Source organism: Populus alba, chromosome 3 (assembly GCF_005239225.2).
Source record: "Populus alba chromosome 3, ASM523922v2, whole genome shotgun sequence".
Lineage (NCBI taxonomy): Eukaryota > Viridiplantae > Streptophyta > Magnoliopsida > Malpighiales > Salicaceae > Populus > Populus alba.
The window spans coordinates 16,488,873-16,549,820 of NC_133286.1; the positions used below are offsets into that span (position 1 = coordinate 16,488,873).

The window sequence follows — 60,948 nt, forward strand, 5'->3', positions numbered from 1 at the left end:
GTCGGATAATTTATTCCTCTCATTAGTTCAGTCAGATATCCTCGTCTCAACTCGAAGAACGTCCTTTACCATCTCGTATGTCACAAAAGCAATTGCTATCGAAGGGACCACCTGCAAAAGGAAAAAACAAAAAGATCTCCTTAGACGACGATAATGATAAAGTCACAAGGGATTCCAAATAAGATGATCAAAACTAAGTTACTACACTGACCTTCACTGAATTGGGGACCAAACCCTTGTACAATGCTCCAAATCCCTCATGACGAACTGTTTTCCTGAAGGCATCAACCATACCAGTATATTCAAGGGCTGTTTTGCCCCTCCCATCACCAGTGACAACTGAAGCAGCATCCTTCCAGCCAACCATCTGCATTCTTCGTCGGATCACATCGAGAGGATAAGCAACTGTCTGGCCAAAAGTTCCAGCAGCAGCCCCACATGCAAGCCTTGTCGCCACACCCAATTCATTGTCCTCAACTAGTCCAAATGGTTTCGTTTTGAGCAACCAATCTTTTAAAGATTCATAAACAGCAAAGTTCAGACCCACATATGGTATCTGTAATCGTCATACTTCAGGTCATTAGATTAAGTAAGCACACAGATAATTCACTAACGGCATATATGAGGATTGAAAAAGAAATTTTGGCCTAGTATTTCATTGAAGAATAGGTATGACCTAATGAAGGAAATGCAACCTCCAATGCTGATGATAACTTAGGTATCTATGCATAAGAACATAGACATCCATGGTGCAGATGCACAATCAAGGACTGATGAAAGCAATAGAGACCAAGCCATTCACTTACAACTCCTATTACAGAAGGCAGCCAGCCTTTGTATAAAGCCCGGGGACCTTCCTCCTTAAGGATTGTTGAGAGAGCATGAGCGATTCCTCTATACTGGCGAGGAGACTTGTCTGTCTGCAAGTATTCATATGGACAATCTTAAGTCATCAATGGTACGATGACTAGGGGGTTTCACATGTTCACAAAGAGTACGTATAGATCACAGCACCTGGACAGTTAGCCGACCACGAACCATGTCCATTGGGTAAGTTGCTGACATGGCAATAATTCCAGCACATGCACCAGCTCCAAGACGTAAAAGAGGAGTAAGCTGTGCATCATCTGCAAGAGGGAAACTAAAATGTGGTGCTTTTCAAGCTAGAAATCCATTAAGCTCAATGGCTATAATTTGAAAGCCAAAAATAGCTTTGCTAAAGATAATCCCAGAGTTCAGTACAACTCAATTTGATGATCGTATTCTGTATGACACATAATAATGCATGCATAAATTGACACCACCCTCACCAAACTTCTATAAAGGATAAGAATTCCATGTAAAAGTGATGAAAGGTCAGAAAATAGAAAATGGACTTCAACAGTAAACGAAGCTCACAAATATAATAGAGTAACATATAGAACAAAAAAGAGGGATGGCCATACCGTTTCCAGTTTGCCGCCTATAAAACCATAATATTCCCCTGTTTACAGAAAAAAAGAGCAAAACACAGAAAATCTATGTAGCCAGACTAATATGTAGGAATGAATGTTGCTGGCAGCTGATAGATAGTAAATTAAAGAGAATGAAACACCAAAACATACTTGGATGCTTCCTCGTAACTGAAGAACTTGACTGCTGAATTTGGGACAATTCGAGCACAGTTAGTGCCGTTTCCTTTAAACATCCCTCTTAAGCCCTCAGTTCTCCATATGTATTTCAAACCCTGAATCGTTCCATTGTATTTTATACTGTGAGGATTTTGAACCTGCATGTTTCAAAAGTAAATTCACTCTAGTTAAACAGGAGGAGTCATACATGCAGAATGCTTATGGAGAAATTCTAAAATTAATATAAAATTCAGCATGCAATGTAATTGTCCATGATACAGAAAGTCGGAACTAAATGGCCATATAATTAAAGCAAAAACTACCTGCAATAGAATTTTTAGTCTTTCTAAGGGAGCAACAGCTGTACGTGACCTGAAACAATAGCGCATATAATGTCTTCAGTATGGAAAATGCTCACCCAAGTGTGCATGTGACAAAAGATGAAAATTCAGTTGCTAATGTCTAGTGATGATAGCTATTATCCATGTAATATCGAGACAGTGGTGCTAATTAATAAATTGGAACATCCTCAATCACACTGAATGATAATAAATATAAGACAACCATTCCTTAACTTATCTTCAATGGCTGCCACCTCTATTTTCACATGGATGCAGTCATTTTTTCATTGGCTATTCATAAAATCACAACTTAGTTATACACCTCAGCAATTCCCACTAATATCCAACAGACCACCAATGAACGCTCAATATTAACATTTTCGCAAGCCCGTCATGATATAAAAAACCCGACATTTCATATGAAAAGTCAGACCTTTACCTTTCCGAGAAAAAAAAATTAAATTTCGAAACAGGAAACCTATTATCTTTAAAGTCTAAATTTATAAATATTTTAATCCACGACAAAAAAGCACTATTTTTTCTTTTCATGGAGGGAAAAAAAGGCAAACCATAACAGTTATAAAAAAAACAAAAAAAAAAAAAACAGAGAGAAACAGTCCTTTTACTGCCTTATTACTTTAGGGTATTGTTTATTTTTTTCATTTCAAAAATTATTTTGAAATTTTTTTTTTAAGAAATTAATTTTTATTTTAAATTAATATTTTTATTTTAAATTATTTTAATATGCTATTCTTTTAAAAAATATTATTTTAATATATTTCTAAAAATTTTAAAAAATAATCACTGTGATACTCTAAATTACGTTATAATTACATTATAAAACCAAAAATAACCATCAATTCTCTCACGAAATTTATAGTAAACAACAATCCTTTCTTAACTAAAAATAAATAAATAATTCATTTTTATCCAGGAATTAATTAAAATCACAGTCACTTCCACCCAAGAAAAAAGTTTGAATCCTAAATAAAATAATCAATAAAACACTAAAAAAATTAGTTAATAAAAGGAACTCACACTCCACCAGCAACACCACTAATATTTGTATAACTAAGTTATTTCTCAGTAATTGAACGATTCTGATCAACAAACAAGTGATACCGAAACAAGGAAGTAAAAATATCAAGAAACCATGGACTTCATTGGCTATACATAAAATCACACCTTAGTTATACACCTCAGCAATTCCCACTTATATCCAACAGACCACCAATGAACGCTCAATATTAACATTTTCGCAAGCCCGTCATGATATAAAAAACACGACATTTCATATGAAAAGTCAGACCTTTACCTTTCCGAGAAAAAAAAATTAAATTTCAAAACAGGAAACCTATTATCTTTAAAGTCTAAATTTATACATATTTTAATCCACAACAAAAAAGCACTATTTTTTCTTTTCATGGAGGGAAAAAAAGGCAAACCATAACAGTTATAAAAAAAATAAAAAATAAAAAACAGAGAGAAACAGTCCCTTTACAGCCTTATTACTTTAGGGTATTGTTTACTTTTTTCATTTCAAAAATTATTTTGAAATTTTTTTTTAAAAAAATTAATTTTTATTTTAAATTAATATTTTTATTTTAAATTATTTTAATATACTATTTTAAAAATATTTATATTATTTTAATATATTTCTAAAAAAATTTAAAAGTAATCACTGTCATGCTCTAAATTACGTTATAATTACATTATAAAACCAAAAATAACCATCAATTCTCTCACGAAATTTATAGTAAACAACAATCCTTTCTTAGCTAAAAATAAATAAAGAATTCATTTTTATCCAGGAATTAATTAAAATCACAGTCACTTCCACCGAAGAAAAAAGTTTGAATCCTAAATAAAATAATCAATAAAACACTAAAAAAATTAGTAAATAAAAAGAACTCACACTCCACCGGCAACACCACCAGCGAAAAGGGACTTGCAGATATTAAGAAGGGCAGTTCCCGGTGCTTTAACGCCTTCACGAGCAAGTTTAGCCTCTTCTGCGAGATTCACGATCGTAGAAACAGCAGACTCGCTTGTTTTCACATCCTCTGATGCCATCACCCGAACCCTAGAAAAGTGATCAAAATTACAGCGTTGACTAGTGTGATTATTGATATTGATTAATTTGGTGAGGGTTTAACCAGCCTGCATTTGCTATTAGAGAAGGAGAGAGAGAAAGATGGAGGCGACTGTTTTGAGTGAGAGAGGAGAAGAGACGAAACGAGGGAAACTAATGTTCTATTTATAAGTGAACATTGCTACTACGACCTTTCATTATTACTGGTTAATGTAATCGTGCCGCGGATGAAATATTTTTATTTCTTATCTGAATATTAAAAGCATTATCTGAAAATAATTTGTTTTTATTTTTAAAAATAAAATTTATCTATATAAAAGATAAATATATACATATAGAAGAATTAGAAAAAAAAAAAGATTTAAATACATAATTAAAAAAATAATCACTATTTAAAAGAGAAAGGATAATGATTTAAATATATATTTAAAAAAAATTTAGAGAAAAACCCATAAAAAAATAATTATTAATCTAAAAAATAATAATAATAAAAGCCAGGCGTTGTTGGCCCTGACAAACCAGGCCAGCTCGCCTGGCTCATTTTGTCAGAGCCCAAACGCAGGCTTACAAAGGATGGAATAGTATTGGGTCCAACAGTAAGGTGGACTTTGACCGAAGACCCTAACCCTGGCTTACCTTAAAACCATCAGAGAAAGAACAAGGATTTTGAAATATTGCAAGGAAGGAATATGAAACCTAGGTCTTCTCTTTTAGTACAGGTTCAGCCCTAACTCTTATAAATGGTTGTTCTTCAATGGGAACGATATTCCGGAGTCATATCGAGGCTAAGCATAGCAAGAAGTAGGGATTTTGAATAATCATATCAAAATCCTGAGCTCCAATTCTAGATCCCGTAACCAATCAATACTAGAAAATTATCTCCACCTTACAAATTCTCAAATCATTATCAGGCAGTCTCTCATTTTAGGTAAAAAGCTACAACAAAAACACTCATGAATTGGTGGGTGGCCTCCTTTTTAGATGATGAACAGAATTACTTCTTCGCGTTAACGTAAGGATCTAGTTCTGGGCTTCCGATTCCTGTTTGACTAACTCCTCTAATAGCAATCACAATCTCATCTAGGGCTTCATGTGCTTGGCTATCAATCTTCTAAGATGTCTCTTGAGATATATTTTATGACACAAATGGTCCCCGACAAATTGTATAATATCAGAACTAAAATAATATCGTAAGATTAGAACAAATAAAGGACCCTCCAGGAATCTAAAACATGATCAAAAGCAGGAAGAAAATGGAGGAGAAAAGAGAGGCAGGGCGAGCAGCTGTTAACGTGTGGGACTGTGGGAGTCCCTTGTATGATTCATATGAAATAGCTTCACTTGGTCATGTCATTGACAGGCACAGCTTGGCCTTGCCGTCTCCAGCTGGATCGAGAAAGGAAGGCAGGCATGTCATCCAGCATTCAAGCATGCCAGGAGATCAAGAAAAGGGTCCTGAGGTCAAGCAGGAAGGAGCTTTATTTAAGATAATTAGGGTTTTCTCCTGGAAGAGAAGGACGATCAAGGAAAGGAGTGATAAAGGCCTCTACAAAACCTGGTGATGGATTTCCGTTCATGCACCCCTGTTGCTAAATATTGTAAGAACATCTGGGAAAACCCTGTGTATTCCCTCATTATTAATAGAGTTTCAAATCTTTAAATTTTGTCAATCTTGCTCCAAAGTACGTAATCGACTTTGAACAATATCACCCTTTCCTCGATGCCATTTTAGTGATGGTTAAATATCTCGACAAGTGAAATTACTAGATAAACTTAGTCTAGCTATTTTATTTTTTATTAATTAATAATAAATATACATTAGATATTTGAAATTCGATGTATAATTTATAAATATCTAAACTTTGTACTCAATATAATATAAACTAATTGGCATCCTGTCGAATATCAAGATTCATGTGGTGTTTCTTAGCCCAACAAGTCTTTATAGGTTTTGAGCCTAGTCGAGACAGACCATCTATGAAACGATTTTATTGGCCCCACATTACCGTGGTTATGTTGTAGCCATTAGTTGAGGAGTTGACCCAGGAGGATAGTAGCCATTAATTGCCAGGTCAACTGTGATTAAAACTAGGGGTGTGCAAAAAAACCGGAAAACCGAAAAAACCGAGAAAACCGAGAAAAAATTAACCGAAAAAACCGAACCGAAAAAAAAAACCAATTAAACCGATTAGAATAGTTAGGAAAAATCCCGGTTCGGTTCGGTTTTCGGTTTTACAATGCAGGAACCGGTTAAACCGAACCGAACCGGTTAAAAAAAAGCACTATAAATAGAAAAATTATCCCCCCTCACTTTTTCTCTCCAACCCTAGCCGCAGCCCCCTCACTTATTCTCTCCATCTCCCTCCCAGCAGCCCCCTCCCCCTCTCCCTCTTTCTCTCCCTCTAGGGCCTCTACCTCCCAGCAGCCCCTCTCACCTCTTTAATTTGTTTTTCCATTGATATACATGGCCATGTCATCGTTGCTTCCTGCTTTTCTTCTCTGCTACTTTTCATTTCCTGGCTATCTTCTTGTTTACTAATTATACAAGTTGCAAAAATTTTTGAGGGGTTTAGTTTGTTAAACGAAGACCCCTTGAGAGAGTGAGAGGACATCATATGCTAGATGTTCTTCTTTTGAAAGATGCGTGGGAGCCCTTGGATCCTTCCATTTCAATATCCATTGTTATGATCAAGGCATGAGAAAAATTATAACTGTTGAACAACCTGTTTTTATGGCTTCAAAGCGTTGAAACTAAGGGCAATTGAAATAATTTTGATAAAGTACTTGAAATTCGTTTGCATATAGGTTTGTTCGGTTTTTTGAAATAAAAAACCGAACCGGACCGGACCGAAACCGGTCGGTTTGACTCGGTTTCGGTTCGGTTTCGGTTTTTTTTTCAAAAAAAAAAAAGAACCGGTTTGGTTGTTTTTTTCAGTTCAAAACCGAACCGAACCGAAAATGCTCACCCCTAATTAAAACTGGCAAACAACTGGATTTGGGCCCCATCTGGGATTGTGACCCTAAGCCACGTCTGACTGTGTTGTGCGCTCATGGTATCCATGGAGGTTTTTAAGACTATTTTTAATTAAAGATATATTAAAATAATTTTTTTTATTTTTAATAATAACATATTAAACCATAAAAAAATATAAGAAGCATCATTTTTATTTTTTTCCAAATAAAAAGGAGGTTGTGATGCAAAAACTCACAAGCATCTTTTATCTCCTGTTTGCTGCAGCTATCTGGACAGCTTTTTTTAGCAGTTGTCGGGTCATGCCTCAGCTTTTTAGATGCTAACATTAGGGGTGATCATTTCCGGTTCGGTTCGGTTTTTCCCCAAAATAAGCAACCAAACCGAGAAAAAAAAAAAAAAAAAAGACACCCGGAACCGAACCGGACCCAGCCCAAACCGGCCGGTTCCGGTTCGGTTTAGGTCCGGTTTTTTAGCCAAAAAACCGGACAAAGCTATATGTATTATTTGGGCTTATTTTAGGCTTTTTAATGGGCTTTTTAATGGGCTTCTAATGGATTTCTAGTGGGCTTACAATTAAATTTGCTATTATCTCATTTTCTTTGAAGATTTCAAATATATTTAATTTTTTTACCTTTAAATATTCAATTGTATTAAATTATTATTATCAATCTTATGTTTATTAATTTTTTGACCATTAAATATTCATTTATATGAAATTATTAGTGTCAACTGTCAATCTTGTGTTCAATATATTTTTTAACTTACTAAAATTTTTCTACTTCCGAAAAGTTTAAATAAATAACACACACACAATCACACACCAATAAGTTAAAATCCAAATTACAAAATACAAACCATTGCCTTCAAAGGGCTTAACAAAAAAACAACAAATAACATAATTATAAAACACTCCAAGCCACAAAAAAATAAATCTTCATGTGCACATCATCTCAATAAAAAAGCACTTCCAAGAGCATTGCACTTTGATTCCTGAAATTCATAATCTAGAATTATAACATAATAAATTAAATCAGAAGATATAAAAATTAAAAAAAATATATATATTTATACCATATGTTTTCAAGACATGCATCAAAAATTCACAATTTGTGAACTAATTATCATCCGTTGCTAAATGCAACTTTCCAGCAAATTCTACAAAATAAAATATTAAACATGTTAGAATAAAAATGTGTTAATTAATAAATAATCAAATAAAATGTGTAAGTTTTTAAGAAACGTTACCTGATTCAAGGTTTTCGTAGGTTTCCAAATCATTCATCAAGGTTGTATTATTAGTTGAAATTGGACCATGATGCAACCAATTTTGACAACAAATAAGTGCTTGAACTGTTGCTGGAGATAGAGAACTTCGAAATTGGTCGAGTATACGACCACCTGTGCTAAAGGCTGATTCGGAAGCCACTGTGGATATAGGAATAGCAAGAACATGTTGTGCAACTTTCGAAAGTATCTTATATTTTAAAGCATTAATTTTCCACCAACCCAAAATATCTAATTTATCATCATCAGGATCCTCACAACCATCACTCAAATACCTCTCAACCTCATTTCTATTTTCCACACTATCTTCCTCTTGTAAGTGCCTTTTGAACCGAGCTAAAGTGTTAACATCTACCTCCATGTCATCAATAGCATCATTATCATCTTGTTTATGCCTATTATCATCCATCACTTCATTGGCTATCAAATAAAACTCATACAAGCTCACCAAATTATCTTTCACCTTTTTTGTTAGTAATTGTGCTTTGTCACAAGTATACAACTCACCAAAACAAAATTTCACATATTTCAACTTAAGACGAGGATCCAAAACATTAGCCACATACAATAAAAAATTCTGATTTGCTCCACAACCCCAATACTTCTCAAACTTACTCATCATGTTAATCGCCATTCCATTCAAAAGATTATCTCTACTTTTACACAATTGCAACAAGTTTGTATGCATGTAAATCAATTCATTGAAGAAAGAATTTGATGTAACATGTAATGAGCCAGAAAATTTCAATGTAACCATGTAAAAGATCTTTAAAAACTTCAGCAAAGTTCTAGCATTTTCCCAATCCTCCAAACTAGGCGGCCCTATGTTTTTTTTATTTCCCTTTGAATCAACCTCCAAAAAGTAACTCATATACCTAGATTCACTTTGACTTAACCTCATAAAGACCTTTTCAAACTTTTCTGCAGCTTCTAACATAAGATAAGTTGAATTACATCGAGTTGCAACATCCAAACACAATGATTTCTTACACTCTATATGCAACTTTTCTGCACACTTTTTAAATGCAAGTAGCCTAGAGGGTGAAGATCTCACAAACCTAATTGCATTTCGAATCTTAACAACCGAAACATTCATCTCTTTCAAACCATCACATACAATGAGGTTGACAATGTGTGCACAACATCTAACATGCAAATGTTCATTTGACAATATATTAGTTGGCCAATCTTTCATCACATTCTTCAAATATGAAATAGTAACACTATTAGAGCTTGCATTGTCTACTGTAACAGTTAAAAGTTTATCAATCCCCCAATCTAACAAACAATTCTCAATAACTTGACCAATTGTGTCACCCATATGATTGGAAACTTGACAAAAATTCAGAATTCTTTTATGCAAATTCCATTCATTATCAATCCAATGAGCCGTTAAGGACATATAGTTAATGTTTTGGATTGATGTCCATGTATCTGTTGTTAAGCATAATCGTTGACCCTTAAGAGCTCTCTTTAATCTTTCCTTCTCTTCAACATAAAGTTTCAAACAATCTCTCATAACAGTGAAACGAGAAGGAATGTCAAATCTAGGCTGCATGGTCCTAGAATATAATTTAAACCCCTTACCCTCCACAAAATTAAAAGGCAGCTCATCAATTATAACCAATTTCACTACTGCCTTTCTGCATTCATCATAATCATAACCTATTGCCTTAAGAGTTCCCACACTTCGATCTCCTAATTCACCCCCTACTTTATTAGGTTCTAATAGCAAAAATTTTTGCTTCTTATCAACCACAAAAGGAAACTTTTTGCATACTTTCAAATGACTCCACATATTACTTGTCCCATTAATAATAGTATGACATGCATAATCCTTTCCACAATAATTACATTCAGCTCTAGGGGTTTTAGGATCACCATCAAGTTTTGTAAAATGATCCCAAATTTGTGACTTTTTTTTATCATCAACATTTCTTTTCCTAGATGCAAGGACTTGAAGTTGTTTACCTTTAGTATCCGTGGTGGATCCTACAGTAGTTGATGTTGGGTTAGTGTTTGAAGATGGGGAAGTGGATGATGTTGGGGTAGCGCCAGTGGATGAAACATTTTGATTTTGAAGGCTTTCCATCTGTAATTACCAAATGCAAACTACTTGGTTAGTTTACAGAATCAAATGCAAACATAATAATGAATACTTCCATTCAAAGAGCAGTTTACCCAAATCAAATTCAAATCAACAAGATATTGTTTTATATTTTAATCAACAAGATATTTTAAATTCAGCTTTAAAAGTTTAAATTCTCATGGCATGGTCGGTACCTTCTTCTTTTGCCCTGTTTGCCTGTTTGTGGTATTTCAAATTGTTCCTCTTCTTTGAAAAAAATGCTTCTTCCATTTCTGTTTTAGGTTAAGCTTGAAAATGAAAAGAAACTGCGCCATAAAGCTGAATCCTCAGTAGCTTCCATTTCTACTTGGTGTAAATGTTGGTCTGCATTAATTTAGAATGACATGTTTAAAAACCACTTAGCAATTTAAAACAGTAATGCAAACAGATTATTAAGAGTAATAATAATTGTTTCCCTTCTTAACTCTTTTTTAAGTTGCTCCGAAAGCAGCCTAACTGTAGACTAAAAATACTTTAAACAATTTTGTCAATGATAGCTCAACTAACACTATAAGAAATTTATAGTTAAATAAGTCCAGAATTCCCCAAACCAGAAGGCAAAAGTCAGTCAGAATTCAAATAGCAAACAACATTGAATAAGCTTAACACCCAACAATGAATAAACGCACAACATTGAATAGTCCAGAATTCGAGCAAATAGCAAACAACATTGAATAAATTACTCTAAATTCTAATTTAAACCTAAACCAGAATTCAAACTAACAATAAGCTTAACACCCAACAAAATTTATTAAAATTAACAATAAGCTTAGCTGTATGAATTAATTAGAAAGGAGAAAAAAAAGTAAAACTCACTGCTTTAATGGTTTTGAGAGGCTGATCAGGAAGAAACACCGAGTCACCGACTGAGTTGATCGTGATCCAGTGGAGAGTTTGGAGACTGAGGAAGAAACGTCAAAAAAATTAGCTTAACAGTTAACACTTAACAGTATTAAAATTAACAATAACCTTAACCGAATTAATTAATTAGAAAAGGGGAAAAAAAAAACTAAAACTCACTGGTTTTGACTTTTGAGAGGTTGAGCCGTTGAGGAAACGTCGGTCGCCGGTGGTACTGAGAGTGAGAGTCTGAGAGCTGAGACTGAGAGGAGAGAAAGAGAATCGAGAGAGACTCCGAGAGTGAGAGTCTGAGAGCTGAGACTGAGAGGAGAGAAAGAGAATCGAGAGAGACTCCGAGAGGCGAGAGATTGAAAGTTTACTGTTCGGCTTCGCAGTTTAGGGACTAGGGTTAGAAACTTTGAATTAGGCAATTAGCGGAGAGAAAGAGAAGAGAGCCAGAGAGGGGCGCGGCGTGCAACAAAAGTTTGTATTTATATCAGGGCGGAGTGGACTCCTTTTTTTAAAACCGGTTCTGTCCGGTCCGGTTATCCGGTTTTTTCACTGCAAAACCGAAAACCGAACCGAACCGGGGTTTTTTCTATATAATCTAATCGGTTTACTCGGTTTTATTATTCGGTTCGGTTTTTTCGGTTAATTTTTTGTCGATTTTATCGGTTTACTCGGTTTTTCGGTTTTTTTGCACACCCCTAGCTAACATCAACAGGGTGGCTCCGTGTTAAAAAAAAAAAGTTTTAATTTTTTCATGACTTTGAATTTTATATTCAAACTTTCAAGCTGATTATAAACTTATTATTGAGGTACAATGTGCATTTTTCAAACCTCTTGAAGGGAGGGTTTTAACAATTAATCTTTTAATACTGGAAGACCCAACAAATTCTTTTAATATATCATTTTTACGTCCAACAGAATTTATTGGTATAGAAAGAAGGGCAATCACATAGAAATTCTCTTTCCATAACATAACCACAAAAAATACTATATTCTTTAACATTAAATATCAAATTTCTACGATGTCTAAAAAATCTTATATATTTAAATAACAAATTATTTGGTTTTTGAATAATGGTTAATAAAATATTCATATATTTATTTTCTTTTTTTTATTTGGAGATGATGACCTAACATGAACAATTCATATAAATAATATGAAAATAGAATCTTAAGGTCAAAACATGAATTTATAAGTTCAACTGGATTAGACATGTAACCAAACTTAGAGGAAATGAATTTAAAAATTTTTTATACTCATGATATTTTGGGTTTAGCTCATGGCTGAATCCAGGTATAATATATATGGTAACTTATTAGATCAATGGTTACCTGGACTCGACAATAAATTAATTATTTAACACATATTTCGCAACATGTCAAATATTTTTTTTTTCTTAAAAAAATGTATACATAGATTTTTACAGCATGTTTTTTATAAATAAATTAAAGAAGTTTATGTATACATCTAATTGAATAAATTGAAAACTATTTATGTAACAAAAAAATTATCAAGCCTGATCCTTATCTAGCCAAAGTTAATAATCCAAATCTATTACTCGAGTTACGGACTGAATTGAGCTTAACAATTTTTGTATACAATTTATTTTTATTTAAAATAGACACCTATAAAATCATGAACGAATAAAATATCAAAGTAACTATATAAAAAAAAAAATTCAAACCAGAATAAACAGCGTTGCTCAATTAACAATTAACAAAATATTAAGTGATTAAAGAGAAAAATAATGCAAGATAAAAAATGCAATTATAATTGAAAAGAAAAGCAAAAAAGCAAAAAAAACCCGGTCTTTCCAGCTAGGAAGCCTAAAGTTCTTGAGCAACCCATGCACTTCGACTTTATTTTATAAATTTTTTTCTTAAGGTGTAGATGACAAGTCATTTGTTCTTTAATGCTTTGAAAAAAAATACCAGGCAATGCATTGCATGCATCGCTCGGATTTTGATGAACTCTAGTCTATGGGAAATCAGGATGGTTTGTTTTGGACCAATAGAAATTTGTTTTTAACTATATTTTGATGTGAAAAACAAAAAAACAAAAACACCATAAACACATTCTAAACATAGATCAATGGACTCTAACTCGAAAAACTAGCTTAAAACTTATAATTAACCCGAAACAAAAATTGTTTATGGGTTCGAATATGTCATTTCAAGCAAGTTCACGGTAGGGGGATACCTTGTGTAAACTTTCCTTATCAAAAGGAACCCATTAACACTAGAATCACCTGTTTTTATGGTCAGAATTGGTTTTAACTATGATTTTTTCTCTTTACCATGTGAATCCGAGCACTTTCTCTTTTTACTCTCAAACCAAAAATAAAAAATAAAAAAAATAAAATTTAGTACTAAAATTGAATTTCATAAATTATTTAGAACTAGAAGTTTATAATTTAAAGAGTTTGATGACTAAAGTGTACATTTAGCTCCAAATTTAGAAAAACCATTTTTTTTTGTTCTTTTTTTTCATATTATTCCCCTATCTTCAAATCTTAATCTTCATTAATAATTGTGTTTTGATTGGCCATTAATTTGGGTATATAAGGGTATAATAATAAAAAAAAAAAAACAAATCAATATAGCCATCCAGATTAATTTGCATGTAAACAGTGTTACAGAAAACGATATTTTCCTTGCACATTTTAAAATATTTATTAATTTGCAAGCAAGCCCTTGCAAACTTTTTATTTGTTAAAAAAGAATAGCAATCGATGTTCTCACTACCCCTCACGCGTTTACACAAGGTTCAGAGACTTAGTGCTGAAATCATATCAAAATAAAATATGAAAGAGAAGAAAAGGGGAAAAAATGTTTCCAGTTAATTATTTGACCTTGACCTTGTCTTCTCCGTGGGCTATCAGTGTCGGCGTAAGCCAAGTCAAAACGAATTATCATTTGATATTTAATTTATTGAAAACTAAATTATCATTTTTTTATATTTTCAGTAATTTTTATATATTAATATAAAAAATTTATTTTAATATATTTTTTAAATAAAAACAATTTAAAAAATAACTCATCACAACATTAACAAACTCACACTAAATTAAATAGCTACTTATTTCAGACGTAAGATGGCATGCACTGTTAATGTCGTAGCAGCTTAACATTAAACAAGTCAAGAAAGTCAAAAACGATACCGTGTACTAGCAATTTTTGCAAGCACCCCGCATATTTCACCTTTTTCTCGTTCACATTTTCCCTTGCTTTCCCGGGAAAAAGAGTTACGAACAACCTTGTCGGGAATCGGTCCAAATTACTCCCTCCCTTCCAAACTTTCACTTTTATTGGGAACCACAGATTCTTAGGTTTTAAACAAACCCCCCAGTTTCTATGATGTCTTTTTTCATGTTTGTTTCTAAATGAAGAAAAATGTTACATGTTTTATACAAACCTCAAAGTTCTCACAAAAAGAGATAACAATAAACCTCAAAAATAGAAGTTTTTGTTTTTCTTAGAATCCCGTAATATTGATTTTTTGTTTGTCTTGAAGTAAGTTGTTTTGAGGTTTTTTGAGGCTTGTTTTGGATTATTTGTTTTTTGTCTGGGTTGAGTTTGGTTTGTTGTGTTTTTGTTTCTGGATTTAGCTTTTGAGGCTCAAGAATGGGTGAAGGGTCAGCAAAAGTTCGGTTAGTTCGTTGTCCAAAGTGTGGAAATGTCTTACCAGAGCTCCCTGACTACTCCTTGTATCAGTGTGGTGGTTGTGGTGCTGTTCTTCGAGGTTAGTTTTGCTTCTGCCTTTATCTATCTTGATTTTGGTTATGTTTGTTTTCTCTCGTTGTTTTGTTTGCTTACTGAGAAATCAAACGAAAATCCGAATTTTTAAATTCCATTTTTTTCCAACTTGTGAACAATAGCTTCAAAGTTTCAATTTTTTAAAGCTTTTTTCCTTCTGGGACCTTCTTTTAATGGAACTAAGGGGTTACCAGGTAATTTTGGTGAAATAGGGAGTTTGATTTGTTATTTTTTATCTTTATTATACAGCAAAGAAGAAAGTGACTGTAAATGGTGGGATATTGGAGAAGTCTGGAATGGGGTGGGATGAAGAAGGCTTTGAGAAATTGGAGAGTTTGTCAGAGAAAGAGGGTGGTAGTTTAGGTAATGCATCTGAGACGGAGAGGGAGAGCGAAGGGATTATCAATAATAGGAGAAAAGCAAGAACCTTTGAAGAAACAAATGTGAATTTTGTTAAAAGTCCTTTGTTGAAAGCAGAAAAGAAAGATATTTTGGCTGCTAATAGCAACATAAATGTGAAGGAACAGCCTGTGGATTATCACAGTGGTGCAGAGAAAGAGAAACCTATGAAGCACCCCATTGATAATTGGATTCGCCGTGATGATAATGACATGAACATGAATAGATCTGAATATGCTAGTTCAAGTAGAGAGAAAGGTATTCGAGAAATTTCATCACAATCTAAGAGTTCTGCTGAGTTTTTTAGGCCAACAAGGGTGATGGATCAATGGGGTTCGGATAGAGAGGGTTTAGGGGGAGGGAACCACAGATTGTCTGTCAAACAGAGCAAATTTCCAAATTTTGCTTATCCGGAGGAGGGCCCTTCAAACTATCATTTGGGTTCCTCTTCTTATGGATCCAAACAGCCAGTGAAGAATTACTACAACCCTGACAAAATTGCTTATTTCGAGCAGGATCGAGCTGAGCTTCTTAGGAGGTTAGATGAGTTGCAAGAGCAACTCAGCCGATCTGGTTCTGTGGGTGAGAAACAAAGGGAAAGGATTCCTATGTACAGTACAATAGCTCCTCCTGATCCTTATCACCATCGGGATACTTCCAATAGTTCGATGCTTCACTTGACTCCAGATAAGCATGTAGCAAATCCCCCTTATTTCAAGTACTATGGCCATGGACCTGCTCCTTATATGAACAGTCATGACATGGATACACAGAACTTTTACAGTCCATCAAAGCGTTCTCCAAATGGAATTCCAGCTTACGAGGATCTATTTCAGCAACAAACTCCCAGGATGCGTCCCCATCAATCACCCCAACAATACTTGCGTCAACCACCTCACGACCACTTTGCAGGTCAACATGTAGATTTCAGTCACAAACCTCTGGTATCGGATTCATATGGAAGATCACATCACGGACCTGCATGCCCCTGTTTTCATTGCTACAACAAAAACTGGCAGATTCCTTCACAAGCCTCACCCACTACTTTCAGCAATAAAAAGTTCCCAGAGGCCTCAACTGATTTCTATTTCAATCAACATATCAATGCAGTGACACATAGGCCACTGCTTTACCATCCTCAAGCAAATCCCCCTGCATTGAGTCCTCGGGATCCACAGTCACATGTAAGATGGCCAAGTGATGTTGAATCAGATATGGATGGCTTTCCCCAGAGTTGTCCGAAGAGGGTGGTGATAGCCCGGGGAAACGAACAGCTTTGCCGTTCCATAGCTGGCGGTGCTCCCTTTATAAGTTGCTGTAATTGCTTTGAGTTACTAAAACTTCCTAGAAAACTTAAAGTGAGGGAGAAGAACCAGCAAAAACTGCGATGTGGTTCCTGCTCAGCATTCATCTTGCTTGAAATAAAAAACAAGAGGCTTATTACTTCTGTTCCAGCAGAAAAAAAGCAAATGTTGGCCGAGGCTGGCATTTCCTCACATGAGGTGTCTAAAATCTTATTAAATTCTGATGGTTGTTTGAATGCTGGTGGTACAACTTGCTCTGATGATTTTGAAGATCATGGGTATGACTTCCAGTCAGCAGATTTCAAAGATGTACTATCAGAAGAACGGAAGCTAAACACAAGCAAATGTGAAAAAACGCAGAGCCGTGCTTCATCATCTTCTATTTCTTCAAAGGAAGAGGAGAACCTGGACAGCATGGCTGTTGGGAGAGATTTTTCCTATGCTGCCGAGCTGCCCGTAAAAGATGAAGTGCCTTCAACATTTCAAAGCTCACCTTTCCAAGAGCATTCTGGCGATGTCTTATCTAGCCATGCAGAAAACAAATGTGAGCAAGGAAACAGATTTGGATGGACAGAGCAGGAGGATGTTGTGCTTGAGAAGAACATTTCTCTGCAGAGCTCTGTGAATGTCTCAGTGGCAACTGAAATGGAGGTTTCTTTCAATGAGTACCTAAACACTAGTGTATCTCAAGACTCTGTGGAGGTAAGAAATGAAGAAAATCAGTTGAAGATCAACAAGGGGAGTGAACCATTCTTGCTGGGTCTCATTAAAAAGAGCTTCAGGGATTTCTCAAGATCTAATCAACACCTGCCTAATGAGAAACTTAATGTTATAATTAATGGTAAACCCATTCCGGATTTTATGGTCAAAAGGGCTGAAAAGCTCGCTGGTCCAATTCAGCCTGGAGATTACTGGTTAGTATTCACACTCTCTTGCTTCTTGTCTGTTGCATTACTTGTGCACGCAGCAGTGTTCGTAAATTTTAAATGGTGCTGAATAGATGAAAACTAAACATTAGTATCGTATAGGACTTAGATACCCGTGTTACCCTCATACTATTACAAAATGGCTCATTAAGTGTGAGGGGCTAAGACATGATAAAATGAAGAAGGAAAGGGTACTACTCTTTTCTGTGCTTGCTTAGTTACAGCAACTCTATGATCTCAAATTGGTAGCTGGATAAATATCATGTATAGTATGTAAGACTTTTCTCTGCAATAGGGCCAAGCAGTTTCCGTTTGATGTCTTTCTTCTTCCCAAAGCATGTAAATCAGAGATTAGATGGCCTTTTTTATACTAAAAATTACTAACATTTGCCCTTTATGTGCCTTTATCAGGTATGATGTTCGAGCTGGATTCTGGGGCGTGACAGGAGAACCTTGCCTTGGCATTATTCCTGTGAGATCAAGAGATCTTCAGTTTACATATTTTATTTGGTGATAACTTCAATATTTCTGCATGACAAAGAATCTCTTTTCCTTTGCAGCCTTTCATTGAAGAATTTAATTATCCCATGCCAGAAAATTGCTCTGCTGGAAACACTAGTGTCTTTATTAATGGGAGAGAGCTGCATCAGAAAGATCTTGACCTGCTTTCCAGTAGAAGACTACCAACCGAGAGAGAGAGGTCCTACATCGTTGAAATTTCCGGGAGAGTTTTTGACCAGGACACTGGCAAAGAGCTTGATGGCCTAGGCAGACTTGCCCCCACGTAAGTTCCACTCATTGACTGCTTACTAAAGATTCTTATACAATGTCGTTCCGACAAGTTTTCAGACTATAGAACATATGGAAGCTATGTATATAGTAGAAATTTAAATATCCTCCAGGAATGAGTTTTTTCTGTTACTAGAATCATGGATTTCAGACTATAAATGATGCTTTATCATATAGACAACGAGGAAGTAAAAATGTCACTCCTAAAATCCGGTCCAAAATGTGCAATTCTTGTAAATAAAAAGTGTCTAATTTAAAACTGGTCACAAGAAGTGCCTGTATTATATACGTCAATCAACTTTGTCAACCCCTTCTTGTCGTAGGTTCTTGCCATTGTGGTTATCTGGAGAATTTTATCATGAATACCGCTGCTTATGTTTGGATTATGTGCCTGAAAATGCTCAAAAGGAATAGATGGAGCAAATTAGGAAATCTTCTGCGTTCATCTATATGAGCAAAATTTCAACACAAATTATGTATGAAAATTGAAGGAAATTTTTCCATATACTCTTAGGAGATGCTGCTTTGTTTTGTTTATTAATTGCCTTGATCTATATGCATAAAATCACCATCAAACGGTTCATGGCCTGAAATATTGAAAGTGAAGAATATTTCTTGTTTGGCAGCTCACTCTTTTTAGTACGTGTTAGCTTTCTTGCCACTTCTATGGAAGAGTTTGCATTTGCTAGCTCTCAATTTGAATGTATATTGATGTAGTACTGATTGCTGACTGTTTTGAACAGAGTTGAGAAGGCCAAGCGTGGCTTTGGCATGAAGGTTCCCAGAAATCTTTGTAATTAAGGTCCTTGATCAGCTGTGGATTCTGAGGTCATCAACCCTGTATTATTTGCCTTTGTCTTGTTGAGTTCCTAATTAGGTGTCCAGTTCTTGGCTCCTTGCAATGGATGCAAGGTCAAATCCATCTTCATGTTTACACGGAACTGCATGGTATATTCATCTAATCTTCTTGTGCATCGTAGTTTATAACGTTGGATGCCTCTCTGTCGACAAGTCGAGTAGTTTTTGTCAATGGTCAGCAGCGCCACAGTTGCTCTGAAAAGCCTACAGGTTTCAATGATCATTGAATGAAGAGTTCCGGTCAAAAGTTAACGTTTGGTTACAAGGGGGATTAGGGCGTAGGCACTTGAGCAGGCTTCGTCTTTTGAGCAAGGTTGCCCATCATTTTTCAACTGAAAACAATGCAACCACAATAATATTAGTTGTATATTTAAGAGTACGTTAGTTAGGGATTGTTTTTTTAGAGATTGTTTTTTAAAATGTTTTATGTTTGAAAATATTTTTTTTTTATTTTACAAAATTTATTGTGACATTAGCACAATCTAAAAATATAAAAAAAAATTAATTTGAAGTTAAAAATATTTTAATTTTAAAAAAAATTATAGTTATACTGCTATGTTAAATGAGATGTATTTTCTATCTTTTTGGTTTCTATGCTGAACCCTTTAATTTTTTAAAGAAATCCATTATTTTTTTCAGATTTAGTTTTTATTTTTTTTATTTGAAATAACTTATAAAATTAGAATTATTTTTTAATTTCACTATTTTTCAGTTTTTTTTTCATTTATCATATTTGGTATCTATTCTTTTGATTGTTATTCTTTTTAATTATTTTTTTGATTTACTTCATTTTTCTAATTTAGTGTCTTGTTATTTTATTTAATTCTTATATCAAATTTGGTTTTTATTTTTTTTTTATTTTCTTGAGTTTTTAATTTTTTTTTAATTTATTCCCTTGTTATTTTATTTCATTTAATTTTTATATACAATTTGTTCTTTATTTTTTTTATTGTTATTTTTTTGGTTTTCTTATCCTTTCCTTGATTTATTTTATTTCTCAATTTTTCCCTTTATTGTTTTATTTCATTTATTTTTTTATAGTAAATTAAATACTTATTTTTTTTATTATTTATTTTTTAAAAAACATGAATAATTAGACATTTTACTTCGTTCATTATTGTAGTGAAAAGTCAATTCTTTTTAGTATTTGTTAATAATTAACAGGTCTTATATTTTAGTTAGCATAATACTATCATGTGATTTTATTTTGTAATTTGATTAAAAGAAAGTTTTAATTGAAAAGTAATAAGGAATAAAATAATACAGAAGTAAACTTCTGTAATATCATAAACTTTTCAATAACTTGAAGTACCTTGATATGATATGAGTTGATTTATCATTAAAAAAATAATTTCTTAATTTTTTTTCTTTTACATCTTTTTAAAAAAACTCAATACATATGATTTTTCTGATTTAAGAAAAAATAATTTATAATAAACATAAGTAAATAAATTGTGATTAAAACGATTTAGTTGAAATACTTTCCATGCATTTTTTTTTTCCGGAACTTTGTATTGATAATATTTGTTATCTACACAAGGAAAAGACGAATCATTGTGTGTTTAATTTTTTAGAAAATGTCAAAATTCTAATGGTTAAAACTTAAATATATCGATACATAAATAATTCATATATCATAATTATAAAACTACGTTGAATTATACAATTTTAGAATCTTACGTGGGGAAAGAAAGATGATAAAAAATTGCACACTTAACTTTTTTTTTTTTTTTTGAAGGACTGAAATGTCCACTTTTGGGGCATTCAAAGACAATACATGAATTATTATTCTGTCCCTAGATTTTAAATCTTATTATAATTTAGTCCTCTTTTTTGAAGAATTTATATTTAATCCCTTGACCTCTGTTGACTATTGTTTCGTCTAAACACATGTTGGTTGGCGGTGTAAAGAAAAATCAAAATGTTTGAACGAGACAACGGGCTATAAGGGTCAAATGTAATTGTAATAATATTCAAAACTCAAGGATTAACACAATAATTTATTCCACGTGGATAATTCTCGTTCGTCTTCTCAGCTACAAATACCCCCATTCAACTCCAATAGAGAAGTTGGAACGGGGGATTGGAACCCTAACCGAATATATTAGTCCGAAGTTAAATATATTTTAAAATAATTTTTATTTGAAAATATATTAAAATAATATATTTACACTAAAATATTCAAAATTATTAAACAAAACAAACATTCAAATTTTAAACAATGGGTGTTAATTTGTATTACATTGAATCTGCTGGCTTAGGTTATTTGAGCATCAGCCTGCATGATTTGCGGTGGCACAAATCCTGGCAGCTAAGGGCACACTTTAAAGTGAAAATGAAAGTTGCCAGCAATACATTTTGGAATCATTAGCTACTACAATTAACTACTACAATTTCCTAATCATTAGCTATTTTAATCACAAATCATTTACAATTATTACGCAATCACTTTCTATCTGAGATTCAAATCTTTATTTATTTTAAAACATATATTATTATTATTATTATTATTATTATTTTAAGTTGGAAAAATTAAAGTGTATTTTTTGAAAAAAGAAACAAAGATAAAATATCATCACTTAAATACAGGAAGGCCATGAGTCATGGCAGTCTTCTCTAAATAAACTTATTAAGAGAAAAATAAAAATGGGAAATTATAAAGAAAAGAAAAGGAGAAAAAAAAACTGCCAGCTGACATCCCCGTCTTCTGGTTTTTCCTTCTTTCTAACCATCCTTGTCTTTTCCATCAATTAGCATTGCTTGTCGGTTACTTGCTTTTAGTTGATCCACTTCACTGTCTTCTTCTTCTTGATCACTTTTATTACTGTCTGACACCTCACATCACTAAAGCTTCGAAGAAATAAGGAAGAAGAAGCGAAGAAAATGAAGTTGATTTGGAGGTTGAAGTCTCTTAACAAGTACAACAACTGGATATTTAAGCTAGCAATTGCAACTCTCTTATTGGGTTTTGCATTTAGACTCCTTTTCTATCAATCCTCAAGTTTTGAACCAAATATAGAAACAGCCTTTGCTGAAAGCACTGAATTGTCAAAGGAACCTGTTTCTTCTGTTGATATCTCAAAACCACCACCCGTTACTGTTGATATTCCAAAGCCACCTCTTGCTGCTGATATCCCAAATCCAACTTCTTCTGCGAATACCTCAAAGGATTCTCTATCTTCTGATTTACAAGAACCTGAGGACGAGACACCTCAAAAGGGTAAATCTTTTTAGCAAGTTTGAGTTGTTTTGCTCTTAGAGATCTTTTCTCTTTCCGCTTTTGCTATCAATGTACATGAAAATTGGATGAGCTGGGAATGAAGTGACTTGCTTTTGAGAAAGGTATTCATCTCCGGGTGCCCTATGAGATCTAAGTGCTATAAATAGTTCTCATGATTTGCAAGATTGAAACTTTTGGTGGGTTTTGTCACAGTTCGGTTGTTGCTATATTGAATGCTGGAATATTTATGGTGGCCTTGGTTTAGTGTTGCATCATTAATTGCTCTTTTTTTGTTCAATTGAGCGCTCATGGATATTGTTCTAGCTGCATGTTCGATAAATGAATCTATTAGTATGTGTTTTGGAGATTAACGCTCTTTTACTTTCCATGAAACCTCTCTTTACAGATTTTGTTGAGACTGAGCTTTGGTTTTAAAGAACTTAATGCAGGAAAGTGTGATCTTTTCACCGGGGATTGGATTCCCAATCCATCGGGACCAATGTACACAAATTCCAGTTGCTCCTTGATTGAAGGTCATCAGAATTGCATGAGGAATGGACGAACAGATTCTGGCTATCTATTCTGGAGGTGGAATCCGCGAGACTGCCAGTTACCTCCATTTAATGCTCTAAGGTTTCTTGAGGTGATGAGGAACAAAAGATGGGCATTGATTGGTGATTCAATATCTCGCAACCATGTACAGTCATTGCTATGCATTCTGTCAACTGTAAGTTTTGGGATTGCTTAAACAATTTGAATTTTGGCTTTGGACCACTGAACTACATTTACATTTTTCCTTGCTGGGCCTTTCCGATCTACCATGATATTTATATTGAGTAGAACAAACATGTAGCTGACCGAAGCAGAATTGACACAGATAAACTGTTTTCTGTCTCTCTGCTTTCAATCCTCATGAAAGGTTTATACTATAGTTTGCGAGATGATGCCTAGATCTGTTAATACTGGTTCAATTCGGACATTTTTTATGGACATTCAGTTCCTTTTTTTTTCCCTAGTAATTTGTTCCCATGAATATTCCGTTAGTAGGTGGCCTTTGCTAAAAAATTCATCAAATCATTGATCTTGGTGTCTGCTATTGGCCTCTCCACTGGGCTGCTGTTACAACTTTGTATTTGGATATTTGGTTGCATTTTCATTGCCTGAGATTATCTTTTGTTTGATCTGTAAATGAGCACCATCTTCATCTTCAATCATTTCACGAATGCTAACAAAATCATTAAACAAACCAAGCATTTTGTCATCATTATAGTGTCTCTGCAGGTCCTTTGTGCAGTGTACCTTTTTTTTTTGCTCCTTTTGGTTTGAAGATGCATATTCATTATGCTCTGTGACTACTGGATTCTGGTTTGTTTAGTAAATTTAACAAGATTATTTTAGTACTTCACTGGACAAATCATAAGGAGCTGAGCGCTTTGTTTTTTAGTTCACGAGGTTGTTTTCCCAGCTCATGACATGCATAATTTATTTACTCTGCTTCGTGTTAGGTTTTTTTTTTTTTTTTATACCAGCAGTGTTGTTATAATGCTTTTGCAAATTGCTGTGACAAATATGATTCGTCATGTTTTCAAGGTGAAGGTTAATCAGAATTGATTTCTTAGTTAGAAATGTGCAAAAGCTACTAGGAGTGTTCTGTCACAATATGCCGGTACTTGAATCCTCATTTTCCTGAATCACTTCTAGCTTTCTCCAGTCATCTCAGCACATTTATGCTCCACGAACATTTCTACTATGAAATCTTGTGATACTCAGTGCCTCCACCACTGGCCCTGCACTCTTGTGAGACATGATGCTGCATTTTTTCAGTTATTATTGTCACCTAAAATGTTCCTCCTGCTAATTAGTGCATGCTAAGCTACGTTAACTGCTGTTTAATGAGGGTACCACAAGTGTACCATTTCTTCTGGTGCTTATGGTGATCATAAATAGGCGAAGGGAAAAAACTTACTAGATTTAACTATATGATCCTGCAGGTGGAGCAAGCAGTTGAAGTTTACCATGACGAGGAGTACAAATCAAAAAGATGGTACTTTCCTTCTTACAACTTTACCATATCAAACATCTGGTCTCCTTTCCTTGTAAAAGCTGCCATCTTTGAAGATAATGATGGTGTTTCGACATCTGAAGTTCAGTTGCAGCTTGACAAACTTGACACGAACTGGACAAATCTCTACCAGGGCTTGGATTACATGATAATCTCTACTGGAAAATGGTTCCTTAAAGCTGCTATCTACCATGAGAATGACACAGTGGTGGGCTGCCATATATGTCCTGGAAAGAACTTGACAGAGAAGGGATTTGTCTTTGCTTATGAGAAAGCCCTTAGGTATGCAATGAACTTCATCGCAACATCCAAACACAAGGGATTGATCTTTTTCAGGACATCAACACCGGATCATTTTGAGAATGGAGAATGGCACAATGGAGGGAACTGTACGAAAACAACACCAGCTAAAGAAGGCGAGATTGAGCTTAAAGACCTGAACAAGATTTTGCGCACTGTTGAATTAGCCGAGTTTGAGAAGGCATCCGCGAAAGCTGCTGAAAATGGGGTAAATCTTAAACTCCTCGATTTCACAAATCTCTTGTTATCAAGGCCGGATGGCCATCCGGGTCCATACAGGCAGTTTCATCCATTCGAGCAGGACAAAAATGCGAAAGTTCAGAATGATTGCTTACATTGGTGTTTACCGGGGCCTATTGACTACTGGAATGATGTGATAATGGAGATGGCTATAAATGGTTGAGAAGATTAGGTAGCAGTAGATGATTAATATGTTCCATATTCTTCTACATTTTTTGGTTATGTGAGCTTTGGAACACCTCCCTGCTTGTATATACTCCCGCTGTCCGTGGCCTTCGTTGTCATTGCATTTGCCGTGTATCTGGCTTTACCCGGAGTCCGTCAGCCATTCAGCCAACAAAAATTTCAGCTACTGAGACGGCGGAGGAGGAGATAGTAAAGCTTAATTTCAGTCCATGTTATTTGTATCGATAATAATCTTGATCCCAAATGCCCTAGTTATTCACCATTGCTTCATACATGATTTCCACTTCTTGATATTCAATCCGGGTCTCGTTCCTTTGTTTATTTATTTATTTTTAAAATTTTGGTTTTGTTTATTATTATCTATTTATTTTTTTAAAATTGGTTTTGTTTATTATTTGGCAGTCAAGTGTTATCTTCCGGTCAGGGCATGGTATCCAATTACTTGGAACTAAAATCAAGGGACTAACATTATAATTATAATAAAAGTTAAAAGATTTGAGAGTAGCTGAAATTTTGATTTTTTTTTGTTTAAAATAAATATTTTTATATTTTCTGGTTGTTTTAATGTTCTAATAAATTTTTAATATATTTATAAAAAAAAATATTTTAAACTATTATCGTTACTAAAAATTTAAATAAAATATTTTAAATCATTATTACTATCATAATTTCAAATAAATTTTTGTGTGTTATTGAAACTATAATTATGCTCTTGATCGGTAAAATGAGTTGGTTTTGTTTTCAAAGATTATTTTTTTTTTTTCCATCATGAGACTCAATCGGTTATTATAATAGAGTTAAATTGTTTATATATATATATATATATATATATATATATATATATATATGTATGTATGTATATGTATGTATGTATGTATATTTTGTATAGTATAATTACTTTATTACCATTGACAAAAAAAAAAAGCTTCAGTTAATAGTTTGATTTTCAAACAATTAAATTATATCATTGTACTTGAAATGTAAAAATCTTTGTTTTTAATGGAGGGTTTTTTTTTCCTTTGATTATTCGGTAGTTATTGAATGTTATTAGATCTAATAAAATAATTTTATAAAATAACAAAAAAAAGTTGAGTGAGTATAGATGATTTATGATTTTCATTTTTGTTTGTTTTCTTATCATTATTGTGGTATCATACATGATTTTTTCAAGTATCAAAATCTTACATTTTTCTTATTTATTTTAAAATATTAATATCACATGATATTATTTTTTTTATATTGACAAAAAATTAACCATTGCACCACCATTTACCTAGTCATTAACTATTTTAAGTTGAAGAATTGAGCTAAAATATGATGCCAAATGCTGTACGTGGCAAACTCTTGTGCGCTGAAATTATCAGGTAACCTGATTTAGGCTATTGGAATTATATTTTTTGCAAATTAATTTAAGTTTTTTTTAAAAAATTTTAACTACAAAAAAAGTCTGTTTTGTTTATAAATAACCGCTATTTTTAAACAATAAAGTTGTAACTTTTAGTCAAAAATTTAATTTAATAAAAAGTTAAGAACCTTAACGTCTAATTTATTGATTCTAATTCATGGATTTTTCTTTATTTAAGAAATTAATTTTCATGTTTTTTGCTAAATAAATTTTTAATTTCAATGATTGTGATATTAAGTTATTTATTTTTAATTATTTATTATTAAGTTAAGAAAAGTAATATTTTAAATTATGATTCAAAATCGGAAGTCAATTTTCATAAGTTATACTAAATAAAACCTTATATATCAACTTATCAACATATGGTAAAGTCAATAAAGATATGATATAACTATAATCGGTTTTGTGTGATGATGTAGGTAACCAAATGGATTATTTTTTTCTTATCTAGTTAATGGATAAGTTGGTAATTAAATGTAAATAATAAATACCTTTATTGTAACCTTCGTCGTGTATGATTATGAGAAAACTATATTCTTACACGACAATAAAAACTGTTTGGCTTTGCAGTTCAATCTTGTTTGGTCATTAAAATTTTTTTTTTTTGTTTAAAATTAAATGTGGTTTATATTTTTTAGATTGTTTTAATGTGCTGATATTAAAAATAATTTTTAAAAAATAAAAAAAATATTATTGACATGTATTTTAGATATAAAAAACTTATTTAAAAAATAATCACCGCTACCAAACTGTTGCTCTTATGGTTAAAATCTCGCCATGTTATCCTCTCAAGTATATTTTATTGTAAATTATTATCACACGTAAGCAAGTTCGCCATCTCTCCACCTCTGTTTGTCTGTTGAGTGTTGCCTTCTCAATTTCGCTTCTTCTCTCATCCATCCCTCTCCACCTTCCCTTTACATCAGCGAATCCTTGCTCAGTTACCCCCATTGAAGTCTGAAAAACAATCCAAGTAAGTATTTTCTTATCTCCCTTCTTTGTTTTACACAATTTCTTGATTTATATATGCTTGTCTGTACCTGGGTTTTTCTTTTCTTCCTTTTCCCATTACCTCCTTGGTGTTAACAAACCTTAATTAGTCATACTGTGCATAACTTAACTAAGGGTTTTGCTTGTAATGTTTTTTTAGTTTTGGAGTGACCTAATATAATTGGGATTATGATTGGAAGTCTTGGTGGTGTTTTTTGGGATGAAGATTGAGAATGGCCAGGGAATTGGTGGTTTTGGTATGAACATAGTCGTAAGCACTTTTATGAAGGCAGAGTTGTGCTCTGTTGAGATTAGCATGCTAGTGTTGTTTCAAGAAGGTAGAGGTCGAGCTCAATTTTTTCTGCTATTTTTAATTCGGTTCTGTGGAGTTTGTAGGAGTGGCCTTGGTGATGTTTATTTGACCCAGTTAGAGGCTTACTGGAAACTGGGAGGTTACATAGAGTTGTCTGTTCTTTGATGTGTGCATGGTGCCGACTTTTTAGCAAATGTGAGTTTATGGCTTCATTTGGGCTTGCATGTAGTGCAAGTGTCTCCTACAGGTTCAATTCCCTTTACTTAGGATATCAGAACGGTAGCTATACTTTTATTTCATGAGGTCTAATCTTAAAGAAAATGATATGAGCAGGCTTATTGCTGTTGCTTTTACATTTAAATAGTCATTTCAGGTAATTATTTAGCTAAATTCAATGATTGCCTTTTCATTGTGACCTGTGTTTTCACCTGTGCATATTTGTGGCCTGTCCAACGATTATTCTACTTTGTTTTGGTCATCAGAAGATCAAGGGATGCTGAGCTCATAGGTGTGAACAACCTGCTATAAAAACCTCCACACTGTAAAAGATGATTCCAAAGCCACTGCGCACGCTTGTAACTGGCACTGCCATCATCTTGGGTGGCGTGCTTGCACTCAACATCACTTCCTCTATTGCTGTTAATGCACTTCGTTTTGCCACTGATCTCAAACTGGTTAATTCAGGAATAAGAACCTTAATTTTACCATTACTATCATTATTTGTTTGAGAGTTGTCTTTCTGAATTCCTTTTCCTGTCTTTTTTTTTCAATAGAGAAGAGTTGCGTTGCGTTGTGGGGTTTGTAGAGGAAAGGGGTTTTACATATGCAAACTGTGCAAAGGGAATGCTAGCATACACTGGTCACCTTTGTACGACCCTGTTGCTATCAATCCTTGCCTTTGCCCTACTTGTGATGGTAACAGGTTAGTTGTTGTTCGTTGTTTGTTATGCATAGATTCTTGGTTTGCTATTGGATTTGGCATCACTGCTGTAGAATTTACTTGGGTGATTGACTTGTCTGGAAATGTGAACCTGTGAAGTGCTAATGTGAAACTTTTATGTTGCAAGTAATTCTAGTTTTCATATTGCTGCTTATTATGCTTGTGCATTGCTTTGATTGATGTCTTTCTTATCTATTGCAGAGTACAGCGCTGTCTAAACTGCCTTGGGAAGGGCTACAATTGATTTGCAAGATGTTAAATACTGTTTGAACTTATATTTAAATGTCTCATTTCGCAAGCTTCTAGCCCCAACTGCATTAGAGGGTATACATCTCTATTTTCTAACCAAATTTTGCGATTTGTTTTATGCTTCTAGAATTGTTTGTGCCAGTTAAGAAATATAGGCAGACTAATAGCATTGGCATAGCCATCGATAAGGAAAATGACTGCTATCAGTATTAGGGGATTACACCACTTTATAGTCAAGCTTTATCCATGCTGGTTATGGTTCTTTAAGTAGTTTAAACTGATATGGTGATATTATCTAAAACAATGATATGGTGTTCCTGAAACAGGATCAAGTTGCTGAATTTTAATTCCAATGTAACAAGACTTGGTTCCCATACAGTTTTTTCATTCAAAAAGAAGAATTCATTATTTGGCTTCCACTTTCACGTGATGCTGCATTAAACGACTTGAACAAGTTTCTTTGTATTATTGAATTATTGAATTAACTGAGTTTTGAGAAGGCATCAACAAAAGCTGCTGAAAACGGGGTAAATCTCGGTGTAAGTAGACTGGTATTTGTCGTTGGGGTTGGGTTACTGCTTAGCGCAGCCCGCCTTGTATTTACCATGATTGTTGTTTGCTGACCCTGGGAATCTGTCCAAGTTGTTACTCTCTCGTGTACTTCTCTGTACTTTTTATCTCCAAGTCTGTTCATGCATTGTTGGTGTTTATTCTGAAGATGATTCTTTCACTGCCATATTTCTCCGTGATTGACTTAACTCAGGTGGCCCTGCGTGTTTCTAATTTGAATATTCTTGCCCATAACTAATATGCTGGTTTTATGTGCCCATCTCCATCTTAAGTAGTCGACCATGGAAGTCAGTTGACAATGATGGCTTCACTGCTTGTGAATACAACAAGGTCATCGGCCTTAATTTCAGTCACAGTAACCACATATTTGGCTTTACCTTGATTTCATCAAACATTAATACCGGAGCTAAGGAGATAATCAAGCGTAATTATTGCCCATGTTATAGTAATTTCTCGATCCCAGATGCCCTGGTTATCGACTAGACCATTCACTTCGATGCCATGAATGGTGAATCTTTAATCAGAATCAACTAAGATTTGCACCTTTTTATACACACACAATGACAGACAACGCTATAAAAACTCAGGGGTCTGTTCAGGTCTGCATGCGGAGTTATGGGCTTGCTTTTGCTAGGAGTAAGGGTTATTGAAGGGTGGGATTGGAGGTAGATTCTGCAGGTGTTGCAGCTGGTTCATGAGAGCAGGAGCTGGTTGATCCAAATTTCACAATTCATTTTTCTACAATATGAATAGATGATGTTCCATGTATTGAAAAATTGTTATGGAAATAATTTTAATGAAAACAATCGAACCTCCAATTATAAGCATGGCCTTCCCATCCAATTCAAACGAGTCTATATATGTAATTTGAACCAGTTCCAAGATACCCAGATATTGTATGTGCCTCCAGTCCCCTGTGGCACTACACGAAGTACGTCATCAGCATGAAATAAAGTGGGTTGGCATGTCTTCCATTGATGACTCTTTTAAACTCTCAATATTATTGTGCTCTGTTCCACTCCACTAAAAACATGGACACCAATTTCTTTCACGCTGATGACGTCCCCAACTAATTTCACAATCCCCTAATGCCCAATTTAAAACATTTACTTACACTTTGTATGGTAAAGTTTTTTTTTAAAAAAAACCACACCATCCCCTGTTACCGGTCAAATTACCCGTAAATCAGATTTCCGCTTCCGGACCTCAACCCCCTCTTAAAAACTTCAACAACTGATTTGAAATTCAAAAATATACTAGCCGTTGCGCTCCTCTCCTTCCTTCCTATGTAAACCTATCCTCTCTCAAATACCCTAAATCATACTCTCTCTCTCTCTCTCTCTCTCTCGCTCTCAAAATCGAGATTCTAGAATGGCAGATACTGCTGTAGCCTCGACAGTTCCAAAAAAATCAAGAAACAACAGGAAAGCTTTGAAACAGAAGAACCCATCAACAAATGAATCCAATATAATGGCTCAAAAGCTCTCTGAGACATCTACTGCCACCGTTTTATCTCCATCAGATACTGATCCTTCGAAAGAAAACCATGCGAGTCATTCTCAGCCTCGGTCTTCACCCAAGAAAGGGAAATCCAAGGCCGCGAAAGCGAAGCAGAATAAAGAGGCTTCGGCTTCTTTGTTTGAGAAAGATTTTCAAGAAATGCAAGAAATGTTGCAGCAGTTAAAGCTTGAGAAAGAGAAGACCGAGGTTTTGTTGAAGGAGAAAGATGACATGTTGAAGGCTAAAGATGAGGAGATTGAAATGAAAGGTAAAGAACAGCAGAAGATGAAGATGGAGTTGAAGAAGTTGCAGAAGTTGAAGGAATTCAAGCCCACCATGGTTAGATTTCTTGATTTTTCGTTTCGTGATTTCTTGTCTTAAGGGATCGGTAGACTGAGTTAACGTTCAACGTTAGGTTTGATTTGTTAACTTTCTTGTTAATTTTTAGGTAAATTGTTGGTTTAAACAAAAAAATGCTATCTTCAATTCAGAAAGTTATGATTTTTTATGTGTTTAGGGTTTGAATTGATAGGTCTTTCGTTATGAATCTTTGTACAGACTCTCCCATTTGTTCAAGTAATGAATGACAAGGAGCAAGACAAGAAGAAAAAGAAGGGTGGCAATGAAATCAAAAGGCCATGCCCACCTTACTCACTTTGGTGCAAAGCTCAATGGAATGAGGTAAACAAAGAGATAGGGTTCTGGATTTCCTTTTAAGCTTTTAATTAAACATGTTTTGGCTCTTATTGACGATTAATTTGGGGTTTTTGCTGTGCAGGTAAAAAAAGAAAACCCAGATGCAGAGTTTAAGGATATCTCTAACATTTTGGGGGCAAAGTGGAAGACCATTACTGCAGAGGAGAAGAAGCCTTATGAGGAGAAGTATCAGGCTGAAAAGGAAGCCTATCTGAAAGTAATGACAAAGGAGAAGCGCGAGAGTGAAGCAATGAAGCTTTTGGAAGAGGAACAGAAGCAGAAGACTGCTATGGAATTGCTTGAGCAATACCTCCAGTTCAAGCAGGAAGCAGATCAGGAAGAGAACAGCAAGAAGACCAAGTAAAATCAGAAGCAACACTCTTCACTGTCTGTTCCTTTACTTTGTTGACTACAGAATTATTAATTTGTTTGTTTTGTTCATTCACAGGAAAGAAAAGGATCCATTGAAACCAAAGCAGCCATTGTCTGCATTTTTCCTGTTCTGTAATGAGAGAAGAGCCGCTCTCCTTGCAGAGAACAAGAGTGTTCTGGAGGTGGCAAAGATTGCTGGTGAAGAATGGAAGCACATGACAGAAAAACAAAGGGGGCCTTATGAAGAGGTTTACACTTGAAACAACTTGCCCTTTTTAGCTGGGAGTTTAATTATTTTACTCGGTTTGGTTTCTTAGCTGCTTCTGAATATTGCAGGTTGCAAAGAAGAACAGGGAAAAGCATATGCAAGAAATGGAGGCTTACAAGCAGACAAAGGATGAAGAAGCTATGAATCTCAAGAAAGAAGAGGAAGAACTGGTGAAAGTTCAGAAACAGGAAGCATTGCAGTTGCTTAAGAAGAAAGAGAAAACTGAAAACATTATCAAGGTATCAACCTGTTGCTTTCAACTGTGTTTGTTGATTGCTATGCTATTTTGGAGCCTTTCTGGTGGCTAAATGTGTACTTTATAATGTACAGAAAACCAAAGAGCAACGCCAGAAGAAGCAGCAGCAGAATGTTGACCCTAACAAGCCTAAGAAGCCTGCATCTTCATTCCTTCTTTTCAGGTATTAGCGTCTCACGAGTAGTCACACTTTTCAGTGCAGTGCAATTTTTGCAATTAAATTTACAAAGTTATTGTTTTCTACGCAGCAAAGAAACCAGGAAAAGTTTAATGGACGGGCGCCCTGGAATCAGTAATTCCACCCTGACTGCAATGATTTCTGTGAAGTGGAAGGTAATCTATTTTGCAAAACCCATCGTTTTTGCTGAAGTAGTTGGTTGAGCTCACAAATCTGAAGGGTCTGATTTTGTAATTTGTGTTTTACTGGGTTTGCAGGAACTTAATGAAGAAGAGAGGCAAATCTGGAACTCCAAAGCAGCTGAAGCCATGGAAGCATATAAGAAGGAACTGGAGGAGTACAGCAAATCTTTAGCAGCTGCAACTTCAAATGACGAACAACAGCAGTAGCGAAAGGCTTGTTCCATCTAATAGATGCAAACTCTTTTTGTCGATGATGTTCAAGTGTCTGGTGGTTGAACATCATTTTCTCAAGTTGTTGTTGAACTAGACTATCATTTTTAGGTTTGGTGGGGCTGCCTATATCAGGCTTGGCGTAATCTTTCAGGGCGGGGGTTGTTTTCATTTTGCAATTGTTCGCAAGGTTATGATTGAATCGAAATGTTGTTGTTGACCTTTTCACTTCTTTTACGTCTTACCTCTCTTTTAAAATTAAAAAAGAAGAAGAAGAAGAGGCAAACCTTGTAAAAGTCCATAGACTTAAATAATAGTTTTAATACTTAATTTTATGAACTAAACAAAAAAATAAAAAATAATATTTTTTTCTTGAAAACCTTCCCTTCATGTAGCAAAACACAAGAACATTATATATCTCGAACGCAAAAATACATGAGTAAAAAAGTGATTTAATCACATAAAATAGTGGACTACGAATATTTTGATCTAAACAAATCTGATTTAGGTTTATTAAAAATTCGATCGCATTTTTTGTTTTGCCATAACAAACATTTTGGGTTGCTTTGGCGTCTCGGTTATGGCACCGATCCAATATACTTGTAGCTTATCCTTTCGCTCCTCGGCCACCTAAAAGGAAACTACCAAAATAACCCTACACAACAGGCAGACAAGTCTTCTCCAAGCCCAATTAAAATGGAAACTCCTACCCTCTCTTATACTTCTTTATGTCACCCATCAAAGAATGTGACTTGCTCCTCTCTCCTCCTTGCATTCACGTCTATCTCCCTCTCCGGGCAACGATATGCCCGCCCGCTTCCTTTTAGCCTTGTCTCGACGCCTCCGACATTAACGTCACCTCTTGCTTATCTCCCTGCTGCACCTTAACCTGCACGTACACCACAGTCTATATAACATTAATTAATGGCTCCACCTCCAAAACCTGACCCTTTCCCTGCAGACTCTCAACGTGAAGTTGATGCCGGTGCAGTCTTCGTCCTCGAATCCAAGGGTAAGTGGTCTCAAAAAATCTATATACAATCGGAGCCACGATTTTGAAGAAACGGCGAAGTTTTCATATTTTTTTATTTACATGCAGGGGAGTGGTGGCATGCCGGATTTCATTTGACGACGGCGATTGTGGGGCCTACAATACTGACGTTACCGTATGTGTTTAAAGGTCTAGGATGGGCTTTAGGATTCTTCTGCTTAACGGTTATGGGCATGGTGACCTTTTACGCTTATTATCTCATGTCGAAGGTGCTAGACTACTGCGAAAAAGATGGTCGTCGCCATATCAGATTCCGGGAATTAGCTGCCGACGTTTTAGGTAACTATCGAAACGGTAAAAGAGCTACTGGTTTCGTTTTGTTTTGGTAAAAACTAAAAGAGGCAGTCAGGAATGACGGAAAATCATTAAAGATGTGCTTCCATATGAACGGAGGAATTTAAGTGTGCCTTTGATTTAATTTGCTGTTAAAAAATTCCTGGTTTTGCTTTAAATGTGTCATGTTTACATTGACCATGTCACCTAAGAATCTCGACCATTTGATTTGGACCCCCACTACAAGCCCTGCAATCCAATGGATGAGATTTTCTTTTTTGAGCGTGTGTGTATTGAGATTTTCTTTTTTGAGCGTGTGTGTTTGATAGAGTGATTAATTAGAGGAATAAAACTTCAAATGGTGAAAAGTATAAAAGTTTTCCGTGAATGAAGTTTTGCAAAGGAAAAGGAAATTGCAGTTTCTACTAATGCCAGTAAGAACTAGGAAAGAGATGACTTGAGGAAGCTAGATGTGACCTCCATTGGTTTATGAGGCCAAAGGGTAACTATAAAGTTGCTCTAAGATGCCTAACTACATCGACAACCTCTAAGTGAGGCAATGTGTAGCATGATTAGGCCTGTTGGAGACACAATGAAACGTCCTCTTCATTGCCAATGCGTTCTCTCTTTTCTTTTACTTTCATTTTTGTCGGCCATGGGTAGTATTTGATCTTTTCGGCAAGGATATCTTTAAGCAACGTGTCAATCCAAATTCCAACTTTCACAAGGCTTGTCGTTAATTGATATGTCCACACGGTAATTACACGAAGCTAGAATTTTCTTATTAGTAATTGATTTGGTTTTACTTTTGTCATTGCTTCCCTTTCATTATTTTTCAGATTGGATTTGGTGTCAGCATTTCAAGTAGGGAAAATCAGCATAATTTAACTCCTCGTCAATCGTTTGAAGCATAAAGTTTAGCCTAAGAACTAACGAAACAAATCTGAGGTTTTGCCTTCTATTTTCTTGCAGGGTCTGGATGGATGTTTTATTTTGTTATATTCATTCAAACTGCCATCAATACTGGAGTTGGCATAGGAGCAATATTGCTTGCTGGGGAATGCCTTCAGGTGTTTTGTTTCATAATGCTTCTAATTATATTGCAGAAAACTGATAGAAAATGCACCCTTCCAATAGAGCCCCATTTTGGTTATTTACTTTGACTAGGCCTATCTTTTTGTTACAATAGAGACAGGCTTTATCTTTTCTGCCATCCCATTTATGCTTCTTTTTTTTCTGGCGAGGGGACTTGCGGTTCAGTACATTCATGCCACGTGTTGCTGTATTATCTTAACTGTATTATTACAGTCAATGATTGGTCTGCTTCTTTTTTATTTTCATAATCTGATATAAAAATTGGGGGTCAATATTGGCTGTGGTGGGTTTTGTCTGAATCTGGCTGTCTTCATTTCACACGATGACAATAGGAAGGCAGATCAGATTTGCAATCGAGATGGTGGACAAAGTATGAATTATAAGGCACCAGTGTTTTCAGTTCATTCTATTTTTTACACTAGATCAGTCTATATTTATCACAGAATAAACGTTTGAAGACATTTGGAATTGTTTTGATCACCCAGCAAAAACAGAAAAAAGGTCATTGACACTTCCACCAAGTGATCACATATTGTGTTCTGGCAAAATCAAAATATCACTGCTTATTTAGGGAAATATCACTTGAAAGTCGAAAGAAACTTTATTAATAATGTGCTAAATTTGGGACATATGGGAATGTAAAAGCTGACACGAATTCATTTAATTTTATCATTAGTTTTTTGCAGACTTAAATGATAGGTTCTTGGCAGACGTGTTGAAGTAAATAGCATATGGCGCCTGTTTGTTGTTCATATAGCTAAATAGAATCCTGGATTTTTCATGGTTATGTTACTTAATCATTCCTTTTCCGATTTCCAATTTGAGTTACGAAGATTATGTACTCAAGTCTTTCTCCCGACGGACCCCTGAAGCTGTACGAGTTCATAGCAATGGTGACAGCAGTGATGATAGTTCTCTCTCAGTTGCCAACCTTCCACTCCCTCAGGCATATCAACCTGGCTTCACTATTTTTCAGTTTGGGCTACACTTTCATTGTCGTCGGTGCTTGTATCGATGCAGGTATATTGCATCCCCTAACCTTTCTTGCAATTTTCATTTATGTTAGTTGCCTGATCAATAGAATTTATATGATATAAAAACAATTAAGACTTTGTTTGAAATGCAATTCAGTGCTGTACTTGAAAGAATAAAATCAGTTTCAGTAAAAATAGAGGAAGGTTCCTCTCATTTCCTGAATCTCAAGATTGTTACTTCCAACCAAAGCAGAATTGCTGGTTGCATTCTTTCAACTCAAATTCCATGAAGGAATAGAGACTTGTTCTTCATTCTAGCTGTAATCCACAACATGTTTTCGGTTGTGAAGCTGTTGCAACCACAGTGTCCTGTCTTTAAAACTAATCAGAACCCCTCTGCCACATTTCTGAAATCAAAGATGAATAAGATTACACATTGGTACCAGGGTAGGAAATAAATTCTAGGCCATCCCTCCTTTCAACATCTCACCACCATGCTACTGTACTTTGGTGGGTAGGGGATGTGCATCTTGGGAAGTGCAACGTGTGGTTGAATTGGTGATGGGCCTGACATGGGCCCATGTTGATATGGAACCTGACCAGTAAACTGGCTAGTGATCCATAACTGTTGCTCCTATATATTAATTTCCAAGTTGCTTCCACGCAAAAGAAGTGGTTTAACTTTCAATGTGTTTCTTCAGTTCATTAAAGTGTGTTTGTTATCTTGGTGACAAACTAAAATGACCCGCAAGGAGTTACTCGGTCTTATTTGAAAATAAGAAATGGTTTTTCACAGCCCGCATTTGTTATGCAGGTCTGTCAAAAAATGCTCCTTCAAGGGACTATTCCTTGGAATCGTCAGGGTCAGCAAGGGTCTTCAGCGCATTCACTTCTATCTCCATAATAGCTGCCATCTTTGGGAATGGAATACTGCCTGAAATACAAGTAAATTGCAGCTGATACTTGATAAATCCTTCTGTTGGCTTTTGAGCCTTGCATTTGTATAAAGACTCCTTTAACTTTCTTTCTACTTTTAAAAGTGAGAAAACATCTTTCTTGATTATCTGAATCAACTAAACAATAAGATTTGATTGATTTAAGTAAATTGCATGATCAATCTTGCTGAATGAGGTGTGGCATATCAGTTATTTTTAATCCTGTGAATAATTATTTCATGGAGGGATCATTGCATAAGACATACGTGTAATACTTAGTATTCTTGATACATGCTTTTATTGATACGATTCTTGTATGCCTTGAATACAGGCTACTTTGGCTCCACCTGCTACTGGGAAGATGGTAAAAGGCCTTTTGATGTGTTATACTGTAATTCTTCTTACTTTCTACTCAGCTTCGGTGTCTGGATATTGGGCGTTTGGAAACAAGTCTAACTCTAACATTATCAAAAGCCTAATGCCTGATGAGGGACCTTCCTTGGCTCCAACATGGGTTCTTGGCCTTGGTGTTATCTTTGTTCTGCTTCAACTCTTAGCTATTGGCCTCGTAAGCTCACGAATTCACTCTTCAGATAATCTAGAGAATTAAATAACCATTTCCCACATCCTTTTCCTATAGTTTCAAGACTTTCATTTCTGTTGAGTTAACATTCCACCAATGTAAAACAGGTTTATTCTCAAGTAGCTTATGAGATCATGGAAAAGAAATCTGCTGATGTGAAGCAAGGGATGTTCTCCAAAAGGAATCTAATTCCGAGGCTAATCCTTCGGACTCTTTACATGATGTTCTGTGGATTTATGGCAGCTATGCTTCCTTTCTTTGGAGACATTAATGGTGTCGTGGGAGCTATTGGTTTCATCCCTTTAGATTTCGTCCTTCCAATGCTTCTCTACAACATGACCTACAAGCCGCCAAAATCATCCTTCATCTATTGGGTCAATCTCTCCATCATGGTTGTCTTTACAGGTGCAGGGCTCATGGGTGCTTTCTCCTCTGTGAGGAAATTGATTCTTGATGCCAACAAGTTCAAGCTATTTAGCAGCAATGTGGTTGATTAAAACTTGCAAGTAGAACGCATCGTGATCTTGCTCTCCAAGAAAGTTGAGGCAAAGGCGTTTTAGCTTATAGCACCAAGCATGGCAATCAGTAGGGAGGGCAATTTAATTCCCGATCAATATCAGCCGACCTGACTTGACTTGAATTCACGAGTATTTTTTGAATCCAATAAATAATAAATAAATAGAGTATAAAATAATAGATAAATATAGATGTTAATCAAGGATATTTATGTCATTTTAAAAATAAAAAAAAAAGCAAAAATAAGCCATATGCCCAGGGGTGTTTTTGTTAATTCCATTGAGTGTATTTTAACTCTTTGAACCTGATTAATTAATGTTTTAATGCTAGCATGTCAATATCAGATAGCAGATAGATGGTTTGTCGGTGATTTGTATTTTCCTCTTTCCTCCCTAAAAGGTATATGCTGCTTCCCTTTATTTTTTTTGTTTCAATTTAAGTTTTTATTTTTTTTATTTCTAATTTTTTTCTTAGTTTTTTTTATAAAAATTTTGTTTATTTTCAATTTAGTTTTTCGGTTACAAATTTGTTATATGTTATTTTTTTTCAATTTAATTCTTATTATTTTTATTTTTATTTTTTTCTTAATTTTTTTATTAAAGTTTTATTGGTTTTCAACTCTCTCCTTCAATCAAAATGTATCATGTTATTTTTTTAATTTTTTTATTAATTTTTTTTTTGTTTTAGTCCTCCAATCAAGAAATTTTTTATTACCCTCTCATTTATTTATTGTTTTATATTTTCACAGTCATTTTTTTAATTTTATATTTATTTGTGTAATTAAATTTTTTTTCCTTGCTTTATCTTTTAAAGTTTGATTTGATGGTGCAATATTAGTTATTTTCTTGTTTGATTTTATATTAGTTTTAACTCTTGAAACCCTATCATTAATTTATATAATGCAGTAGTTAAAGTTTCACTATCATTATTTGGCTTGACGTGTTATGTTATCTAAATTATAGCTCTCAAAAATGATTCGGAGACTACTTTTAAAAAGAAAGTACAAGTTGTTGGTTGGTCAAAAGTCAACTATACCATTTTTTTTTAATTAAAATATATTTTTAAAAAAATTCTAGATATTAATCCAATTAAATTTAAAATTAGATTTGATTAAATCAATAAAATTATTCTTTAGTTACTTTTTTTTATAACAACATAAATAAAACACATGTATTGATGCAAATGTGAATCATTAAACTGACCTATGTACATGTACTAACTTTTACACAATTGCTAACCAGAAAAAAAAAAAAAAAAAAAAAAAAAAAACGATTTATAATATCTGTGTTCTTCAAACATATACTTGTTGGTGTGTTGTGTTTAAAGGACATAATTAACAAATTAAGATTCTCTGTTAACAACAAGGATTTAAATAAACAACAAAACAAAAAGACTCTCATTTCACATTGTCAAGTAAAAAAAAAAAAAACATAGCTAGAAAAACCCACACATACCCTATCCTATCTTTCGTCTTCTTGTTATGACTCTAAAAGCTTAACCAAACAGCCCACATCTCCCCTCAAGTCCCAGTTCACCGAAAAAACCACCATGGACAACATCCAAGGCCAGGAGGCATCACCGCAGGTAATCATCGTACCATCTCCAGGGATGGGTCATCTAATCCCATTTGTTGAGTTGGCCAAAAAACTCGTTCACCAACACAACTTCTCTGTCACCTTCATCATACCAAACGATGGGTCACCCATGAAATCCCATAGGCAACTCCTTCAAGCCCTACCCAAAGGAGTATCCTCCGTCTTTCTCCCTCCAGTCAACTTCGATGACCTCCCACCGGACGTTTTGGTGGAGACTCGCATCACACTCAGCTTGACTCGGTCTCTTGATGCTTTACGTGACACTTTGAAGACTCTGACGGACTCAACTAAGGTTGTGGCTTTGGTTGTTGATCTTTTTGGTCCTTTTGCCTTTGAAATTGCTAAAGAGTTTGATGTTTTACCATTTGTCTTCTTTCCGACAAATGCTATGCTGTTGTCTTTGTCCTTTCACTTGCCTGGGCTTGATGAAACATACTCCGGTGAGTATAAAGATATGACCGAACCGGTCAGACTCCCTGGTTGTGTTCCGGTTCAAGGAAGAGATCTTGTTGATCCGGCTCAGGATAGGAAAGGTGATGCCTACAAATGGATCCTTCATATATGTAAACTATACAATTCGGCTGCTGGGATTATGGTCAATAGCTTCATTGATTTGGAACCGGGTGCTTTTAAGGCTTTGATGGAGGAGAATAATATTGGTAAGCCTCCAGTTTACCCAATTGGGCCGCTAACACAGATCGGTTCAACCAGTGGGGATGTGGGAGAATCTGAGTGTTTGAAGTGGTTAGATAAGCAGCCGAAGGGGTCAGTGCTGTTTGTCTCTTTTGGTAGCGGAGGGACTTTGTCTCATGCTCAGTTAAATGAATTGTCCTTGGGTTTGGAAATGAGTGGTCAAAGATTTCTTTGGGTTGTTAGGAGTCCACACGATGAGGCTACCAATGCCACTTACTTTGGCATCCGAAGTGCTGATGATCCTTTAGCCTTTCTGCCAGAAGGGTTCTTGGACAGGACCAAAGGGGTTGGTCTAGTGGTGCCTTCTTGGGCTCCTCAGATTCAAGTCTTGAGCCACAGTTCAACTGGAGGGTTCTTGACTCATTGCGGGTGGAACTCAATCTTGGAAAGTGTAGTTAACGGTGTGCCCTTAATTGCATGGCCGCTCTATGCAGAACAAAGAATGAATTCAGTACTGCTAGCAGATGGTTTGAAGGTTGCGTTGAGGGTGAAAGTGAATGAGAATGGGCTGGTGATGAAAGAAGATATTGCAAATTATGCAAGGAGCATTTTTGAAGGAGAAGAAGGGAAATCGATAAAGAGCAAGATGAATGAACTAAAAAGTGCTGCCACAAGGGCTTTGAGCGAAGATGGGTCGTCTACAAAGTCTCTAGCAGAGGTGGCCAGAATCTGGAAGGACCATAAAAAGTAAAAGGTAATGTTTTGCATTAGTCTTCAAGCCATCGGGTGTTTCACTGGAAGATGCAATCCGTTTTGTGATTATTCTACCTATGTTGAATTGTTAATTAGTAATATTATGATTTAGTCAACTATTCATTCAAAATACATTACTTTTCAGCTATGCAACCAGTCATTTGCCCTGAGATTTCCAGTTGCAAAAGCTAGAGGCATGGTCAAGTGTTCGAGCATTAAAATCCTGTCATCGTGGTTTGCATTTGCCATGTCCTCGAGGAGATTTGGGGCAGTTCATAATTATGACAGGCACTGTGTTGGTTTGGGGATTCTACGATTTTCATCCTAAATTATATGTTTTTTGTCTAAATATTCCTCTGAACTTCTGGTTTTGTTTTCTACTCCAGTCTCTTTACCTTTCATCTATCTTGATTAAGGTCTTTAATAATTTAAGGGTGTAATTGAAAAAACTTAATGAATCTCAAGAGGATATTGCAAACATTCTAGACTATCAGTATTTCACAAGAATAAATTGGAAGTAATGAAAGAAAGTTGGAGGATTAAAAGTGAAAATGATTTGAGACTTCAAGGGTGTGATTAATAGAATTCACAATTTGGGCAAAAAATTGACAGTGCCCAAAAATCCTAGGGATGGTGTTTTTTTTTAGTTTATCCCCTTATTATTCCCCATTATAGATGTCTCGAACCATTATTCTTTGAGTTAATCATAATTGAATCCATGTAATCTATTAAAATTAATTAATAAATTCTACCAGTATAAAAATAATTGAATCCATGTAATCTTATTTTAATGCCTGCTATAACACCATTATTTCTTAAAATCTTCTTCAATTGAAAAAAAGGATCGGGCTTTTAGGCAGGGGAATCCGACCAATACGCCAGTTAAAAATGTCATTGAATGGAGGAAACCAACACGAGGAATGGATAAACAACTAAATTACACAATTTTATTTTTTGCTAGATTTTAAATTTTATATACATAAAAAAAAGCTTGAAAGATTCAAATTCATTGCTTGTGCCAGCCGGGGTGATCTGGTTCTGATAATTTATTATATATATATATTTTTTTTAACCAGGGGTGATCCTTTAAGAAATAAAATATTAAAATATTTCTGACTAAATAACAATGAGAGTTTATTTTCTTTAAGAAATAAAATATTCAAATAAACTCCGCCATTAGCCTTTTTGTTTCTCAAATGGATGAACATCACGTGAATGTTTCTTCTCATTGAAAGTAGGTGTTACCACATGGCTTCTGGGGCTGGGGGGGTGTGGTTGTTATTTATTTTACCATTAACAATGAATCTAAAAGATGATTGACTTTCATGGTAAAAATGACCGCTTATTTAGTCATAGTCTTCTACACGCTCACATGTTTTTCCACGTAACGTTAGCTTTTCTGTGGTTCACATGTTTTTCCACGTAACTTTAGCGCGCATATATATATATATAGACACACACACGATAACTATTGTAAAATTTAATATTTTTATGTGATGAGTAATGGTTTCTATAAACCAACCCAATTTAAAAGGCCATCAGCCCATCGCACACCGTCACAATCCAAAATAAGACTGTTTTTTTTAATGCCTAACCCCAAGTTAGGCAGAGGTACATTCACGGTCAATACCATGTTGGGTCTAGATGTGATCGTGTCCAACTCTATGTTGGACCTGGACGTGTTCACATCCAGCCCACGTTGGGTCCGAACGCGACCACATCCACCTCTACGCAGGGACCGGGTGTGTCCGGATGGACGTGGACGTGTCCACGCCCAATTCCATGTGGGGCTTAGATAAGACCACCTTTAACCCCACGTTGGACTCGAATACATCCATTGTGATATCTCATATCGAAAGCGAGCGTCCAGAGACAAGACTTTATAAGTAGAACTGGTTGTTGACCTATTGTACGTGTTTTGTGGTGCCAGGCTCAAAAGTGAGCTCGTGTTATTAAGAACAAAACTGTAAGGACAATAAGGCCTAAAGCGAAAAGTATACGGCAGGTTGGGCATGACTATTACATCCGCGCCCAATTTTCTCTTGGGGCCGTGAATTGAGCTCAACATTCCTCAGATTGGATGTGAAACCGAATGGTCACTCTATACTAAGTCTCCCATACTCTGAGCCTGAATTAATAATCATGATGCCCATCATAATTTAAAAAAATACGAACAAGCCGTCCATACTTGTATTAATTAGATTGATAGTACAATCAATAAGATAATATTATTTTATTCATACAAAATTATTTTTTTACCCCTCCCACGTTGCATGAGGCAATGAAAATCAGATGATATAAAAAAAAGGAAAATAGGAGGGAAGAAAACTATTTATTCCAGAAGAATCGATACTTCTCTAAAAAAAGATTTGCCCCCAAAAAAACTCATATGGTCTTAAAATAGAGGTTATTGAATACATCATAATTAGTACGAGACAAAACTCTAAAAATGAGGTTAATTTGTGTTTGGTTTGATGGACAATGCATGTATTTGTGTTTATCTAAATTTAGTTGTAGAGGATGAGACATAACAAAATATGCAGATAATCTCTAGCATATCCCCTTATACATAGTTTTGTGCATCCTAGGCTTACTATATGGATTAGGAAGATTTAAATAAAAAAAACAATTCTATACACTGTTTATATTGTATATGTTTTCTACATGTCCTAGTATATTATTACTTGTTCTGATTGTTTTTCATTGAAATTAATTATAAAAAAATACATAAAAATTATTTAATTATAAAAAACACATAAAATAAATTATAATTTATTTTTATTAAACATTTCTCAGTATTGATTTAATAGTATGATAAAATGTGAATAAAATAACATAAAATTATTTACTGATTTAATAATATGATAGTATATGAGTAAAATAACCTGAATAAATTCATAAAAATACATAAAAAGCTCCACTATATTTTACTGTATGTATAATATCAATAATAATAATAATAAAAACTCAAAATAACAATATGAAAAAAAAAAAAAAAAACTAGATCTAGAGCTGATCTTACACACGCTTGAGCTTTTATCCAAGTGCACCTAGGCTTGGTTCAAACACACATTTTTTTTATAAAAAGAAAACTTATAGACGGATTACATGCATAATCTTCTCCTAGGCTCACATTAATCCGGTAAGTTTATTAGATTTCGGCGAGCCAACTATAATAAAGTGAAAACTTGTGATTCTCCTTTTCTTTTTTCTTAAAAAAAATATATTTAAACAACCATCAAAGCCTTTTAAACACAAATATAAACATAAAAATAATTTATAAAGATAAATTAATACAAAATCAAATTTAATCATTTTAGATTTTAAATTGATATATCTCTCAATTCGAATCATGAAATGTCTCAACTTGAGTGTATATATATATACATCCATGAGTATTTATTTAATAGTTTTATTTTCTTGTGTTATAGTTGGATTTCTTTAACAAAAATCCTCTCTCGTTCCTCTCCTTTCTTTCTATTTTCCTTCTTTTTATGATTTTTAATTTAATTTATTTATTTTATTTAATCAGAACCAAAGATTAAAAAAAAAAAACACTATACAAAATCAATGACCAGAATCCATAATAAGGACATGGCTTGGAAAATTGAAAAATTTATGAGGGCAGAGTAGAAAAATGATCACAAATTGTTTCTGTCCCGTGTGTCCTCTACAAAAGGCGATGCACAAATTTGACTCAATTCTGTCCAAGGACTAGGGGAAAAAAAGGTTTCGTTTTTCTCTTTGCAAAACAAAAACAAATATAACATTTTTGTTTTTCTGCACATGTCTTTAATGATGTGAACCAATTCAAATCCAACCATGGCTAGAGGCTTAATTTGAAATGGATACAAATTGCTTTTTTAAAGTGTTTTTATTTTAAAATATATTTAAATCAAATTTTATTTTATTTTTTATATTAGTACATTAAAATTATTAAAAATAATTAAAAATAATAATTTAAGACTAAATAAAATAAATTTTTTAAAAACATATAAATAAGAGGCAAAAAAAGGGGGTAACCGCTTACCAGTCTTCTATTTTCTTTGGGAATATACTGGGCCTTGGATTTATTACCCATGTTTATAAAATCTGACACACTTTACTACCCAAGCCTGCAATCTACTGGGCCTACAGAAACCTCTCCAAAACCAAGAGCAGCCATGCCTCAGTAACCTCCGACTTCAAGGAATTCGCGCATCTTGTGTGTTGAGACATGGAGAAATCAGTGGCAACACTAGATAAAGGCACTACATGCACTTCATGGAATTACTGTGGCCAAAGACTAGCAACTGGTACTTTTAATGGGTTTCTCTCAATCTTCGACTCACCTGACCCTGCTTCCTCGTCCTTCACCGCCACCTCCAACATTAGGGTTAGTAAGTTCAGTCCTTTTTGTGTCAAAATTCGCTAATGGGTTTCTATTTTTAGCTTAAACTTGTGTTTGTATTCTTGTTTAGATACATGAAGGTGGGATTGTCAAAATTGTCTGGATCCCACCAGAGTACGGGGATGCAGTGGCCTGTATTTGTGGAGATGGGAGTCTGTCTTTGTGGGAGGAGATTGCTGAAGGTACTATTTGTTTGTTAAAAATAAAGGGTTTTATGGTTTCTTAACATTAAAGGATTTTTACTTTACAGTGCAGATTGAGATTGATTTTGTTTTTGAGATTGATTGTGTTTGTTGGAATTGTTTTCTGTTTCATTAAGATGGTGTACTTTATTGTTGTTGTTTTTTATTTACATACAATTGTGTAGATGGACTACCTCTTGAATGGAAGCTTTGTGAGATTTTTCATTGCAAGGGAAGTAAAGTGTTAGATGCTCAATTCGGAGTCATCCGGACAAGTTTGAAAATGGTGAGCTCTTGAAACTCTTGGTGCTATGGATGCAACTGAATCACCATATAGCATTGAAGTAGTAGATTTTATAGTAAGCCTGCATTCCTTATAAGTGTTAAAGGTGTTTTTCAAAACAGGCCAAGTCTTTTTTAACAAACAATTGTGGCACATTGAGCTCTTTTTTCTAGAAAGCATATTGAAATATCCACTGATCTAATTATGGTCATCATGAACAGAAATATATTGCTTTGATTAAGCAAAGAAGGTATGGTTTTCAGTTATGTTGAAAGGAAACAGTCATCTTAGATGTTAGGGGTGGACATGCACGCACGCACGCACGCACACACCCTCCCCTACGGCTTCTGCTACAATAGCATTTGGGAAATGTGTGGCATTGTTGTATCAAGTTTCCTGCCCAAAATTTAATATACCTGTTCAATTTCAATTTATAATTATGTGTATATAGTTTACAGGTTGTGGCATTTTCAGATGGCCATGTGAAAGTCTATGAGCTTTTGAATCCTTTTGAGTTGAAGAATTGGCAGCTTCAGGTATTCTATTTTATATATGAATTCTCAATGACACACAAACTGCTTAAAAAGTTGTAAATTATTTCTTTCTTTCATCCTTTTCTTTTGAGCAGGCTGAAATTCAGAATGTGACTGATTCAGTTTCAACATTTGGGAAGGCTTCATGCTTTTCTGCGTCTATTTCTTGGAATCCACAACAGAATGAAAGCCAGGAACCAAGCTTTGTTCTGGGTTTCAACTCAGATACACCTCAACTGAACAGTTCTAAGGTAGGTGTATAATGCATCTGATGGGAGCTATATTCTGTTCATTTCATGCTGGTGTTGATTGAAACATGTTAATAAAATTTAAGAATGTCACTTTCCATACAATAAAAACAAAAATCTTTGTGAATCACAACTCAATTAAATGCTTGTTACTAAAGGTAATATTAGTGCAGGCAAGATTACTTTTATCATATGCTAGAAAAAATTTCCTTTATGTATGTTGCTGATTAATTTCCAAAATGATTAAGAAATCAGCTGATGAACTGTTGTATTGGTCAAGCTAATTGGATGTTATATTTCCACAGGTGTGGGTGTTTGATCAGGCCCATCATCGATGGCTTCCAGTTGCCGAGTTAGCATTGTCCTTGGACAAAAGTGATCAGGTTTTTGCAGTTGCATGGGCACCAAACATTGGCCGGTAAGGGTCTGGTACTTGATTAGTGAAAATGAATTTCCATTTTGTGGACAAATGATAGGAATCCAAATTGTTTGACGCACTTTGCTTCAAGATAGAATGTGAACAATTTCTAAATCTAGTGGACCTCTTTAGGATTTAAACTCGGATGAGATTACAGCAATCTGTCCTAGACAAAAAAAAAAAAAAAAAAGACATTGTAGGATTTCTATAATATTTTCCATTCAGGACTTGGAAAAAATAGGATGGCATCAAAGAGAAAAATGTAGGATTTAGATCTGAGCAGGACTGGGTTTAAAATACTGATACTAAGGAAATCAAACCCTAACCATTATGTTTTGCCATTAGTACAGTAGGTATTCTAGCGGACACTATCTAGAATGCAAATCAGCAAAGAAATGTGGCAGGTGCAAACTGTGGAAAATTTCTATACTAGGGCTTTGAACCAATTTGCTTAAGGCTGTCACGGCCTTGACTCCTGCTTTGTTAGTAATACTAGTATACCGGTCTTGTCTGTTTTGGAAGATACTAAACTGGTCTCGTGTTTCTGCACAGGGCATACGAGTTAATAGCTGTTGCTACTCGCAAAGGTATTACAATATGGCATGTTAGTTTGAACCCTGACCTGGATGGAAGGCTTTCAGTAGAAAAAGCTGCATTGCTTTCTGGATACGAGGGCGAGGTATAAATGCCAGCATTTGAATCTTTGTTGATCTTTATTTTTCTAATCCAAGAAAGATGGTACATGCATCATATAGATGGAGATTTTGTCGTGCTTTTATATTGTTCTGATTAATAATCTAATTATCAAATGGAATGTTGGTGAGACCAAACTGGACAATTGGAGTGAGATGAATATGGAATGTTTGCCAAGGCAGCTGGCTAAACTTACATGTAGCAAGGAGCTGCCAGGATATGATTTGTCAACTATGTTTTCTATGCTTTAGTTTAGTTTAGTTGAAAAGGGAAGTAGTAGATTCCTGAATATTATGTTCTTTTGCAATTAGGTGTGGCAGATGGAATGGGACATGAGTGGAATGACCTTAGCAACCTCAGGAACTGATGGGATGGTAAGATTGTGGCAATCCAACTTCAATGGCGTTTGGCTTGAACAGGCTGCATTTCAACCCGCATCTTAGCTCCTAGCATCATTTCTTTGTAGTTTGTACTTGTTTCGGCTGCAAGGAACCACTGTTTCTATTGTGGTGGTCTCCTCGTTCTGTTTGTATTAAACACGTGTTCTGATTAGAGAACTCGTAAAGATCGTCGCCGGTTACCTCAATGCTCCAACTCCATCCAACATTTTTGAAGTCAGTGTTTCAAAAAGATTTTAGCACTATCGATTTTATATTTCTGCCTTAAATTTGTAGCTACTATATTCAAAGAATGGTTGTCACTAACTGGAAACGGAAAAGAATCAAATTCCAAGCGATTCATGCAGACCAATCGGACTAGAGGTTCAACTCATTATTTCCTTCTGCTTTCCAAATTATTATTTCCAACTCAATTCATCACATCTGAATAGTAAAAAGTTTTATGCGAGCTTTTTTCTTTTTAAAAAATAGCTTGGTGGCTAAAAACAATTATTTAAAATAGCACAATTGAAAATTTACTTGTGAAAATAATATAGTTCTTTTGACATATAGGTGATTAGAACTGGGCGACCGATGGAATTTAAACTATAATTTATTGTGTATCTCTCTACACATGCTATATCGTTTCAAATTATAATATAATTGTTTAGTACTTTCATTTGCAAATTGCAATATTGATAAATGCCTAAAAATTTCCTAAAAGGTTAAAAAAAATCTAAAGGTCTAAAAAATATTTTATGAACTTATCACACTCAGCTTAATTTTTATAAAAGTGCATTGGCTTGGATATAGTAATCGAGCCTATACTGGGCACACACCAAATGCTGCATGTGCTGCCATGCTTACATGGACTTGAGTTATCATGCATGAGAAAATGCTTGGGCCCAACATAAATAATGTTTTTGAACTATATTTTTCACCTTTAATAAGCTCGGATATCTTTTTTAAACGCAACACGCATTTTGAAATTTTTTTAAGATCAAATATGTATTATTTCTATAAAAAAATAAGATTTGTGAAATTATAAATATCTCATAAATCTTTTAAAACTTTAAGGTCATATGTTTTTTATTTTTAATATTTTTAATATATATATTTTTAAAGTTTATATTTTTTAAAATATTATTATACCTTCTCTCTTAAAAATATTTTAAATTGCGACCAACTGTTTTAACTAAAAATAATGATAAAATTACTATAATAGATTAATTAATTATTAAACACGTAAACTTGTTACTTGCTTGAATTTTTCTATACCTCACCATATATCTTCATGACAACATCATTAGCACGTGTCCCCTGCATGTTCATGGAATCACGGGCTGCACAGCATTTGTTTTTGGACCTTTACGGCGCGTCCTCACCTTCTTGACGTATTTTCACCAGACAAGGTTTGAAATAATATTGTGTCTTTGCTGGATTTTTGATAACTCAATAGAGAATTATAATTTTTTTATATATAAAACTAATCAAAAAATATTTTACCTGGACTATAGTACACGCAAGCCTTTACCATGCAGCCGCCCTTGGATACAAGTAACTCGGAAAAGTTCTCAAAAAAAGATTTTCACCATTGATCTTTAATAACACAAACATGGTGGTGATAATAGGACATATGTATAAGGACAAGTTCTTTTCTAGTGTCCACCGATTTATGCATGTCAGCTGCCCTCCCAAAAACAGAAGCAACAGAAGAACTATTTCTCACACGCCATGGCCACAAAGGTCTGTGTTACAGGAGGCTCTGGGTATATTGGTTCCTGGCTCGTCAGGAAGCTATTGATGAAAGGCTACACTGTCCATGCAACATTAAGAAACTTGGGTCTCTCTCCCCCTCTCTTTTATTTTATTTATTTTGTTTGTGTTAACATGGATGTCTTACATGTTTTCTTGGAATAGCAGAGGACAGATCCAAAGTAGGCCTCCTCAATTCCCTTCCAAACGCAGATACCAAATTAGTCCTGTTCCAAGCTGATATATACAGTCCCCATGAGTTTGACGATGCAATTCAAGGGTGTGAATTTGTTTTCCATGTTGCCACTCCACTGCAACAAGACCCTAAAAGTTCTCAGGTCAGTAATTTGCAGCTGGGATTTAAATATTATGAGCAATTAGCAAATACTGTTCTTCTTGGTTGAACATATAATTTTGAAAGTTGAAGAACAGTACAAGGATAGAGTGGAAGCAACAATTGCTGGAGCGAGGAGCATAGCTGACTGTTGCATCAAATCACAAACTGTGAAGCGTCTCATCTACACTGCAACCGTGTTGGCAGCATCACCGTTGAATGAAGATGGAAGTGGCTATAAATCTTGCATGGATGAATCCTGCTGGACTCCTTCTGATCTCTCACTCATTTATGCCAGTGATTATGTACTGGTATTTCTCCTATCTTACCCTGAATTAACACACAGGATGACGTTGGTCCTTTCTTTCTTTTTATATTCCCTGAAGGGACATGGCATGGTTGGTGATTCTTTCTATTTGCGTAGGAATATACGAATGCAAAAACATTAGCTGAGAAAGAGGTTTTGAGTTATAATGAAATTGAGGATGCCAAGCTTGAAGTGGTGACTCTTCTCTGTGGTCTAGTGGGAGGAGAGACTATTCTTTCCCATGTGCCTGCGAGTGTTCAAGTGATTATTTCACCATTTACTGGCAACATATCTGGTTACTATCAAGGTTTGAAGTTTATCGAAGAAGTTTTGGGATCAGTTCCTCTTGTTGGCGTTGACGATGTTTGTGAGGCACACATATTTTGCATGGAAACCCCATCAATGAAAGGTAGATTCCTCTGTTCAGCTGCTGATCCAACTGTTACAGAAATTAAAGCTTACCTTGAAGAAAATCATCCAGAATTCAAGATAGATGAAAAGTAAGATTTCTTCTTTTTTCTTAAAATTTTCATCTGTATAAGAGGAAACGGATTAATAGCTGAATTTGTCCTTATTAGGAAGGTGTTTTGAAAAAAACTTATTGTAATTTCCTAAACCAGTTTGATCTAAAACTTACGTTAAGTTTTAAATTTATTCTTTGAGTGAGATTTTCATTTTTCAAGACAATCTATCGGAATTAGTCACATGATTAGAAGGCAATAATAAGTTTTTAATTGAATATTCTTTTAAGTTCTTAATTCAAATGATTCTCACATATAGACTGATGAACTAACTCCAAAATCTCATTAGACTTAATATGTATTTTAAGAAAAAACTAACTCAATTACAAAATATAATGACATGTTAGAAAAACAAGTAATTATATCCCTAATTGAACCATTAGACCAGAGTAAAGAAGGGGCATTCCATGTTTTCTGTTGTGATTTTGCTAATAGTAATGATTAACTTTTAATTTTAGGTTCAGGGAAGAACCAGAGATCAGAGGAATCAAATGTGATTCATCAAAGTTGATGAAGATGGGCTTTAAGTATGAATATGACATGAGGAAGATCATAGATGAAAGCTTGGAATGTGGAAAGAGGCTGGCAGCCCTCCAGTTAATTGATAAAATGGACTCAAATACATCATGAAAAAATTTCGTTTAGTTGAGGCTATAATTTTATTTTCTTTCGTATGTGGGATTCTTATGTTGAATATATATATATATATGATTCCTTCTTTTTTTGTGGTTCAGCTTAGAGATTCATGTATCTTTTTCTTTTTTGTTGATTGATTGGTTGGCAAACAGTCAGGAGCAAGACTGCGAGAATTGTTTGTCCAAATTTAATCCTCTCCCCGCCCCACTCATGTTGATACCCTGAAGACCTTGAAGAGAGTTACAGTTATAAAGATTCAAACTTTGTAACTATAGACATTCAAGCCTAAAAAAAGAGTTAATATGATTTCAAAATTGAAATTAAAATTATATTTGTAATAATATTTCGTAATTAATTAGTTTAGAATGTATATTTATGTGAGCTTCTGTTGTATTATTATTTAATTACTAAGAAAACATAAACAGATTACATTTTCTTTTATTCTCTGTTTTACATTTTTTCTGATACCCTGCTTGTTTCCGCGGAAATGCTTTTTTTTTTTCTCATTCATTTTTTTTATATTTTAGATTATTATTTTTTATTATATTTGATATATTGATGTTAAAAATAAATTTTTTTAAAAATAAAAAATATATTATTTTAATATATTTTCAAATAAAAAATATTTTAAAAAATAATTATTATCACAATATCTACACTGGAGTCGTGACCTGAATAAATAAGCTGGATTATGTTAGACTAGATTGGTGTCGTATGTGCAATGCCTTGGATTCAGCTAAATTTTCTTTAATGTAAAAAAAAAAAAAATGTTAAGGTGCTGCTGGCATTTAAAAAAAGTAAGAAAAATTTAAGATTGAGTTATTGTTAATTAAACTTTGTTTAATAAATATGATTAATTTAATAATACAATCAAATGATAAGCAGCTACAATAAATAAATTAAACTAAAAATAAATGATTGACTTAAAAAATAAATGTTTGTCCATAATTCGGAAAAAATCCTTCTAATATTTGATAATAAAATAAAAATTAAATAGAAATTTGATAACCTCGTATAAAGAAAAAAAAATTTTTGTTAATACATTTCAGATTTGTATGAATTAGTTATTCATTATATATGAAAAGTCACAATTTTCCAGATTTGTCTGAATTAATTAAGATTGCTATCTATAATTTTTTTCGTTAATAATTATTTAAGCGAATTTGAAGCCCGATTCAGCCATGCACGGAATATTGATGATGTTTATCATGTTTTGCACCAGAAATACTATTAAAGTGTCTTCTGAAACTTTCCATGTGCCATGGTGCACTCACTTTTTCCTGGAAGGATGTGCAAAAGCCTTGAGACGCACAAGCATCCATGTCTTTTTTCTTTTTTTTTTTTTTTTAAAAAATATTTTTTACTTAGAAATATATTAAAATAATATATATATATATATATATATATATTTTAAAAGGTATTTTTGAATATTAACACATCAAAATATCTAAAAATATAAAACAATTATTAATTTAAAATAATAAAAAAAACTAATTTTTTTAAAGCATAAAAACAAATAATATTCTAAATTAGGCGAGTGACACTTTTTGTCGCCACCTCACCTCTATTTTTCTAAAATAGAATGTCAAGACGCTCTTCTGCCTGGAAAGATAGTATTTCATTCAAATTCTGACCTCTAAATTTTTGGACCCTTATAATTCAAATCTCAACTTGTCTTTGACTAAAAATATCTGAAAAATATCTTAGATATTTTAATAAAATTATTTTAACCTAAAAGTATATTAATCAATTTAAAAATTATAAATCAAAATAAATTTAACAAGTCATAGTATACTTATATATATATATATATATATATATATATATATATATTGTGTGTGTGTGTGTTTGAATATTAAAACAACTTTCATTTGAACTTTCATCCTCAAAACAAAACATTATTATTTTTGTGATCAAAATATAGCCATGAACACTTTCTCTCTATTTATTTTTTTAGTGACTTTCTATCTCTTATCTTAACATTGATTGAATAAAACATGATAAAAATAAAGTTTAGAAACAAACTGTAAAAATTTAAAAGAATAAGAATTAAATATACAAAATTAAAACTTTAGGGACTATATTGATTTTTTCCATGCCTGCTTGAACAATGTAAAAAAAAAAGGGCTTGTTTTTATGTTAATTTGGTCATTTTTCTTTCATTATTTTTTAACAATAACCTAAATCTTTATTTGTAAATTTAATCTTTAATTTAACATTGAAATATTATTAGCCATTTCGGATACACTTGAGCATGCAAATTGAAGTTGATTCCAACATGTAAAACCATTTCAGCATAAATTATAAAAATCACATTGAAAAAGAAATAAAATTTTAATAATCATAGTGTAAAAAAAATCAAGGATAAAAGAAAAAAAAAAAAAGTTGGCTATTAATAACAAAATGTGAGAGAATAGATATTAAAAGTGTGTTTTAGTTTATTGTATAATTTAATCTAAAAATAGACTATAAATTAATGAGAATTTCTTATTTTTATGAATTTACCAATCCAAGTATAAATAACTTAGAACTTAAAATAAAATAATAATAATAATAATAATAATAATAATAATAAAAGAAGTAAGTTTCAAAATAGGCGTAATTTCAGGTCCAAGCCCCTTGCAATGATGCCTACAAGAAGGGGCCAGATAATCTGATTAAGGTTCATAACACTTTAGGAGGCCCAGTATGATGTTTTTCAACAGAATAAAAACTCTTTAGCAGAAGTTAGGATTCACTTCACCTCCGTCTCTGACTCCCAATCCACAACAGCAAAAGCTAAGATTCTCTCGACATGATGATCAGTTTTTCGCAACCTGTTTGCAGAGTACCGAGTTCACTAATCCCTGTTTCCTATGTGGGTTCTTCTTATTTCTTGAAAAATCTTCCAAAAGACCCATGTAGAGTAGGCAAAGATTTCTACTTCACAGAAAAAACAAGACTTGGTGGTTGCAAGAGGAAAAGGAGGGTAGTTTGTGGTGCTGGTTTGATGTTTCCAGTTGATCCATGGGCACCTAACATTGACTCACAGAGCATTGCCTCACAGCTGTTTGCATTCTCTCTGTTTCCCTACATTGGTTTCTTGTACTTCATTACCAAATCCAAGACTGCTCCTAAGCTCACTCTCTTTGGTTTCTATTTCTTGCTTGCCTTTGTTGGGGCCACCAGTGAGTTTCTTTGGCCATATTTGTGCTTGCAGTTTTCTTGTTTGTTATTTTGATGCTTGAAATTATTGAATTCAGGAATGTGGTGGATTTTGAAGTTTTAAGAATTTTTAGTTAATTTATTGGATTAATGTAGAAATTAGTAAAAAATTGAACTGTCTGGAGATACCCTTTTCCTCTCTTTATTAAAACACGCCCTTCTGTGTTCTCATATGGCCGAGGACTAGGAAGTGTTTGTGAATGGGGGGGATTAAGGGCAACAGCCAAACAGGTTCCATTAAAAAGAAGAGATCTTTTCATGCAACGGACATTGTATTTATGCCATTAATGAGATATAATATCGTATTGTAGGATCAGAACTTGGGGATTAACCTAATATGTTGATGAATAATATTGGTGGATTTTTAAACATTGTTCCTTTTGCATGAAATTTTTCCTGACTAAGTTTATTATTCTTGTTCTGCCATTTTTCGAATGTCTTCTGTTGTCAGACAGCTTGTTTTATCTATACTGACTTTCTTCCTAATGGTTCTTTGGTTTCTCCACATCTGTTGAGCAGTCCCAGCAGGAATTTATGGTAACTTCTCCCACTTTATAGGATTTAATTTGAACATCAATCAGCTTTATTATTCATGCCTTCCCTAACTTTCTATTGGAACTTATGTTTGCATGGTTGAGGCAGCAAAGGTGCATTATGGTACTTCCTTGTCTAATGTGGATTGGTTGCATGGAGGAGCTGAGTCACTTCTCACCCTAACCAACTTATTCATTGTCTTGGGGCTAAGACAAGCTATTAGGAATGAAAATGCCCCCGAAAAAAGTTCATCAGATCCTGTTTCAGAAATCGAAGAGGAAAAGAAACCTTCTGTCTAGGTAATTTATTCAATCACGATATCTCCTTCACTTTGCAAACATCGCTTAGTGATCTCTCTCTACTTCCATGCTCTTACTCCAGATGGATGTTCGAATGGTCCATACTTATGCAGTCCTTGTTACTTATGCTCTGCTTCTGGTCAGCCACAAGTACCTGTGCATTAAGGCTTCATTCCAGACGAGTGCTGGAGATACTGGTTCATTGTCAGAACTGTTACAAGGAATCATAAGTATCCAGCTTAGCGTTTTGTACATCGTGTATTTTTCTTGTAAGGAACCGTCTTGATCTGTGGTCCATTTTCTTTTGGAATCTTCATCAGTTGGGTGATTTCCTATGAATGACAGAATGTATTTGTGAGCTATCATGTAAAATAGACATATAATAGGTTCGTATGCAAACAAGAGTGGTTTGTACATTTTTCTGTGCTGTCTCTGCGTGATCGTTAAATTTATTCTTGTTTGCGATGCTTCTAAGTGTTTTTCCTTGTTTTCTTTTTTGGTCCTAGAAGTCAACATCAGTGGCCTCTAATCTACTGCTGAATTGTCTTTTGAGGTTATACAAGTATATGTTATGTTAATGGAAGTTTTAGTTAGTAGCAATACAATTACTGATGTTATTTATAGGAAATTCAAAATTTTCCAATGCTGCCATAGCTAATCCTATTTTACATGCATCCTTTCCTCATTTATAATACAAGCTAGGTTCTACAGGCGCAACCAGCCAGAGTGTTGGATTGCACACAAATGCAGCACTTTCTCATTTCTTATTGTGGAGTGTCTGCATGAAATTATGAGAAAAATCCAGGTGTGTCGAACGGAAAGTTGGGGTCTAACTCCACTTGATCAAGTGAGAAATCCAAGTCCACAATTGGAGAATTGGTCGCCGACGTGTTGGTTGAGATTATCTCAGTGAAATCCGATTCCAGATGCTGCAAATTATGTGCTCCTACAAAATTGTTCATCTGGAATGGTGAAACTGAGTAGTGAGTTGGTTCAGGTGTAGCTGGAGATATAAACGACGGAGAATAACTGCTCACATTCTTTGAGCATCCGTATGCAGAGGGAAAAGAGAAGGGAGATACCATCTCTTTATTGTCCAAGTCCTCAGTAATAACCTTTAGGCTATTTTGGAAGTTATAGAGGGCTTGCTGTGACTGCTGTTGTTGATAGTTGTTATTGGTATTCTTTTGTTTCTTTTCTTGTTTTTCTGGTGATGGAATCGATTGGTTTCCATGAGCACAGGTGTGCGTTCCTCGGTATGTGATCTCAAATATGGTGGGATCTTCGTCTGATCTCTGCACTTGCTTTGTAGCCCAGCAGTTCTGAGTATTTCTGTAGGTGCACCTGTAATAGCTTCTGCACATGTAACAATCTCTTATTAGATGTCTAAACTATATATAGCAGCAAGATGAGATGACTGTTGAAACATATAATTTTTTGTATAATTTAAGTTTTGAGTGCTTGGTTGGTGACACATATTTTCAATGTTATCAAGCCCTTGCTGTGAGAAACTAGTGACACGAGTCAGTTTCAAGCTCTTTTACTCGTGCTCTTAGTTACTGTTAAGCCGTAAAGTATACAGTCACAAGTGGTGGCATTTGTAACTCTCCAAGAAAGAAAAGAGAAAGGACTTCTCACCTGGGATATTTTGCTCCTAAAATATCTTTCTGCCCATATTTTCTCCAGCTATAGCCATCATCATGAGGACCCTCAAGTCCATTCTCAGGACTGACTCTAACATGATCTGTCCATCTGGGAGTGGTCTTTCTGCAATCCAAATCGGAAAACATTTTACAAGAAGCATTAGCACAACTGAAATGGACATAATGTTCTAGCAACATGCAAGAGCTGTAACAGTAAACGACAAGTTCACCTCTTCTTTGAGGCCTCATTATAACCCTGATTATCCTTAACACCCCCATCGAACTCGTCACTTCGTGAGCTTCCATTAATGGATATGGGGGACTCTGGAACACCAGCGGAGACTCCAACACTTTGTGGCTGTCCCATTGACCCACCCCAGTTGAGAATCAAGAGAGCCCTCTCATAAGAAGCTAGTATCCTCTGTAATAACTCGTCCCTACTTTCAACTGACGATGTTGCATTCAAATGAGCTCTTAACTGTTTTGCTAGTTCCATACCCTGGACTAGCTCAGCAATCAAAGTCTGTTGCTCCCAGCACCAACCACTCTCCATTTTGTATACCTCCCTTAAAAGTTAACACAAGCAACACAATTATGCTTCTTGCTAGCTCTAAAATGCTAAAACTTGTTGTCCAGCAAAACAATATTAGCACATTTTCTACACCTGTAACATTTGGTTACTTAGAAGCAAAAACTTTCCTCCTAGCAGGGAAAGTGAGAAGAGCAGACGATTCTGGAATGACCAAGATGGTATAGAGCTAGAAGCTAAGAACATAGGAGTACCCAGAACTAGAATTAAATTTTTCTGTGTATTGGTGAAAAGAGACAAAGATGTATCTGTAAATGAGTGAAGCTTTAGCTGAGGAAGCTTTGTATTTAAAGAGAAAAGCGGAGGTTTGAAATGAGGATGAGAAAAACTGAAGGGAGAGAGAGGTATATATAGTTTGGAAGGTAGAAAGTTTGAAGTTTGACTGAGAAAACGAGTTTTTCAGCTTAGACCAGTCTCTGGTCATACGAGAAAACAGAAAAGAGAGAGTGTGTGTGCGTAAAATAGTATGTGGAGGTCCAAGTGCTGACCAATTCTACCCTTCAAACACTTCGAAGAAAAGGGTCTCTTTACTTTCCATTGGTTTGTGGCTTTGTGCTTTAGGAAATGAATCGATGATTGAAGTGTAGACTCAGTCAGAAACTACCAAAAGTCAAAGTCCAAGCCTTGAGTTGAGGGAAGAGTGGACACAGAATTTTCAACCCCATTCCGCGTCATCTGTTTAATATTTAAGCACTGGAGACCTCGAGTGCTCTGTGTGTGTGTGTGTGTGTGTGTGTGTGTGTGTGTTTGAGTGTATTCTCTCCAAAACTAACATTTAAGTTGGTTTTTAGCTGCTGATTTAGCTACTCTTTCTGTTTGATATTGTGATATGTAATGTTTCTTCATGTATCTATAGATATATACTTGTAACTGTCATTAAATCATGATCTGCAGAAAAATATATCAGAGTAAAAACTCTAACCCTACTTCTCTCCATTACTGAGAGAATAGTTTTCTGGATTTTGCACAGGAGCAACAATAAAATTATTGCATAGAGACAGAAGAAGAAGAAAAGCATGATGCTATAATTAAGAAAATGTTTACTTATAACTACTAAACTTCCACTTGGGCTTTGATTAGAGAGATTAATTCGTTTACAAAGACTGGCATTAGGTCTAATCCAGCGAAGCATTGGTGGATTAGAAAAGGTGGGATGAGCTTAAACAGTGTATTATTTTTTCTCTTGTCCCTGTGCATTTCCTGTGAACGCGTTCTTGGTGGAAAATAATAAAATGCATTATCCAAAGACTCCATGGCCCCAAGATGTTTTCTGATTGCCAAGAAGAGATCAGCATCGTTAAATTATAAATCAACCCTTCTGATTTATCAAAATAAATTAATAACTCCCTCACTATAAGTTCACTGGCTGTTAAATGGCTAACAGATTTGTTAGTTTTATTATTAATACCCAAAACTACCTCTTAATTCTTGGATAACTAGCGACTGAAACCAGTTGTTAATGTACAGTGCTTAAGATATAAGGGATTAACTGTAATATTGTAAAATTACAAGGAGTTAGTTGCACAATTTGTAACAATTAAGGACTGCATGATAACTCTTACTAAAAGTTTCAGCAGCCTTCTTCTTCCTTGGGCTGCTGATGTTCAGGATCAAATCACCACCCCTCCAGCCTCAAAACCACTCTACATCATCATCAGATCAGTTATTTTCGTCCTCCAAACAATGCTGCAACAGTGGAAAAAGATTTAAAAGCTCAAATTAAACATAAAAATTTAAGATTTTCAAGTTTTAAAACACTTAAATTAACTAGTTTTTAGGTACAAAATTTGATATTAATGAAGTCTTGAAGATGAAGAGCTTAATTTGATTGTGGTTTTTCCTTTGGTAGTGAATAGATGATTAAGAACTAATAGTATCTCTCTTTTCTCTCTCTTTGTTTTTTCTTTGTTGAGTTGTAGCTGTGATGATAGAGCAAAGAGAAAAGGAAGGAAGAAGAAGCAGAGGAAAACGGGAGTAGAAAAGAAAGGAAAGAAAATGTTAAAAAAATATTTGTGTTTGGTATTTTTTTAAAAGTATTTTTTATTTAAAAATATATTAAAATATTTTTTATATTAATATTAACATATTAAAAAAAACACACACACAGAAAAAATTCATTTTAAAAACAAAAACCATTTAACTTCCAA

The 60,948-nt window shown here is 34.4% G+C and overlaps 11 protein-coding genes across 15 annotated transcripts in view; 9 read left to right on the forward strand and 2 right to left on the reverse strand.

The window, feature by feature from the left end:
• LOC118035094 (mitochondrial adenine nucleotide transporter ADNT1) overlaps nucleotides 1-4,303 on the reverse strand; it is a 4,456-nt gene extending 153 nt beyond the window's left edge. Inside the window, exons 1-8 of the mRNA XM_035040584.2 lie at nucleotides 3,867-4,303; nucleotides 1,934-1,982; nucleotides 1,605-1,768; nucleotides 1,446-1,483; nucleotides 1,015-1,127; nucleotides 807-920; nucleotides 212-556; nucleotides 1-111 (exon numbers count right to left, since the gene is read on the reverse strand). The exon at nucleotides 1-111 is cut by the window's left edge and continues 153 nt beyond it. Coding sequence (XP_034896475.1) covers nucleotides 28-111; nucleotides 212-556; nucleotides 807-920; nucleotides 1,015-1,127; nucleotides 1,446-1,483; nucleotides 1,605-1,768; nucleotides 1,934-1,982; nucleotides 3,867-4,024 — 1,065 coding nt within the window. The 5' untranslated portion in view covers nucleotides 4,025-4,303 and the 3' untranslated portion in view covers nucleotides 1-27. The remainder of the gene's footprint in view (nucleotides 112-211; nucleotides 557-806; nucleotides 921-1,014; nucleotides 1,128-1,445; nucleotides 1,484-1,604; nucleotides 1,769-1,933; nucleotides 1,983-3,866) is intronic.
• Nucleotides 4,304-14,392: 10,089 nt separating this feature from the next.
• LOC118035103 (uncharacterized) lies at nucleotides 14,393-19,512 on the forward strand. Its single transcript, XM_035040595.2, has 5 exons — nucleotides 14,393-15,020; nucleotides 15,284-17,651; nucleotides 18,075-18,135; nucleotides 18,224-18,447; nucleotides 19,196-19,512. Exons 1-5 carry the CDS (start codon nucleotides 14,903-14,905, stop codon nucleotides 19,251-19,253), a joined length of 2,829 nt encoding a protein of 942 aa, XP_034896486.1. The 5' UTR covers nucleotides 14,393-14,902; the 3' UTR covers nucleotides 19,254-19,512.
• A 2,446-nt stretch (nucleotides 19,513-21,958) lies between these two features.
• On the forward strand, nucleotides 21,959-25,674 carry LOC118035143 (protein trichome birefringence-like 23). Of its 2 annotated transcripts, none has more exons than XM_035040664.2 (3): nucleotides 21,959-22,530; nucleotides 22,980-23,257; nucleotides 24,522-25,674. In XM_035040664.2, exons 1-3 carry the CDS (start codon nucleotides 22,194-22,196, stop codon nucleotides 25,293-25,295), a joined length of 1,389 nt encoding a protein of 462 aa, XP_034896555.1. In that variant the 5' UTR covers nucleotides 21,959-22,193; the 3' UTR covers nucleotides 25,296-25,674. The 2 variants fall into 2 exon arrangements, with proteins under 2 accessions (XP_034896555.1, XP_034896545.1); XM_035040654.2 differs by having other exon boundaries at nucleotides 21,960-22,530; nucleotides 22,968-23,257.
• A 1,823-nt stretch (nucleotides 25,675-27,497) lies between these two features.
• Nucleotides 27,498-29,932, forward strand: LOC118034770 (uncharacterized). Of its 3 annotated transcripts, XR_012169382.1 has the most exons (6): nucleotides 27,498-27,696; nucleotides 28,110-28,221; nucleotides 28,509-28,700; nucleotides 28,800-28,948; nucleotides 29,168-29,290; nucleotides 29,542-29,932. XR_012169382.1 is itself a non-coding variant. In XM_035040164.2 (4 exons), the coding sequence occupies exons 2-4, from the start codon at nucleotides 28,575-28,577 to the stop codon at nucleotides 29,208-29,210; spliced, it is 318 nt and encodes a 105-aa protein (XP_034896055.1). In that variant the 5' UTR covers nucleotides 27,509-27,696; nucleotides 28,509-28,574; the 3' UTR covers nucleotides 29,211-29,435. The 3 variants fall into 3 exon arrangements, 1 of the variants encoding a protein (XP_034896055.1); XR_004685074.2 differs by lacking the exon at nucleotides 28,110-28,221 and having other exon boundaries at nucleotides 27,509-27,696; XM_035040164.2 differs by lacking the exons at nucleotides 28,110-28,221; nucleotides 29,542-29,932 and having other exon boundaries at nucleotides 27,509-27,696; nucleotides 29,168-29,435.
• Nucleotides 29,933-31,114: 1,182 nt separating this feature from the next.
• LOC118034751 (high mobility group B protein 6) lies at nucleotides 31,115-33,679 on the forward strand. The gene is made up of 8 exons (XM_035040135.2): nucleotides 31,115-31,624; nucleotides 31,844-31,966; nucleotides 32,064-32,341; nucleotides 32,430-32,601; nucleotides 32,690-32,860; nucleotides 32,952-33,040; nucleotides 33,126-33,210; nucleotides 33,313-33,679. The coding sequence occupies exons 1-8, from the start codon at nucleotides 31,157-31,159 to the stop codon at nucleotides 33,442-33,444; spliced, it is 1,518 nt and encodes a 505-aa protein (XP_034896026.1). The 5' UTR covers nucleotides 31,115-31,156; the 3' UTR covers nucleotides 33,445-33,679.
• A 459-nt stretch (nucleotides 33,680-34,138) lies between these two features.
• LOC118034758 (probable GABA transporter 2) lies at nucleotides 34,139-39,104 on the forward strand. 2 transcript variants are annotated; one of them, XM_035040153.2, is made up of 7 exons: nucleotides 34,139-34,459; nucleotides 34,547-34,777; nucleotides 35,744-35,841; nucleotides 36,692-36,886; nucleotides 37,655-37,785; nucleotides 38,107-38,343; nucleotides 38,466-39,104. In XM_035040153.2, the coding sequence occupies exons 2-7, from the start codon at nucleotides 34,635-34,637 to the stop codon at nucleotides 38,853-38,855; spliced, it is 1,194 nt and encodes a 397-aa protein (XP_034896044.1). In that variant the 5' UTR covers nucleotides 34,139-34,459; nucleotides 34,547-34,634; the 3' UTR covers nucleotides 38,856-39,104. The 2 variants fall into 2 exon arrangements, with proteins under 2 accessions (XP_034896044.1, XP_034896038.1); XM_035040147.2 differs by having other exon boundaries at nucleotides 34,144-34,459; nucleotides 36,700-36,886.
• Nucleotides 39,105-40,275: 1,171 nt separating this feature from the next.
• LOC118035113 (hydroquinone glucosyltransferase) lies at nucleotides 40,276-42,233 on the forward strand. The gene is made up of 2 exons (XM_035040604.2): nucleotides 40,276-41,856; nucleotides 42,001-42,233. The coding sequence occupies exon 1, from the start codon at nucleotides 40,423-40,425 to the stop codon at nucleotides 41,851-41,853; it is 1,431 nt and encodes a 476-aa protein (XP_034896495.1). The 5' UTR covers nucleotides 40,276-40,422; the 3' UTR covers nucleotides 41,854-41,856; nucleotides 42,001-42,233.
• Nucleotides 42,234-45,971: 3,738 nt separating this feature from the next.
• On the forward strand, nucleotides 45,972-49,232 carry LOC118035255 (protein SEH1). The gene is made up of 8 exons (XM_035040796.2): nucleotides 45,972-46,230; nucleotides 46,316-46,427; nucleotides 46,613-46,713; nucleotides 47,169-47,246; nucleotides 47,339-47,494; nucleotides 47,797-47,909; nucleotides 48,462-48,588; nucleotides 48,914-49,232. The coding sequence occupies exons 1-8, from the start codon at nucleotides 46,072-46,074 to the stop codon at nucleotides 49,043-49,045; spliced, it is 978 nt and encodes a 325-aa protein (XP_034896687.1). The 5' UTR covers nucleotides 45,972-46,071; the 3' UTR covers nucleotides 49,046-49,232.
• A 1,355-nt stretch (nucleotides 49,233-50,587) lies between these two features.
• Nucleotides 50,588-52,545, forward strand: LOC118035246 (NADPH HC-toxin reductase 1). The gene is made up of 5 exons (XM_035040784.2): nucleotides 50,588-50,822; nucleotides 50,903-51,072; nucleotides 51,167-51,379; nucleotides 51,493-51,875; nucleotides 52,355-52,545. The coding sequence occupies exons 1-5, from the start codon at nucleotides 50,714-50,716 to the stop codon at nucleotides 52,524-52,526; spliced, it is 1,047 nt and encodes a 348-aa protein (XP_034896675.1). The 5' UTR covers nucleotides 50,588-50,713; the 3' UTR covers nucleotides 52,527-52,545.
• A 2,710-nt stretch (nucleotides 52,546-55,255) lies between these two features.
• LOC118035132 (uncharacterized) lies at nucleotides 55,256-56,996 on the forward strand. The gene is made up of 4 exons (XM_035040629.2): nucleotides 55,256-55,699; nucleotides 56,256-56,273; nucleotides 56,379-56,569; nucleotides 56,652-56,996. Exons 1-3 carry the CDS (start codon nucleotides 55,327-55,329, stop codon nucleotides 56,567-56,569), a joined length of 582 nt encoding a protein of 193 aa, XP_034896520.1. The 5' UTR covers nucleotides 55,256-55,326; the 3' UTR covers nucleotides 56,652-56,996.
• Nucleotides 56,997-57,153: 157 nt separating this feature from the next.
• LOC118035121 (probable WRKY transcription factor 41) lies at nucleotides 57,154-59,118 on the reverse strand. The gene is made up of 3 exons (XM_035040616.2): nucleotides 58,443-59,118; nucleotides 58,208-58,336; nucleotides 57,154-57,925 (listed from the first exon to the last, which is right to left on the reverse strand). Exons 1-3 carry the CDS (start codon nucleotides 58,763-58,765, stop codon nucleotides 57,358-57,360), a joined length of 1,020 nt encoding a protein of 339 aa, XP_034896507.1. The 5' UTR covers nucleotides 58,766-59,118; the 3' UTR covers nucleotides 57,154-57,357.
• Nucleotides 59,119-60,948: the final 1,830 nt, after the last annotated feature.

What these genes read in the sequence shown, in the direction of transcription:
- LOC118035103 (XM_035040595.2), top strand. Translation starts at nt 14,903, where the DNA reads ATGGGTGAAGGGTCAGCAAAAGTTCGGTTAGTTCGTTGTCCAAAGTGT. An exon ending in ATTCAGCCTGGAGATTACTG is followed by an intron (nt 17,652 to 18,074) that starts GTTAGTATTCAC and finishes TGCCTTTATCAG; the next exon opens with GTATGATGTTCGAGCTGGAT. An exon ending in CTTGCCTTGGCATTATTCCT is followed by an intron (nt 18,136 to 18,223) that starts GTGAGATCAAGA and finishes TTTCCTTTGCAG; the next exon opens with CCTTTCATTGAAGAATTTAA.
- LOC118035143 (XM_035040654.2), top strand. Translation starts at nt 22,194, where the DNA reads ATGAAGTTGATTTGGAGGTTGAAGTCTCTTAACAAGTACAACAACTGG. An exon ending in GGACGAGACACCTCAAAAGG is followed by an intron (nt 22,531 to 22,967) that starts GTAAATCTTTTT and finishes TTGGTTTTAAAG; the next exon opens with AACTTAATGCAGGAAAGTGT. An exon ending in TGCTATGCATTCTGTCAACT is followed by an intron (nt 23,258 to 24,521) that starts GTAAGTTTTGGG and finishes ATGATCCTGCAG; the next exon opens with GTGGAGCAAGCAGTTGAAGT.
- LOC118034770 (XM_035040164.2), top strand. Translation starts at nt 28,575, where the DNA reads ATGATTCCAAAGCCACTGCGCACGCTTGTAACTGGCACTGCCATCATC. An exon ending in TTGCCACTGATCTCAAACTG is followed by an intron (nt 28,701 to 28,799) that starts GTTAATTCAGGA and finishes TTTTTTCAATAG; the next exon opens with AGAAGAGTTGCGTTGCGTTG. An exon ending in CCTACTTGTGATGGTAACAG is followed by an intron (nt 28,949 to 29,167) that starts GTTAGTTGTTGT and finishes TATCTATTGCAG; the next exon opens with AGTACAGCGCTGTCTAAACT.
- LOC118034751 (XM_035040135.2), top strand. Translation starts at nt 31,157, where the DNA reads ATGGCAGATACTGCTGTAGCCTCGACAGTTCCAAAAAAATCAAGAAAC. An exon ending in AAACTGAAAACATTATCAAG is followed by an intron (nt 32,861 to 32,951) that starts GTATCAACCTGT and finishes TATAATGTACAG; the next exon opens with AAAACCAAAGAGCAACGCCA. An exon ending in TCTTCATTCCTTCTTTTCAG is followed by an intron (nt 33,041 to 33,125) that starts GTATTAGCGTCT and finishes TTTTCTACGCAG; the next exon opens with CAAAGAAACCAGGAAAAGTT.
- LOC118034758 (XM_035040147.2), top strand. Translation starts at nt 34,372, where the DNA reads ATGGCTCCACCTCCAAAACCTGACCCTTTCCCTGCAGACTCTCAACGT. An exon ending in GAATACTGCCTGAAATACAA is followed by an intron (nt 37,786 to 38,106) that starts GTAAATTGCAGC and finishes CCTTGAATACAG; the next exon opens with GCTACTTTGGCTCCACCTGC. An exon ending in AACTCTTAGCTATTGGCCTC is followed by an intron (nt 38,344 to 38,465) that starts GTAAGCTCACGA and finishes AATGTAAAACAG; the next exon opens with GTTTATTCTCAAGTAGCTTA.
- LOC118035113 (XM_035040604.2), top strand. Translation starts at nt 40,423, where the DNA reads ATGGACAACATCCAAGGCCAGGAGGCATCACCGCAGGTAATCATCGTA.
- LOC118035255 (XM_035040796.2), top strand. Translation starts at nt 46,072, where the DNA reads ATGGAGAAATCAGTGGCAACACTAGATAAAGGCACTACATGCACTTCA. An exon ending in GTGGGAGGAGATTGCTGAAG is followed by an intron (nt 46,428 to 46,612) that starts GTACTATTTGTT and finishes ACAATTGTGTAG; the next exon opens with ATGGACTACCTCTTGAATGG. An exon ending in TGAAGAATTGGCAGCTTCAG is followed by an intron (nt 47,247 to 47,338) that starts GTATTCTATTTT and finishes TCTTTTGAGCAG; the next exon opens with GCTGAAATTCAGAATGTGAC.
- LOC118035246 (XM_035040784.2), top strand. Translation starts at nt 50,714, where the DNA reads ATGGCCACAAAGGTCTGTGTTACAGGAGGCTCTGGGTATATTGGTTCC. An exon ending in TGCAACATTAAGAAACTTGG is followed by an intron (nt 50,823 to 50,902) that starts GTCTCTCTCCCC and finishes TTGGAATAGCAG; the next exon opens with AGGACAGATCCAAAGTAGGC. An exon ending in ATGCCAGTGATTATGTACTG is followed by an intron (nt 51,380 to 51,492) that starts GTATTTCTCCTA and finishes CTATTTGCGTAG; the next exon opens with GAATATACGAATGCAAAAAC.
- LOC118035132 (XM_035040629.2), top strand. Translation starts at nt 55,327, where the DNA reads ATGATGATCAGTTTTTCGCAACCTGTTTGCAGAGTACCGAGTTCACTA.
- LOC118035121 (XM_035040616.2), bottom strand. Translation starts at nt 58,765, where the DNA reads ATGGAGAGTGGTTGGTGCTGGGAGCAACAGACTTTGATTGCTGAGCTA. An exon ending in AATGAGGCCTCAAAGAAGAG is followed by an intron (nt 58,337 to 58,442) that starts GTGAACTTGTCG and finishes TTTGGATTGCAG; the next exon opens with AAAGACCACTCCCAGATGGA. An exon ending in TTAGGAGCAAAATATCCCAG is followed by an intron (nt 57,926 to 58,207) that starts GTGAGAAGTCCT and finishes TTACATGTGCAG; the next exon opens with AAGCTATTACAGGTGCACCT.